This window comes from Somniosus microcephalus, chromosome 8, assembly GCF_052327205.1.
Source record: "Somniosus microcephalus isolate GS21.2 chromosome 8, FLI_Smic_1.0, whole genome shotgun sequence".
NCBI lineage: Eukaryota > Metazoa > Chordata > Chondrichthyes > Squaliformes > Somniosidae > Somniosus > Somniosus microcephalus.
Window position 1 is genome coordinate 241,573,622 of NC_140994.1, and position 72,089 is coordinate 241,645,710.

At 49.0% G+C, this 72,089-nt stretch overlaps 1 pseudogene; it reads left to right on the forward strand.

Annotated features, from left to right (window-relative positions):
* The first annotated feature begins 6,239 nt into the window (after nucleotides 1-6,239).
* Nucleotides 6,240-46,863, forward strand: LOC147114206 (uncharacterized; annotated as a pseudogene).
* The last annotated feature ends 25,226 nt before the right edge of the window (nucleotides 46,864-72,089 follow it).

Below are 72,089 nucleotides of genomic sequence, written 5' to 3' on the forward strand. Positions count from 1 at the left end.
ATTAACTGGCTTGATAATCCTATTTTGAAAGAGGTTTCCCATTTTAATGCCTCTGGCTCCTGTTTCCCGTCTTGTTAGAAACAGTCCTGCTGCAAGGAGACGAGTTGGTGGAGGACATGATCTGTAGTCATTAATTGATGCAGAACTTTAAAATTGCTCCTGTAACATGGCTTCCATTCAAATGCAACAACTTTGTTGTTGGAGGTTTGGGATAAGATTTTGCAAATCTACTGACCTTGTGACTGGTCGAGCTGACACACATCTGATTTGAACTGATTGGAATAGTTTCAGGCCACTTTGAGTGTGTGCTTTCAAGCTTCTTGCCTTAACTGAAATCTATAACAATGGGATGGGAACCAATTATATCCTCTCATCCTGGTCGTCAGAATCGGAGGAAGAGCAGCGCGGCTTAGTGCTGCCGGATGAACAAGTGGCTCAGCACACAGCCTCCTTGGAGGAAGGTGAAGAGGATGAGGAGGAGGATGAGGAGGAGGATGAGGAGGAGGATGAGGAGGAGGATGAGGAGTGATGACTTGCGGGGTCGGATGTGGCCAATCCAGCAGCAGATGACCACATTGCTGGCCCTCAGGCAAGGGTTGCACTCATCCATGTCAGATTTGTGTAATCTTACGCTTCAACCAAAGGGGGTTGGCACATGGAGATGAATATAAGTCTGACAATCTCAAAACCCCAGGCATCATCTGTCCAATAAACGATGGATTGCGCTCAGTGTCACCACCAACATTCTACATGGAAATCACCCTGAGCCCTCACTCTTGAACTTCCATTTCCCAGAACTCAGAGGCCACACTTTAGGTGATCTTAGCAGATCATTAAACCTTTTTCCACACTGAACCCATGTGCGTCTGCACACAGACCTCGAGCTCACCTCCTCAACAATTTGCAGCCAACCTGCCTTGGTTTGCTGAGAAGACCTCCTCCTTCTGTTTCCAGGGAAGAGGAGCTCCTGACATCCTCTAACTCCTTCAAGAAGAGCATGGAGAGAGCTGTCATTGAACTGGGTGCAGCCTTAGTTATTGGGGCTGCCGTTCCTGCAGCAGCCAGCACCTTTAAGAGCAAAAAGCATGAATATCACTAAGCCAATGATTGGAACAAATCTGGCATCTTTTTCATTTCATAGTCAGGTAATAAATTGATATATAAAAAATCATAAAAATCTTTCTGGAATAATATGACCAGCAATTTCATTCATTAAATTTTGTTCAGAACAGACGCTGTCAACTCCCCTTTCTATATGTTACATCACCAAACCATCACATTGACATTTTTCCCAAAGGGGACAGGGCCCCTTTAAATTTTCATCCAAACAACACGTCATCAGACGGGGGAAACTGACAGCCTCCAAGCAATTGCCTGGAGGGACCCGCATGTCGGCCGTAACGAGGCCAATCAACGTAAAACCGTAAGTTCTGGGAGGCAGCAGCCAGGAGCGGGTCGGAAATCCTCCGAGGAGCGGACCCGCACTCAAGCCACCACCATTAGTAAAATCACGGCCTATGTCTCAACTGCACTCATGGTAAACTCACTGAGACAGGGCAAGCATATATTTTGGACAGCAAAATTAAACAGAAGTTGTTTCCATGGGTGTTCTGACCCCAAATCAATCAGAATGCTGAGCCTCAGGATATTTACTCTGAGATAAATACTGTGGCTACGAGAGCAGGTCAGAGGCTGGGTATTCTGTGACGAGTGACTCACCTTCTGACTCCACAAAGCCTTTCCACCATCTACAAGGCACAAGTAAGGAGTGTGATGGAATACGCTCCACTTGCCTGGATGAGTGCAGCTCCAACAGCACTCAAGAAGTTCGACCCCATCCAGGACAAAGCAGTCCGCTTGATCGGCACCCATCCATCAACTTAAACATTCACTCTTTCCATCATTGGCACAATGTGGCTGGAGTGAGTACATTTACAAGATGCACTGCAGCAAGTCGCCAAGACTTCTTCAACAGCAGCTCCCAAACACACAGGGGTTGATTTTCAGTGCGCCGTGAGGCGGGCTTTTAGGCATGCGGGGGCCTAAAATCCCGAATTCGGGGGTCCTGACACTATCCCGCCCAAAACCCGCCTCCATGTAAGTTTCAAAGGAGGCGGGTACCCGCCCCGCACTGGGAGCTGCCGACCCGAGGCGGGAAGGGATTAGTGCCAATTAACTGCCTGTTAACAGGTAGTTAACAGGCAGTTTTTAGCCTAATCCCTATTTTGAAGGTTGTCGTGTGGGATTCCCGACGGCTCCAAACCACGCCAAGTTAGAGGAGTCGGGCCATCGGGTTGAAGGACTTGGAGGGGTTGAGATGTCGGTGTTCAGGTGAGTGATGGGTGCATGAGTGCAAAGGTAAGTGTGTTTGGTGTGTCTAAAGTGTGTAAAGATGTTTAAATTACCTGTACTTACCTTTACAGCCTTCCTTCCTCTAGGTTTCAGGAGTCCATCATTCAGCCGGCACAGAAAGCAGAATGGCTGCGATCTGTCAAAAGTGACAGCCTGCAGCTTTCAGTGCCGGCGAGATTTCTAACTGAGTCTGCGTAGAAGGACTCAGGTTAGAAGTAAGACTGTCAGTGTTTGACAGCTTCAAACAGCTGTGAAACACTGATATTTCATCTGTCCACACGACTTGGCAAATGAAATTTCAGTCTGTGACGTCACCTGTTGCCGGGTGGCCCTTAATTGGCCTGCTGAGCCCGCTGGGCGGGCTCAACAAGGTCAATCAAGTGAAAATCGCGTGGATTGGCCGCATCTCGATGGAGGCGGGACTACAACCTGAAAGTAGTAGTCCCGCCTCCTTCCCAACTTCTGAATGAAAATCCAGCCCACAGACTCTACCATTTAGAAGGACAAAGGCAGCAGGCGCATGGGAACATCACAACCTCCAAGTTTCCATTCAAGTCACACACAGTCCTAACTTGGAAATATATTGGCCGTTCCTTCATTGTCGCTGGGTCAAAATCCTGCCACTCCCTCCCTAACAGCACTGTGGGAGTACCTTCACCACACGGACTGCAGCGGTTCAAGAAGGCGGATCACCACCACTTTCTCAAGGGCAATTAGGGATGGGCAATAAATGGTGGCCTTGTCAGCGACGCCCCCATCCTGTGACTAAATAAATATTAAAAAACTCAGCACAGCCTGGGATCGAGCTTGGAACTTTCCTGGTCTGTGTGTCTGAACTATGCTCTTGGTAAACTCACTGAGACAGGACAAATAGTCTTTTTGGCAGCAAAATGACACAGGGCTTGATTTTAACTCAGCCGTCAGGCGGGCTTTGAGGCATGTGGGGGGTTAAAATTGCATAACCTGGGGGTCGGGACCACCCCCGCCTGGTTCCCGACAGCTAGCCATTTTAACCCAGGCATGTCTGATGGTCCCGAATCAGTCCCACCTGCAACAGTCTTTAGGGTCCTTAAACAGCACTCATTGCCTTTATAATGCCATTTTAACAGGCCCTTGCCTGTTTAACCCTTTCCCACGTAAAACACGCCTGGTGGGAATCACGCCTGTGAAACCTGGCGGGAGCACTATTGGCTTGCTGACTATCAGCTGCAGGTCAACCATTAAAGAGGAGATTTGATCAGCCATCATTTGCAGGTGGCAGGACTTTGTTGTTTCAGGCCTGGGGCAACTTTTACCAGGCTTAACCACAACTGTGGAAGGTTGGAGCCTCACACACTTCTCCAGTGTGACCTCCTGCGAAACCCCTCTCGCCACCCTCACTCAGCGCTTCCTCAACTGAGGCATCTACCAGAAGCATGGGAGGCCTTTTTTTCCTTCCCTTCTTGGCATTAGAGGACCTCCAGCCTCATTCATGAATAAACACATGCTAAAACTGCAGGAGTTGCCATCAGAATTTTTATGCAAAACGAACAACTGATGGCATTTTTACAGAATACACAACATTTCACCCAAGTGGCTACCCTTGTGAATATTTGTGCTTTATTTTCCTCTTACATGTGCTCCTACATAGTGGTTCCCCTGTGGCTTCAGCAGATGTGGAGGCCCCTTGCTCACTTTCCTGCTGCTCCTGTCTCAACACCTTTGGCGGGCGTCCTCTGGGGTGGCGAGCCTGTGAGGGCTCGCTCCTGCAGCTGTGCAGGAGTTGAGACGTCTATCTCAGTTGGGTGTGGACTCCGGCGGGGCACTGACCGAGGGCTCTGCAGTGGCATGGAAGTGTGAGCGCTTGGAGAGAAGCCCCCACTTCCTTGAGGTCTGCCACCAACCTCCCTCTTATGGGTCAGGTCCCTCTCAGTGCCTGCAAGTGGCTTGAGAGCACCTTGCTGCACATCAGAGGGGCCATGGGGACCCGTATCTGCAATGGCAGTCCTACTCAGAAGGACTTCCATGGAGGCCTGGTTTCTCTGTTCAATAGATGCCCATCGCTCCTCAAGAGATGTCATTCCATTCTGAACGCTCACCATGTTTTCCATACCCTGGCGACTAACCTCCTCCATGGCCGTAGCCCTCTTCTCCTCTACCGTAGCCAGCCTTACCACGGAGGCAGCAATCATTTCCACGTAGGTAGCCATCCTTTAGGTGTTCATGCGTTCATGCGCCAATGACTCCACAAAGGCTCTGCTCATGTTCGCTATGGACTCCTCCATTCGCTCCACACTCGCAGCGACCCTAGAGACAAAACCTGCACCTGTGCCTGGAGTTCCATCACCTCTGATCTTACGGATGGACCCAGAGGCAGAGGGTCGACATGCAGTTGAGCCGAGCTGGCAGAGTCCTGCGCCCTCCGACGAGGACTCTCCACTGCTGTCCTTGTCTCCACAATCTGCAGATGCTCACTTGTGGGCTGTGATACACCAGGTGACAACTCTACTCTATGTCCCGAAGGTCCCACCGAGGTGTGAGTGTCTGCGCTGGTGCTGGGTGCGCTTATTTTTGCTGACGCTGCGCCCTCAGAGGTTGCAGATTCCTCTGAGGAGTCTGGCATCTCAGGCTCTTCCTCCTGCACACTGGGGACGGGGGCTCTCGATGGTCCTGTGGGGGAGTCAAGGAAAAAGTTAGAGATGTGATGCCAAGGTTACATGCGCATTGCATTTTGCAGATGATCATAAGTCCATATGATATAGCTTCAGAATCATTATCAGCGACTCATGCAATGCCAATGAGAGAGATGGAAAACTATTCTGTCACCAGCTTGCGGGGATGCACCTGTCTCTCCTTCCCCAACTTTCGCATCTATGTCAGCCCCGACAATCTCCAGGGCGCCTTCCTCCCAGGGGATCAGGTGGGCTAATGAGGGCAGCCCTTCTCCTGTCCTGGCTCGCTCTCTCCTGTTGTGAGCTCTCTTTTCCTGCAATGAGGGAGACAAGTGGAGGTTGAGTGAGAATGAAGGAGTGAGTGCAGAGATTGCATAGCATAGATACTTAGAAGGAGACAAAGATGGAGTGAGGTTGCAAGACCAAGGGCCCTCCATGTGTGTTGTCAGTTGTGTTCAAAGCATCAGAGTGAGAGGGAGTGTGACGGCTGCATGGTGGAATAGTTATGTGATTGTGAGCATAGAGAGAGAGGGAATGGGTAAGGGTGCATGGATGTGAGTGTCTAGTGGGATGTGGAGGAAGAGATTGCTAAAGTTGAGTGCTGGTGAGGAAAGGCAATGGGGATCAGATTGAGGGTGATGGGAACTTCATACAGTACTTACTTTTCCAGTGCAATGAAGATGATGGAATCTTTTCCTGCACTGCATCCAGGTGTGCTGTGTGAGCCCCAAGGAGTTGACTTCACCAGCCACCTGTAGCCACACAGCCTTGGTCTGACTGGGTGGACTCTTCCTCCCTGAAGAAGGGAACAGGACCTCCCTGTGGGCCCTAGCAGCATCCAGCAATGCCTGGAGTGAAGCCTCATCAAATTTGGGGGCAGCTCTTGCCCTCCCGCTGGCCGTTGCTCCTGCAGGCTCCTGTGCCATCTCAATGGTAAAGTTTGGAAGCCTGCAGAAGAAGCAAGGCTTGCTGTGGACCTTAAAAGCAGCAGCAATGATGACGTCATATTCAAAATTTCTGACTGGAAATACTCAATTGCCAAGGCTTCCCACACGTTGGAAATCAATTGGCCAATTGAGTTAAAATTGCATCAATCTCACAGACCCATTTACAATCGTGTGGGAAACACCAAATTCAGGGAACCCGACAATTTCCCGCACCTGAGTTAAAATCGACCCCACAGAATCCGTTTATTTTGGGTGTCTGACCCAGATTCACTCAGAATGCCAAGGTAGAATGCCACGAAAAAATATCACAGCAAAAAGTAATTCTCAGCTGCAAATTGAAAGTCTCCACTCTTCAGGCTCAGAGAAACTCTTCTTCTCTGCCTGTCTCAGCTGATCCTGGAAACATCGGAGCCTCATCACTCTCATTCTAACTGAGGGCTCGTGCATTGTGAGCACAAGAGCAGGAAACTCGAGGCCGCAGAGACACTGGCCCTCATTATAATAGATGTAAATTAGCTCATTTGGGAACTCCACAGGCAGATCGTGGGAAGGGTAAAAATGTTCAAGGGCAGATTAATTTCAGGGTGGAAAAGCAAAGAAAGCAGCTTCTTCCCCATTTTGCTGTCAAAATAAATTACACCTGGAGTGTGGAATGGCTGAATTTGGTCAGTGAGCTCTGGAGATCCCCCTCAGGTACCATTTATGTTCACATGTAAAGCCTTCTGTAAGCTGATATAGAAGAGACATTTTCTGGAATTGGGAAAAGCAGAGACAATGCCATCCTAGAGCCAAGCCTAGCATCCAACTTATGTGAGTCTGTGAACACGCAGTATGCAGATATGTTGTGTTGGCAGTGTGCTAGATTTCACAGTGTTTCTGTGCATTTGGAAAGTGGGTGAACAGTTGCCAGAGAGCTGTGCATTTCCCACCTTGATGTTCCATCAAGCTTGCAGTGAAGTGCTGATAGCCTGCATTGGAAGGAAAGATTATAAAAGGAAGCAAAGTGCGAGCTCGATTATCTTTGCAATCCTTGAGAGTTCATCAAATGACTTCCTCGTCTACTCCCAGGAACACTAAGCAGTGTGTAAGATGGGGGAGAGGAGGGAGCAGAGGAGGCCGAGGCAGCCTTGATTTTGTTAAAGCTTTGGGGGCTGAGAGAATGTCTGAGAAACCACAATCCATTACAATAAGTGTATCTATAGGAAAGTGACTTTCCCTGTATCAGCTATACAGTATAGTCCTCTGGTGTGTATGTGATATGTCACTTTTGAACTGAAACATAAATAATAATTAGTGAAAATAAATTGTCTACGGTATTAATAATTACATAGATTGGATTGAGAAGTTGCTATCTGATTTTAAAATGTTGGTTCTCCTTTCTTGCAGGAAGCCGAGATTATATTTATTTTTTCCATCAGGAAGGCAACTTTGTATTGAAAGGCCCGGACAATCCTGGAAATGGCTCCATTGTCTGGGAATGGAGACCACACTCAGGGCAACAAACTACAAAGCAATTGGGAACTTTTCACAGAGAAGATCAGCGGTGGGCGGTACAATGGAGCAAGGAGTACAATAATATACCAGGCATTTCTCAGAGGATACATGAGGACTGGGGTACCCTTAATCTGAGAATCAGAAACCCCACCTTTGAACTTGCGGGATTGTTCACCTGGACTCAGACACAGCCCAGTAAGAAAATCCTGAAACAGTATGAAATCTTTGGGATCAAAGGTAAATAAGACAAGGATGAGAAAGGTTTCAATAATATGATTTTCTGTGAGTAATTCCACAAATATTCCTATCATGTCATGATCCTCCAGTTCAATACCCAGCCCAGAATGATTCTCCTATTAAAAACAGCCAGGTGGGTAAAAGTCTTCTGTGCATTAGGACTAGTGGATGCACTCAGGGCGAGTAATTTTGATTTGTTTGCAATTTTTTGTCCATGCTTCTAAAATTCCTGAGACGATGGCCATGGAGGAGGATGGAGCGGGTGGCGACGATATTGTGTTCATGGCGAGGGTCAAAGACGATGGCTTCCGTCTTCCAAATATTTAACTGGAGCAAATTGCGGCTCATCCAAAAGTTGCTGTTAGACAAGTGATCTGACAGCACAGAGGCAATGGAAGTGTTGAGAGAGGTGGCGGAGTGGTAGAGCTGGGAGTCGTGAATATACATGTGAAAGCTGGCCCACTGTCTTTGCATGATGTTGCCGAGGAGCAGCATGTAGATGAGGAAGATGAGGGAGCCAAGGGGGACAAGTGGACATTATTTGGGAAATGTTCATAGTCAGCACTAAGCACAGCTGGTCAGCATTTGTCTGACTGTGTCTGTTTGTAGAAAAAGAAAATTCTGAATGCAATAGTTCAGAACGTTTATGGAAAGCTATACTACATGTCATTTATCTGTTTTTACAGTTGAGACAGATTCGCAGAGGCCTGTAATGGGCAGTGACATCACCCTCAGTTGTACCGTCTCCAGACTCTCAGATACAGTCAGTCTTTACTGGAAACCAAGAGACTCATCTCAGCAGAACAGGAGGAACAACACTGATGAGATCCATCTGAATAACACGGTCTATCTGATAGTCAGACACGTTGGAGCAGAAAATCAGAATTTGTACACATGGGAAGTGCAGGAAAATGACTCCATTGTTCTCACTGGAAACACAAATGTTGATGTGGATCAGAGTAAGTCCAGAGCTAGCTTGCAGTAGGTGTTAAATAGTTACTGATATAAAACTGTTACACACAAAGTACAGCGAGCACAGGTACCACTGTGGGCTTTTACTGCAGAATGTGGTCCTTGTTTTTGCCCTGGAATATGGGTGTAATTATAAAATGGTGGCATTAAGAGCTATGGTGAAATCAATGGATTGATTTTGATTCACATGGATTTTATTCTTTTTGATTCATACATCAATCTATAAAAGCAACTGCCATTCCAGTCTACATTGGAAGAGAGAAATATAAACAAATTAAATGAACCCAACACAGGTGTTACAAGATTCGGGTCTCTCCTGAGACATTTTCTTGGGTACACTGGTGCTGCTCACTCACAAATCTGGCCTGAGTGTCTTATATTTAGGGATGTTCTCTTACAGCCCAATATCTGACTATATGACAGCATAAACTAAGGGTGTAAGAATAAGCTCCCCTTGTGATATGAATTGGATATTCGTGTCTATCGCATGTGTACTTCATTATTCATTTTGAAAGTTGACCAAAAAAACCCTTGGTGAGCCAAGGCCAGTAATGAATTGTTAAACTGCTTTATTTCACAGCAAGTGAACATACAGAATAACAGTTATGATCAGATTCACTTCATTCAATCAGTGTAACCTGTCTTTGTGTAGCGGTTCAAAATAATGAGCACGCTACACTGCTCCAAACCAGTGGGTTATATTCTTGACTTAACCAACTTAACTCCTCACTATGCGGTCTCCTCTACATTGGGGAGACCAAATGCAGATAGGGTGACCGCTTTGTGGAACATCTCCGTTCAGTCCGTAAGCATGACCTCGAGCTTCCAGTCGCCTGTCACTTTAATTCACCGCTCCACTCCCACTCTGATCTCTCTGTCCTCGGCCTCTTACACTGTTCCAGCAAAGCTCAACGTAAGCTCGAGGAACAGCACCTCACCTTTCAATTAGGCACTTTACAACCTTCTGGACTTAACATTGAGTTCAACAATTTCAGACTATAAGCTTGGCCCCTATTTTTTTCCCTTTTATTCTCACATGGTAGCTGTTGATGATTCTTCCATCGCCATTTACACCTCATCTAGAGTCATCCTTTGTTTGTTAAATTGTTCCATTACCTCTCCTTTTGCCTTGCACCAGCATCCCTTTTGACTTTTAATCTCTTCCGCCCTCCAGCCTATCACAGTCCTTCCCTTTTGTTCTTTCCTCCCTGTCCCTGTCCCTGCCCCACACTTGCTTAAAAATCTGTTACTTCTCTAAACTTTTCCAGTTCTGACGAAGGGTCCACGACCCAAAACGTTAGCTCTGTTTCTCTGTGTCAATGCTGCCTGACCTGCTGAGTGTTTCCAGCATTTTCTGTTATTTCAGATTTCCAGTATCCGCAGTATTTTGCTATTAACTCCTAACTACCCTCCTCAGGGAAAGAGTTCAGAGTGCAGCCCCCATAGTCTCTTCTAAATTGATGCATGGAAGATCAAATCAAAATGAAGCTGCAAATTGCTGCTCAGTACCCAAAATTCTTCAACACAGCGTTGAATCTCTCCAGAAGTCTCTCGCTCAGAATGCATGGTGCAAAAATGTCGCCGACAAAAAAAGTCAGGAAGCGGTCGCCTTTAAATAGCGCTCCCCCAGTCCCTTCCTGACTGCAAAACACTCCCCTCAACCTGTTGTTGCAAGCGGCAGGCGGTAAGGCAGGGGCGGCACTCAATATCCAGTCTAGGGCGCTACCAGGGTATTGCACACTCGACTGATGTCACTATCTGCCGGCGCAGGAGATCGTGGCAGTAGTGTTTAGCACCGTCCAAAATGTCTGGTCAATTTTGCGAGCAGCGCAAACATCGCTGCGCACGGGCGCTAGTTGTTTTGCACCCCATTAGCGCCCTCTTAAGGTGCTAACGGGAGGCGCAAACCAACTGAACTTTTCCCCCATAGAGTCATAGGCCTAGAAATTTGGTTGGTAGCGCCAGCGATTAGCGCCTAAAGAGCCCGAGAATTGGGGCGTTACCCAATTTTTGGGCGGGCGCAGTGAATATAGCGCCATCTCCCATATTGAGTATCCTTTTAGCGCCGGCGCTAACTCTTTTCGCTCGCCCGCGGGCGCAAGCAGATCATGACGTCATTTCAGTGTGCAACGCCTTTTTGGCGCCCCGGACCGGATATTCGGTGGCGCCCGCAACCTTTTCGCCTGGCGCTATTAGTGACAGTTGGATGGAGCGTTCCCAGGCCCTTCTCGGACTTGGGGGGCGCTATTTAAAGGGGACAGCACTAATATAAAAGCTGCAGCCATTAGGGCTGGCCATTCTGATCGTTGCTGGAGAGAGTTGCTGACCTTCTGTTGGACAGTAATTTTCTCATTGAGCCTTCGGAGGCACTGGCACTGGCAGCTTGAGGGCCTGGCTCCCGAGCTGGTGATGCAGCATCTGAAAGCAGGGAGGTGGAAGAGTGGCTTTAGCAAAAGGACAGCTTGGCAGCAAGGGATGACAGATTGCGGCAAGGCTATGACATGGGTCCACAGTGAGAAAGCATGCTGGTGGGGGGAACAAGTGGAAGGAGACAGTTCATAGAGAGTCATAGTCATAGAGTTTTACAGCACAGAAAGAGGCCCTTCGGCCCATCGTGTCTGCGCCGCCCATCCATCCCTGTCCAGTCTAATCCCATTTTCCAGCATTTGGTCCATAGCCTTGTATGCAATGGCATTTCAAGTGCTCATCCAAATGCTTCTTGAATGTTGTGAGGGTTCCTGCCTCTACCACCCTTTCAGGCATTGAGTTCCACATTCCAACCACCCTCTGGGTGAAGAAGTTCCTCCTCAAATCCCCTCTAAATCTCCTGCCCCTTACCCTGAATCTATGCCCCCTTGTTATTGACCCCCCTACTAAGGGGAAAAGTTCCTCTTTATCTACCCTATCTATGCCCCTCATCATTTTGTACACCTCACTCAGGTCCCCCCTCAGCCTTCTTTGCTCCAAGGAAAACAACCCCAGCCTTTCCAGCCTCTCTTCATAGCTGAGGCGCTCCATCCCAGGTAACATCCTGGTGAATCTTCTCTGCACCCTCTCCAAAGCAATCACATCCTTCCTATAGTGAGGCGACCAGAACTGCACACAGTACTCCAGCTGTGGCCTCACCAGCGTTTTGTACAGCTCCATCATAACCTCCCTGCTCTTATATTCTATGCCTCGGCTAATGAAGGCAAGTATCCCATATGCCTTTTTAACCACCTTATCTACCTGTTCCGCTGCCTTCAGGGATCTATGTACATGTACACCAAGGTCCCTCTGACCCTCTGTACTTCCTAGGGTCCTACCACTCATTGTGTATTCCCTTGCCTTATTTGTCCGTCCAAAATGCATCACCTCGCACTTTTCAGGGTTAAATTCCATTTGCCACTTTTCCGCCCATCTGACCAACCCGTTTATATCGTCCTGTAGCCTGAGGCTTTCCTCCTCGCAATTTACCACCCCACCAATTTTCGTGTCATCTGCGAACTTACTGATCATACCTTTTACATTCTCATCCAAATCATTTATGTAGATCACAAACAACAAGGGACCCAGCACCGATCCCTGAGGTACCCCACTGGACACAGGCTTCCAGTCACAAAAGCAACCTTCGACCATCACCCTCTGCCTCCTGCCACTCAGCCAGTTTAGGATCCAACGCGCCAAGGCACCCTGGATCCCATGGGCTCTTACCTTCTTGACCAGTCTCCTATGCGGGACTTTGTCAAAAGCTTTACTGAAGTCCAGGTAAACCACATCCACAGCATTTCCCTCATCCACCCCCCTAGTCACCCCCTCGAAAAATTCAATCAGATTTGTCAGACATGATTTACCCTTGACAAAGCCATGCTGACTATCCCCGATTAATCCTTGCCTCTCCAAGTGGAGACTAATTTTGTCCCTCAGAATTTTTTCCAATAATTTCCCTACCACAGATGTTAGGCTCACTGGCCTGTAATTCCCTGGTTTATCCCTGCTACCCTTCTTGAATAATGGTACTACGTTAGCTGTTCTCCAGTCCTCTGGTACATCCCCTGTGGCCAGAGAGGTTCTGAAAATTTGTGTCAGAGCCCCTGCAATCTCCTCCTTTGCCTCCCACAGCAGCCTGGGATACATCTCATCCGGGCCTGGGGATTTATCCACTTTTTGGCCCGCTAAAACCGCTAGCACCTCCTCCCTCTCGATGCTAATATGTTCAAGTATGTCACAGTCCCCTTGCCCGATTTCTATGTCTGCATCGTAAAAGGTGAGAACCTTACCATCGCTGTCGACAATGGGGTTGGCAGCTGCAGTGGTTACAGGACCACTCAGACGTCCTCCAAGAATCTGGTGGACTCCCTCCTCAAGATCCGTGAGAGTGACCACTTGTGGAGGTCCTCCACCGGTGCGAAGCTGGTCTTTGCCAATCCTCGCCAGCTTGGACTGCAGGGGAAAGGAGGGGAAGTTATGTTACATGATGCCCTGAGTGATCATCTCATGCCCCCTCATGGTGCAAGAGCCCTTATATGACGCCCTGAGTCAAATGTGCATGTGTGTGCCCAGAAAGGGCCATGGGTGCTTGCTGGCAGATGGCCAATGGGGCACAGCCCACCCTGTAGCCATAAAGTCAGGTGCAAATGAAGGGATGCAGAAGTTTGCAGAAACAACACTCACCCTCACGACCCGAGTGAGGTCGTTGAATTTCTTTCTGCATTGGACAGGGCTCCTGGTCACCATGCTGCTGGAGTTGACCCTCTGGCATACATCCCTCCAAGCTCGTCGGTAGTCCTTATGATTCAGCCTCGTGCCATTGTCTGGGTAGAGAACATCTCGCCGGCGCTCCACTGCGGCCACCAATTGCTCCAGAGCCTCATTGGTGAAGCGCTCTGCTCTCTATCTCACTTTCTCCATCTGGCCCAAATTTTTTGCGCCAGAGAAGGGCCTGCGCCGATTCTGAGGCCTGCAAGGTGAAGAGTGTGCATGCTGAAGCTGACTGACCCACCCCTTTAAGAGCTGGCCGGCGCCTGGAAGTCTCGTGGTCATCAGTAATAGAGAGCACCTGCGCTGCGCCCGTCCGCTCCGATATTGGGTTGCGCCGGAAGATTAGCGCCTTAGGAGTCCCGTGTAATGCCTGAATTCGCGCCTCAATCCCCTTTAGGGGCGATGCAACCCAATATCGCACCAGGCGGCGATAAGTTTCGTCTGGCTATAAACTTTGCGCAGTGCCAGTTCTAACGCCTCAAGCGGGGCTATACCCAATTTCTAGGCCATAGAATTATACAGCACAGAAAGAGGCCCTTCGGCCCATCGTGTCCGCACCAGCCATCAAGCCCTATCTATTCTAATCCCATTTTCCAGCACTTGGTCCGTAGCCATGTTTCTCTCTCTATATTACCTTCTTCTGTTAACAACCCGAGGGAACCAAAGGTGGCCAATACAATGGGTATGTGGCATTAATTGATAATCGATTGCTGAGACAGTTTAACAAATTGATTATCTACAGTCCACAGGGAAACAACATCACTTTGACAGGGGTCATGATTGGGGAAGATGGACTTTGTAGCACAACCCGGTGTTTAAACAATGGGCAGCCTGGGCCGGCAACCAGTGTATCCGGGTCCTAGCCGATTCCCCTGTCCCAATGCTGCACTCCCAGCTGGCTTATGCCAGGAAGGCACTGAATGGCCCTGTGGGAATTCAGAACATCTGTATCTCAGCAGCTTTATAAATCTAACACCTTGTTTCCTGTCTCTCTATTTCAGATTTACACAATAAGAGTTACACACTTTATCGGTCAGGCACAGATCACAGTGAACTCTCTGTTAAGTCTGTGTGTTATAGTGAGAATTACTACACAGACCACAAGAGTAAATTTTAACAGGTCTTTACTAGTCGAAGGTCAGGGCGGAACTGCCCAATAAATCATTACACAGCACTTATATACCGGTGTGGTCACCACCGGTATTACAGTATACAGCAGCCAAGATAAAGTAGTGCAACTCTTAAAATAGTTCTCTTAAAGGTGGGACGGTTACATACACCACAATCCTCCCTTTTTAGCTTAACAGTATATATTCCCCATTAACATAACATAGTGGGCCAGAAATTCGCGGCCAGAAGCGTGAGTACGGTCTGGGTACTCACGCATCTGGCCGTTGGAAATGCCGGCGTTCAGCAGGAACAGCGCATGCGGGGAACGCCGGCATTTCCAGACCCGAGGTCTATTCACAGCGCGTGCGACTGCACAGGCAGCGCTTGCACAGTGAACTTTGTGGATTTCAATGATGGATTCAGTGAGGGTAAGTCCTTAGAAGTTACACTTGAAAAAAGCAAGTGTAAAGCTGTTCATTGGCTGCGGAGGAAGATATATTTTATCGTGGAGCTTCTGAAGTGCAATATTTTTGTTTGGGAAAGGGAGGGAAGTTATTTTAAGAAATTTTAAGTAAGTTTTAAAGTTTAAATTTTTTTTTTTTAAAGGGTTTTCAGAACGGTAGGTAGAAGGAGCAATTGTGGCTGTGTGAATGGAATGTGAGAATGAGTTATGTATGTATGTCCACATATATTCCTTTACGTATATGTATGTATGTTTTATATTCCTTTACTAATGTGTATGAATGTATGTTTTTAATTATGATTTTCCAATAAGTTACTTTCTCTGAAAGTCATAATTAAATAATACATTCATACACATAAGTAAAGGAATATATACATAACACGCAAAGGAATATATACAGACATACATACTTTCAGAAGCTCCACGATAATAAATATCTTCCTCCGCAGCCTCTGGAGCAACTGTACCCATGCTTTTTTCATGTGTAAGTTGTAATGACTTGACCTCACTGAAAGCATTAATGAAAGCGGCGAATTATACTGCGCACGCGCTGCCTGTGCAGTCGCACGCGTTCTGCCTCTGAACCCCTTCGTTCAGAGGACAGGAAATGCTGGTTTTCCCCACATGCACTGTGCATGCTGAAAACCGGCATTTCATCCGGCCAGATGCGTAAGTACCCCGACCGTACTCGCGCATTTGGAAGGGAATTACTGGGCCAACATTTTACATGTCAATAAAATGAAAAATTTAACAATTGCACGACTTGCCCCCTCGCATCTGCGACTGAGGGTCCAAGGAGGTGCATTGCGCAAGAGGTCATCATCATACGTATCCTCACACTGTTCCCTTTGGGGAACTGTATGAAGTGGTGGAAGGATTTATGGCCGTGATTAACGCTCATTCCGTGACCGTAACCATCTTTGAACCAGCCATTAGGGTGGCTAGTCCTATGGCGGGAGGGTTTTACGGGCTCCCACAACCCATCTGAGGGGGGGGGGGGCCACCAACACCCACGGACGCAAGTATCCCGCTGGATGTCCACCCAGAATTTAAAGTTGGAGCTCCGACTCCACTTGCCGGGACTGTCTGGAGTGGGGTTCAAAACCCTACTCCTTCTGGCCCAGCGGCGGGGATGCTTACTGCTACGCAAAAGGCCCACTCCGCACAAAAGGTGACACCCATACGTTTCCTGCGCCTTTTCCCTCCCCGTGACTGGAGCCCTATGCTGCCATTTCACGTTGCTAATCGGATTGGGCCTTTGTCATAGCGGTAGGATCCCCGCCGCTGGGCCAGATCAGGGTAGGGTTTCGAACCCCGCTCCAGACAGTCCCGGCAAGTGGAGTCGGAGCTCCGGCTCTAAATTCTGGGTTGACATCCAGTGGGATATTTGCGTCCGTGGGTGTGGGTGGCCCCCCCTCCTTGTATAGCTTGTGGGAGCCCGTAAAACCCTCCCGCCATAGGACTAACCGCCCTAATGGCTGGTTCAAAGATGGTTACGGTCACGGAATGAGCGTTAATCATGGCCATAAATCCTTCCACCACTTCATACAGTTCCCCAAAGGGAACAGTGTGAAGACACGTATGACGACGACATTGCTAAATAAATAAATGGAATTTAAAAAATTCTTTTAGGGCTTTTAAAAGTCTTTAAATTGCTTTAATTCTCTTTAAAACTACTTCAGATTACTCAAAATAATGTAAACATTTTAAAAAGTTTATAAAAGTTACCAAAATCTTCAAAAAACTTCCAAAAACCTATTTAAACTGCTGCTTTGCATGTAAAAATGCTTAGCAGCTTGACAGAAACATTGGGGGCGTGTCCAGTGAAACTGAGACCTCAAGGGGCGTGTCTCACTTACATTGCACGCTCCTGGCTTTGCGCTGGCTGCACTCCTGGGCGGCGTGATGTCATACGCTGCCCGGGATTCTTCTTTTTCAAACACCAAGTCCAGGCGTCCCTGGAGCTGATCGGCAGTAGCGCGGGGTAAGTGCATATACGGGGCTTGCACGCGCGGCAAGCCCCGTTCACCAATTTCTGGCCCACCAACATATATACACAACTTCATGTAAAAACAGTTCACAGATTCAGTCTCTCTGGAGGCTTCCTGACTTGGTCCGGATAATGCCTCGGTAGTGTAGTAGTTTTCAGTGGTGTAGTAGGTTCTTTTGGCAAGGTCGATTCGGCTTGAATGCCAGTGTCGGGTTCATCTGATTCCAGTATCACTGGATCGGAGGTGGATACTATGGGTATCTCTGCTTCATCATTAGGCGTATAGAGTTGTGGAGTAGGTTGCCCCTTTTCGGATGACTCTATGATCTGGTCAACATGGCGCCTTATTATGCTTTCACCAATGTCCACGGTATACATCAGTGGTCCTAGTCGTGTGCAAATAGTTCCAGGCTGCCATTTCTCGGTACGGTAGTCCCGGGCCAAAACTTGTTGACCTATCTGGAAGGTTCTAGTTGGCCTTTCATTCATGCCTTGAAATTGCCGGTTCTCTACGTCCCTTCTGATGTTTGGCTTGATCAAATCCAGCCGGCATCTTAGTCTTCTATTGAAAAACATCATGGCGGGAGTTTGGTTTGTAACCACATGTGTTGCATTCCTGTACGCCAACAAGAAGTTATCTACCTTATGTTGTAGATTTATGTCTTCATTACCCATGGCCTTTATGGCCTTCTTGAAGGTCTGGACAAACCTTTCTGCTAATCCATTGGTGGCGGGATGGTATGGGGCGGACGTGTAGTGCTTAACCCCATTGTTTTTTAAGAACTTCCTGAATTCTTCGGACACAAATTGCGGTCCATTATCAGAACAGATCTGTTCTGGCAGCCCATTCCTGGCAAATATGGTCCTTAATACTGTGATGGTTTTTTCCGTGGTGGTGGAGGACATCTTTATTACCTCCGGCCACTTAGAGTGTGCATCCACCGCGATTAAGAACATTGAGTCCATAAATGGACCAGCAAAGTCGATATGTACCCTTTGCCATGGAGATGAGGGCCACTCCCATGGATGTAGAGGGGCTTGTGGTGGGGCGTTTTGGACCTTCTGGCATCCTAGACAGCTCTTGGTCATTTCTTCGATGTCTCCATCGATACCTGGCCACCACACAAACGCTCTGGCTAGGTTCTTCATTTTCACTCCACCCAGATGCCCCTCGTGAAGCTCCTTTAGCACTTTATGCTGGAGTTTGGGTGGAATCACCACTCTGGATCCACACATCAAAGTTCCTCGGCACACTGACAGCTGCTCTCTTCTTTGCGAGAATGCTGGCAACAGTGGTTCGCCATGTGCTGGCCATCCCTTCACCGTTAAATCGTAGACTCGTGAGAGAGTTGGGTCATTTCTCGTTTCCTTTTCGATGGTAGAATTTGTTACTGGTAGACATTCCACTACGGTTGAGTGGAACATCTCCACTGGGTCCACTGGAGGCGCCTCTTCTACCGTTGGCAACGGTAGGCGCGATAAACTGTCAGCATTCCCATGCTGTTTTGATCCTTTGTATTCTATGTCATATTGGTGTGCCCCTAGGAAAAGGGACCACCTCTGTAGCCTTTGCGCTGTCATAATGGAAACGCCCTTTTTAGGGTTGAATATGGATACCAACGGCTGGTGGTCTGTCAGCAGTGTAAACTTCTGGCCCTGCAGGTAATGATTAAACTTCTTTACTCCCCACACCAGGCTGAGAGCCTCCCTATCTATCTGAGCATAGTTGCGCTCAGCGGAGGTCAATGATCTGGATGCAAATGCGATTGGCCTTTCCAAGCCATTTGGCAACTTCTGCGAGAGTACTGCTCCAATACCATAAGGAGAAGCATCACAAGCTAAACGAATAGGTAGCGTTGGGTTGAAATGAGCCAACACTTCCTCTGAGGTGATCAATGCCTTGCTTTTGCAAAAGGCCTTCTTACAGTCCTCGCTCCACTTCCATGGTACTTCTTTCTGCAAAAGAGCATTCAGCGGGTGCAGCACCGTGGATAGATTTGGCAGAAACTTATGATAATAGTTAATCAACCCTAGGAACGACCTCAACTGGGATACATTTTCCGGAGCGGGAGCCTTCACAACAGCTTCGATCTTGTCAGGTGACTTGTGCAGCCCCTCCTGGTCAATGACATGACCACAGTACGAGATCCGTTTCTGAAAGAACTCACATTTCTGGCGATTAACTCGAAGTCCATATTCCTTCAATCTGGTGAGCACCAGTTTCAAATTTGCAAGGTGTTCCTCATCGTCATCTCCTGTAATCAGGATATCGTCCAAGTAACACTGAGTGTTTGGAATTCCCTGTAATACCTGCTCCATGGCCCTCTGCCAAATTGCTGGAGCCGAAGCCACTCCAAAAACCAGTCTATTATATCGATACAAGCCTCTGTGCGTGTTGATTGTGAGATACTGGCGCGACTCTTCCTCAACTTCCATCTGTAAGTACGCTTGCGCCAGGTCTATCTTGGTGAAGTGTTTCCCGCCAGACAATGAAGCAAAGATATCCTCAATCTGCGGAAGCGGATATTGCACCGTGTGAAGCACCGGATTAACTGTGATCTTGAAGTCTCCACAGATGCGGACCTTCCCCGGTTCCCCTGGCTTGTTATTCGATGAACGCTTCATGACGGGAACAATGGGCGTGGCCCACTCACTCCAGTCCACCTTAGACAGTACTCCTGAACGTTCTAGCCCTTCCAGCTCAGCTTCCACAGCAGGTCGTATCGCATAAGGTACCTGTCTGGCTTTGAAAAATTTGGGGTTTGCATGTTCTGCAATCTTGATTTTTGCCTTAATTCCTCTTAGTGTTCCCAGTCCCTGTTGGAACACCTCTTTAGCCTCATCCAATATTCTGGACAATCGTTCAGGTTTGACATCTTTTTTTCCGGAATCTACCGTCATTGCTTTTAGGGAGTGCCAGTCCATATTTATTTTCCTGATCCACTCCCGTCCCAGAAGTGGTGGACCTCCCTCAGGTAGTACATATAAGTCCATTCCTTGGTGTTCTTTGCCCTTGTGTATCACCTTGACTTTTATCTTTCCGATGGGGTATACTCTTTGCCCCGTGTATGTCTGCAATACTATCTCCGTATCCCATAGGGGAATATGTGTGAATAACCTTTTGTAATCTTGCTTATTCATGACCGTCAACGCCGATCCGGTGTCCAATTCCATCTTCACTTGGACTCCTGCTATCTGCAGTGTGACCCAGATAGTTTGTAGGTCAGCTTCCTTACTCACATTGTGAATTCTCAGACTACCCAGTTCCTTGCTGTTGGAGTCTGAATCCGAATTCTGTTCATCCGAACTCTTCTCAGCCACCTTATGTACCTTTCTGCACTTTTCCTGCGGTGACTTTTTGTTGCTGGTCTTCTTTCCTGACCGGCATACTTTAGCTATGTGACCAAGCTTGCCACATTTTCTACATTCCTGGTTTTTAAACCAGCATTGGTTCTGATCGTGTGTTGTCTTTCCACAACGATAACATTTCGTTGTACCCAAAGCCATTTGATCTACGCTGAGTACCTCTGCCTTCAGCTGCATTTCCGCAGTGCCTCTCGCTGCGGCTTCGTGCGATGCTGCAATAGTGACAGCCTTATCAAGTGTAAGATCATTCTCTTCAAGCAGCCGCTTTTGTGTTCCTTCTTTCGACAATCCACACACGAATTTGTCTCTCAGTGCCTTTGTCAGACTTTCCCCAAACTGACAGTATTTCGCTAGCTTACGCAGTTCAATTAAATACTCCGCGTTGCTTTCCTCTTTCAGTTGCGTTCTCGCATAAAATTTAAATCGTTCCGCTAACATCAGCGGTGTGGGTTTCAAATGATTTTTCAGGACAGCAACAATTTTAGCGAAAGTCTGATCCGCCGGTTTAGCTGGTGATAGAAGATGCTTCAATAGCCCGTATGTCTTCGCACCCATTGAGTTTAGTAAGGTTAGTGCTTTATCTTCATCTGATATTTTATTTGCCTTACAATATATCTCTATGCGTTCTACATACGTGGCCCAATCTTCAACATCGGGATCGAAATCGTTGATGTTACCACGCTTAGGCATCCTCGCAATCTTCTTGAGAAACAAAAAGAAATTTTTCTTTTCTTTTTTTTTAAATGGCGGTTTCCCGCGCTTGTCTTCTTCCCCCGCCTATGAAAATGGCGGCTTCCCGCATTTGCCTTTCTCCCCCGCTGGCTGTAATGGCGATTGCCGTATTGCTGCGTTCGCCCTCCCCAGCGGTTTTCAAATCGTGCCTCCCAGCCCCTCTTGCAGTCTGGTCCTTTCCCCCGGCTGCGGCTGAGTTCTCCGCGGTTTTAAAAAAAATTCTCCCGCGCCTTACGCTGACCCGGTCGCTGCGCCTCGCGGCCTCGGTAGCTGCCCGGCCTTTTTCACCGGTCGCGGTCGAGCTCTCTCTCAACGCTGTTGCGTCTCCCAGCCCGCTTGCAGCCCGGTCTTTTACACCGGCTGCGTTTGCATTCACCTCGGCTCCCATGCCTTACGCTGCCCAGTCTCAGCGCCTCTGGCCCCGACTTCTGTCCGGCTCTTTTCCCCGGCTGTGGTCGAGTTCTCCGCCCTTATATCCTCCGTTTTTCCCTCCCCTACTTCACAGCCGACGTGGCCGACTTGCTGCTCGTCGCTGATCGGCTTACCCACCACCGTGATAGAAGGGATGATCACTGCCTGTTGCTGATGGAAGACTTCGTGTCAGGATTCTTCCTTTGCTCTTCAGACCTGCGTCTTTTCTCAGCAGGATGATGAGGGCGGATGCCTCCTCTCAACGCCCGTCAACTGCCTTGGATGTATCTCTGCCACAGGGTAAGATCGTACTCGTCGCCACTGTTAAGTCTGTGTGTTATAGTGAGAATTACTACACAGACCACAAGAGTAAATTTTAACAGGTCTTTACTAGTCGAAGGTCAGGGCGGAACTGCCCAATAAATCATTACACAGCACTTGTATACCGGTGTGGTCACCACCGGTATTACAGTATACAGCAGCCAAGATAAAGTAGTGCAACTCTTAAAATAGTTCTCTTAAAGGTAGGACGGTTACATACACCACACTCTCCTTGATTTGTGAAGCTGAATCTGAGATCATTAAAACTAAATGGACTTGGAGGTCACGTCATTTTCAGAATCAAGAGAAAGAAATAGCTTCTACTTTCAGATCCAAGCCTATCGATGTAAACAGGGCCTACTTTGGGGGTCGTCTGGTGCCCACAGTGGGAAATCTTAATGGCAAGAACTTCAGTGTGAGGATTGTCCCCGTACGGTTTGAAGATGCAGGAGTTTACACTTGTGCTCTGGGGTTATTGAATTATGTGACCATTAAACTAATCACATTTAAAGGTAGGAGACAGAATGTTGCCGTTGTTTTCAATGATCAAGTTATTGTTCAAAATCTAAATGATTTTCTTATTTACACAGTCACAGCTGAACCACCTGATGCAGTGACTGAGGGAGACACCGTTACCCTGACCTGCTCCGTCTCTGATGTCACTGAATCAATGAGACTTGTTTGGATCAATGGTGATGGCAAAACTGTTGAAGAGAAAACTTTTAAAGACCAGAAGCAGGAAGAGGATTTGTTATGGCTGATTATTCAGAAAGCCGATAGAGACAGAAGGAACTGGACATGTGTTTTGTTTCATCAAAACACGCCCAGCGTTTTAATTTCATATTATCTGATGGTTAACAGTAAGTGTCTCAGGTTTTCTCTTTGTAACCTCCACAGAAAGTTCATCATCATAGAATTATAGAAATTTACAGCACAGAAGGAGGCCATTCGGCCCATCTTGTCCACGCCAGCCGACAAAGAGCTATCCACCCTAATCCCATTTTCCAGCACTTGGTCCGTAGCCTTGTAGGTTACGGCACTTCAAGTGCATTTCCAAGTACTTTTTAAATGTGATGAAGGTCGCTGCCTCTACCACTCTGGGTGTAGAAAGTGCTCCTCAAATCCCATCTAAACCTCCGACTAATTACATTAAATCTATGCCCTCTGGTTATTGACCCCTCTGCTAAGGGAAATAGGTCATTCCTATCCACTGTATCTAGGCAGCTCAGAATTTGACACACCTCAATTTGCGCTCCCTTCAGCCTCCTCTGTTCGAAAGAAAACAACCCCAGCCTATCCAATCTTTCCTCATAGCTAAAATTCCCCAGCCTAGACAACATCCTCGTAAATCTCCTCTGCACCCCCTCAGGTGCAATCACATCCTTCCTGTAATGTGGTGACCAGTAATGCACACAGTACTCTAGCTGCGGCCTAACTAGTGTTTTATACAGTTCAAGCATAACCTCCCTGCTGTAAGGGGTTTTCGATCGCCGAGGTCTCTCTCTCTCTCACTCTAGAGGCCTCGCTCTCTTGCACAGTAATACCCCGAGTGGTTCGACCCACTCACCCCTTAGGTTCTATACACTGGACTTTGAGGCAGGAACTACAATGCAGAGAATACTCTATAGACCAAGGTTAATGAAACAAAGTGAAATTTTCTTGCATAAAGGAAAATTGAATATAAGCCAATAAGTTACATGGGAGGGAAAAACAAATCATAATACAGTACTAACCAACATATCTACAGGCATATTATGCTTTACAAGGTTCATCATGAAATAGGGAAACACACGGAACATCGAGGGACAACAACTCATTGTTAATTATCCCCAAAATTGCCCACCCCTAAGCCTAACTAGATTAGATTACGAGGGGCCAGAAACATGCTCACCAATCCAGTTGGAAAGTATAGGGTTTGAACGTCTGCGTTTTGGTCCTCCCAGGCGTCCTGTCTCCACGTGGTTGTTGGGCTGTAGGAGCAGCGGGCTGCTCAAGCTGATGGCTCTTTCTCTTCAGCAAGACGCGCTGACCATCATTTCGCCCGCAGTTCATTTTTTTCAGTGCTCCTGCATACCACGATGGTGGTCACAGTCCTGATTTCTCTGTGCACCTGCATTCAACGCTGGCCACCCGTTCTGTAGGGCATTTCGTCTCCTCTTCTTCTCGTCAACTTTCTCCTCATCTCATCAACGGCCCGGGGTTTTTGTCGATGATCTCCCGATAACTACCCCGGGTCTCGTCTTCTTCTTCTGAGTCTGAATGGCCTACTTCGGGGCCCCGAGCAATCTCTCGAATCGACTGGCTCTCCAATGGCTAAAAGCTCCCCAAAATGCTCCCGATGGCTACCCCGGGACTCCAGTTATACTTTTCCATGGAGGCCCTTATCTCCCGCCAAATCAAGGTTAGTCTTTGTTTAACTTTTGGCGGGCTTGTAGCACAGCGGGGTAGTCTTCGTTTTTAAAGTATCTTCGGGATGGCCGGTAACTGCCATCTCTGGTCTGGAATGATCTTGTATTGTCTTTAATGTCCCCCTTCAAACTTGAATCTGTTCCCCTTTGTCTGGGTAAACATTTAGATGGCCTTTATATACAGGCCGATCTGATCGGATCTGCATCCAATCTATATGTATGGGGCTCTGTCTGGTTTTGTTTTCTCCAAAACTGCCTTCCAGAACTTACTGTAGGCTGAATCCACAAAGGCTGTCTGGGGACTGCAGGAACCATTTTAAAATGTCTTGGGCCTGGATTTCCAGTGCTACCACCAAAGCATCACGCTCAATTACGGTGGGTCCCAGCCGCCCCTCACAGTGTGCGGTCTGGCTACCCTGAAGGTAAAGCCGCCTTCGCTATTCGCGAACCTTACCCCTAACTGCCGGCCAATAGCGACCAAGAGCAGGAGGTACAGCTGGGAGGACAGGCGGTTTATCACGACCGAGGTAGACAGGCTCCTGAAAGAGCGCATTATTGAACGCAGCAATAGCCCGTGGCGCGCCCAAGTGGTGGTGGTAAGGGGTAGCGAGAAGAAACGGATGGTGATCGACTATAGCCAAACGATCAACAGGTACACCCAACTAGACGCCTACCCGCTACCCTGCATATCAGAAATGGTGAACCAAATCGCCCAATACCGGGTGTTCTCCACCATCGACCTCAAGTCAGCGTACCACCAGCTCCCTATCAGACCAGAGGACCGCCTGTACACCGCCTTCGAGGCGAACGGACGCCTCTACCAATTCCTCAGAGTCCCCTTTGGGGTGATGAATGGGGTCTCGGTCTTCCAGAGGGAGATGGACCGCATGGTCGATGACCACCACTTGCAGGCAACCTTCCCCTACCTCGACAACGTCACCATCTGCGGTCACAACCAGCAGGATCACGACTCGAACCTCGAGAGGTTCCTGAAAACCGCACAAAAACTCAACCTCACCTACAACGAGGACAAGTGCGTTTACAACACCACGCGCCTCTGCATACTAGGCAGCGTGGTGGAGAATGGGGAAATCGGACCAGACCCCGACCGATTGCGCCCCCTACGGGAGCTGCCCCTGCCCAACACTCCCAAAGCCCTGAAAAGGTGCCTGGGGTTATTTTCTTATTATTCCCAATGGGTCCCCAACTACTCCGACAAAGCCCGCCCCCTCTTGAAAGCATCCTCTTTTCCACTCTCTGCTGAGGCCCATGCTGCCTTCAAAAGCATTAAGCAGGATATTGAGCGGGCCACGCTACAGGCAGTGGACGAGAACACTCCCTTTCAAGTGGAAAGTGATGCGTCTGACTTTGCCTTGGCGGCCACCCTCAACCAGGCGGGGCGGCCCGTAGCTTTCTTCTCGAGGACCCTCCAAGGGCCCGAGATCAGACACTCCTCCGTAGAAAAGGAGGCCCAAGCCATCGTGGAGGCAGTGTGCCACTGGCGCCACTACCTAGCCGGCAAACGCTTCACCCTACTTACCGACCAGCGGTCGGTAGCGTTTATGTTCAATAATAAACAGAGGGGGAAGATTAAAAATGATAAGATTCTTAGGTGGCGGATCGAGCTCTCCACCTTCGATTATGACATCATTTACCGGCCAGGGGCCCTTAACGAATCCCCCGACGCCCTCTCACGAGGGATGTGTGCCAGCGCCACCGGGGATCGGCTACAGACCCTCCACAATGACCTCTGCCACCCAGGGGTCACGCGGCTGTTCCACTTCATAAAGTCCCGCAACTTACCCTACTCGATTGAGGAAGTTCGGTCCCTGACCAGGAACTGTCGCACTTGCGCTGAGTGCAAGCCTCGGTTCTACCGCCCAGATAGAGCCCACTTAATCAAAGCTACACGGCCCTTTGAGCGGCTCAGCTTAGATTTCAAGGGCCCCCTCCCGTCCGTCGACCGCAATGTTTACTTCCTGAACATTGTGGACGAATACTCTCGTTTCCCATTCGCCTTCCCCTGCCCAGACATGACCAGCGCCACGGTCATTAAATGCCTCAACAGCCTGTTCTGCCTGTTCGGTATGCCGAGCTACATCCATACGGATAGGGGGGCGTCCTTCATGTGTGAAGAGCTACGCCAGTACATGCTGTCCAGGGGGATCGCCACGAGCTGTACCACCAGCTACAACCCCCGGGGTAACGGTCAAGTGGTGCGAGAGAACGGGACAGTATGGAAAGCAGTCACTCTAGCTCTAAGGACCAAAGGCCTCCCTATCTCCCGCTGGCAGGAAGTCCTCCCAGATGTGCTCCATTCGATACGGTCGCTATTGTGTACTGCCACTAATGCCACGCCTCACGAGTGAATGTTTGTCTTTCCCCGGAAATCCACCTCAGGCGTATCCATGCCGTCATGGCTCTCCACCCCAGGTCCGGTATTCGTGCGAAGGCATGTGAGGGGCCACAAGACGGACCCTCTCGTGGAGTCAGTGCACCTACTCCACGCCAACCCCCAATACGCGTATGTCCGGCACGCCGACGGAAGGGAGGACACCGTGTCCATAAAAGACGTCGCCCCAGCCGGTAACGACAACAACCACGACAACAGCAGCAACAACGACCACAGCAACTCTTACCCACCCACTACTCTTTCATCACCCCCGGAAGAACATCGACCAACGGTACCCCCACCAACTACCCCTTCAACAACCCTGGCGGCACCCCCGGCAGAGACCCAGGAGGCCACCGGGGACACCCAGCCAACACCCGCAGCACCACAACAGCCACGTTGGTCGCAGAGGACTATCAAACCCCCGAACAGACTAAATCTATAGAAGGGGTGAATGTGATGAAATATTCCATTCATCACTCATCAGTATTTCTCTGCCTGTGACTGTGGTTGGTTTCAGTTTCATTTCCATTGTATTGTACTGTGTGTAGGGCTCCGCCCATACCTGGCTCCTATGTAAGCTGGCCCAGCCTGCAGCACATCCAGTACGGCAGACCTCTGGATGGAAGATACATTCTCCTCTGTGTGTTACCTTCTAAGTCAATAAAAGCCTTGTTTTGTTTCGCTAACATCGAGTCTCGGATTTATTGAGGCACATCACTGGTCAAGGGGTCTGGCAGCCATTTTGTGTGCCCCTTTTCCTGGACTTCTTTTAAAACAGTCTTTAAAAATCAAGGCCTTTTCTGCCAAGATCCTTATAGGACAATGTTCAAATTTTGCGAATCTTACAGTCCCTGCTCTTATATTCTATGCCTCGGCTAATAAAGGCAAGTATCCCAGATGCCTTCTTAACCACCTTACCTACCTGTCCTGCTACCTACAGGGATCTGTGGACATGCACGCCAAGGTCCTTCTGCTCTTCTGCACTTCTCAGTGTCCTACCATTTATAATGTATTCCCTTGCCTTGTTAGCTCTCCCCAAATGCATTACCTCACACTTCTCCAGTTTGAATTCCATTTGCCACTGTTCTGCCCACCTGACCAATTCATTGATATCTTCCTGCAGTGCTGCAGTTTTCTTCTTCATTATCAACCACACGGCCAATTTCTGTATCTTCTGCAAACTTCTTAATCATACTTCCTACATTCAAGTCCAAATCATTGATATATACCACAAAAGGCAAAGGATCCAGTATTGAGCACTGCGGAACCCCACTGGAAACAGCTTTCTAGTCACGAAAACACCCTTCGACCATTACCCTTTGTTTCCTGCCTCTGAGCCAATTTTGCTCCAACATGCCACTTTGCCTTGGTTTTTAGTTTCATGACCAGTCTGCCATGCGGGACCTTATCAAAAGCCTTGCTAAAATTCATATAAACTATATCAAAGCACTACCCTCAAGTTATTGCTGCTCTTTTGTTATGATAACCTTTCACTTTCCATATTCTATTGCACTCCACATTACTCAGAGTTTAATCATAGGTGTTCACATATAAACAGGTTAACATCAAAATTCAAACTATACAGCTCAAAGCAATGGAAGAAGAAATACAGTACGGTGTTGGGTCAGATGCATTGTCAGACAGATATAGATGGAATACATCATTCGAGGTACAATTATGGGGAAGGAGAGAGATGCCCTGACCTGCTCTGTCTCTGATGTCACTGAATCAATGAAATTTGTTTCGATCAGAAACTAAAGCAACATTGTTGAAGAGAAATCATTCAATGGATGGAATTGGGAAGGGAAATCATTGAGACTGATTAATCAGAAAGCTGACAGAGACAGAGGGAACTGGATATGTGTTTTGTTTTATCAAAACAGCCCCAGGTTTTACCCCTGTACTATCTGGAGCCCAGTGCTAAGTGACTCAGGGTTTGCGCTCAATAGAAAATTGTCACAAATTGTTCTTTTTGCCAGAGATGATCCCTCATCCTTTGTGTCCTATTTCCCTCCACTATTGTTAACAACCTCCACATTCATAATTATTCACACCACAGTTTGAAACCACAAGAAAAGCCACACAGTGAAATTTACCCCCTGGCTCAGACACATTGGGGGTAATTTTGACTTTGGGCGATAGAGTCAAACGAGCGATAGCGGATCAGCTGCCTGATATACTTTGCTCCTGATTTTCATTTCCACTGATTTCAAAGTCAAAATTGTATCGGACGGTTTGTGCAGTTTGAGATATGGAGGCTGAAGGCATGTGGCCTGGTCAGGGAGTAAGGAGAGGGAAGAGTATGTTTCCTGTCTCGCCGGCCATGATTTTCTGATCAGCACTGGCTGTGTGTGAGGCTCTATCACTGGGGAGAGCCTCAGAAAATCTACCCTCAGATAACTCAGCACAGCCTGGGATCGAGTGTGGAACCTTCCCGGTCCGTATGTCTCAGATACGCATTGAGACACAGCAACCATTTATTTTTGACAGCAAAATGGTACAGAAGCCGTTTCCATTGGTTTTCTGACCCAAAATCAATCTGAATCTTTAGGCAGATTGTTAAAAAAGAAATCACAGCAAAAAACAATTCCCAGCTGTAAAAATTGCAATTGAAAGTCTCCACTCTTCAGGCTCGGAGAAACACTTCGGGACGGATTTTCATTGGGCCGTAGAGACGGGATTGGAGGCATGTGGTGGGTTAAAATCCCGAAGTCGGGGGACACGAACCCATCCCGCCCCCAACCCACCTCCATGCCAGTTTCAAAGAAGGCGGATACCCGCCCCGCACTGGGACCCGCCTCCCCGAGGCGGGAAGGGGATTAGTGCCATTTAACTCCCTGTTAACAGGTAGTTAACAGTCAGTTTTTAGCCTAAGCCCTATTTTCATCCCTGAAGTGTGGGATTCCTGATGGCTCCAAACCACGGCAAGTTAACGAGGTGGGCCATCGGGATGAAGGGCTTGGAGGGGTCGAGATGTCCGGTGTTCAGGTGAGTGATGGGTGCATGAGTGCAGAGGTAAGTGTGTTTGGTGTGTTTAAAGTGTTACAAGAAGTTGTAATTACATGTACTTACCTTTGCAGCCTTCCTTCCTTCAGGTCTCGGGAGTCCCTCATCTCACCGGCACAGAAAGCAGAATGGCCGCAATCTATCAAAATTTCCAGCATTCTGTTTTCTATTCTGTTGAGATCTCTAAATCATCCTGAGAGGAAGGAATTAACTTGGAGTACAGATTGTCAGTGTTTGACAGCTTCAAACAGCTTTTGAAAGCTGATATTTCATCTGTCAGAAGCTCTTGACAGATGAAATGTCAATCTGTGACATCACCTGTTGCTGGATGGCCCTTAATTGGCCTGCTGAGCCCGCTGGGCAGGCTCAACAAGGTCAATCAAGTCAAAATCGCGTGGATTGGCTAGAACTCGATGGAGGTGGGACTACAACCCTGAATGTTGTAGTCCCGCCTCCTACCCAACTCCTCAATGAAAATCCAGCCCTTCTTCTCTGCCTGTCTCAGCTGTTCCTGGAAACATTGGTGCCTCATCACTCTCATTCTAACTGAGGGCTTGTGCATTGTGAGCGCAAGAGCAGGAAACTCGAGGCTCTGGGTGGCCTCCTGAAACAGGCTTTAGGTGTCTTGCACATGGAATTCTGGGTCCTAACGCCAACTGGAGGACCCCGATTGAAATTGGTGTACAGATGGGCGGAGCTTATACCGTGCCAGCTCCAGCTCACTGTACCAGGGTTTGAGTGGATGAACCAATGGTGTTTAACAGGGCCGTTGGAGGCCGAACAAGAAATGGCCAGAAAACCATTTAACAGCTACATTTCTGTGGAGCCAGGAGGAGATGGAGTGCTTCTCCTGGCTCCACAATAATACTGCGGCCTGGTTTCGACCCCCACATAAGCCCATGGGTTTGGCTCCCCAAAGGACCTACTTGTGGGCTGGTTCAGCATCAAAGCTGGCTGGAATTCATCAGGGCCCCACTGGGACACAATGATTGGCGTCTGTGGATCGTCTGTTTCATTCTAATGAGGGCTGATGCTGAATTTCATCTGGCCCCTGTAAAGTCTGTGGGTTATATGGTGAATTAATACACAGACTACAAGAGTAACTTTAACAGGACTTTACTATTCGAAGGTCAGGGCGAATCTGCCCAATAAATCCTTACACAGCACTTATATACCGGTGTGGTCACCACCGGTATTACAGTATACAGTAGCCAAGATAAAGTAGTGCAACCCTTAAAATAGTTCTCTTAAAGGTGAAACGTTACATACACTACAATCCTCCCTTTTTAGGTTAACAATATATACATATTCCCATTAATATAACATCTTAACATATATACAACTTTATGTGAAACAGTTCACAGATTCAGTCTCTCTGGAGGCTTCCGGACTCTGTCCGGATAACGCCTCGGTGGTGTAGTCGTTTTCGGTGGTGTAGTAGGTTCTTCTGGCAAGGTCGATTCGGCTTGAAGGACCGTTTCAGGTTCATCGGATTCCAGTATTACCGGATCGGAGGTAGATGCTCTGGGTATCTCTGCTTCAACATTAGACGTATAGAGTTGTGGAGTAGGTTGGGCCTTTGTGGATAATTCTATGATCTGGTCAACATGGTGCCTTATTATGCTTTCACCAATGTCCACGGTATACATCAACGGTCCTAGCCTTTTTCCAATAGTTCCAGGCTGCCATTTCTCGGTACGGTAGTCCCGGGCCAAAACTTGTTGACCTATCTGAAAGGATCTAGTTGGCCTTTCATTCATGCCTTGAAATTGCCGGTTCTCTACGTCCCTTCTGACGTTTGGCTTAATCAAATCCAGCCGGTATCTTATTCTTCTATTGAAAAACACCATGGCGGGAGTTTGGTTTGTGACCGCATGTGTTGCATTCCTGTACGCCAACAAGAAGTTATCTACCTTATGTTGTAGATTTATGTCTTCATTACCCATGGCCTTTATGGCCTTCTTGAAGGTCTGGACAAACCTTTCAGCCAATCCATTGGTGGCGGGATGGTATGGGGCAGACGTGTAGTGCTTAACCCCATTGTTTTTTAAGAACTTCCTGAATTCTTCGGACACAAATTGCGGTCCATTATCAGAACAGATCTGTTCCAGCAGCCCATTCCTGGCAAATATGGTCCTTAATACTGTGATGGTTTTTTCCGTGGTGGTGGAGGACATTTTTATTACCTCCGGCCACTTGGAGTGTGCATCCACCGCGATTAAAAACATTGAGTCCATAAATGGACCAGCAAAGTCGATATGTACCCGTTGCCATGGAGCTGAGGGCCACTCCCATGGATGCAGAGGAGCTTGTGGTGGCGCGTTTTGGACCTTCTGGCATCCTAGACAGCTCTTGGTTATTTCTTCGATGTCTCCATCAATACCTGGCCACCACACAAACGCTCTGGCTAGGTTCTTCATTTTCACTCCACCCAGATGCCCCTCGTGAAGCTCCTTTAGTACTTTCTGCTGGAGTTTGGGTGGAATCACCACTCTAGATCCACATATCAAGGTTCCTCGGCACACTGACAGCTGTTCTCTTCTGTGCGAAAATGCTGGCAGCATTGGTTCACCATGTACTGGCCATCCCTCCACCGTTAAATCGTAGACTCGTGAGAGAGTCAGGTCATTTCTTGTTTCCTTTTCGATCATGGAATTTGTTACTGGTAGACATTCCATTATGGTTGAGTGGAACATCTCCACTGGGTCCACTGTAGTCGCCTCTTCTTCCACTGGCAACGGTAGGCGCGATAACCCATCAGCATTTCCATGCTGTTTGGACCTTTTGTATTCGATGTCATATTGGTGTGCCCCTAGTAGAACGGACCACCTCTGTAGCCTTTGTGCTGTCATAGTGGAAACGGCCTTGTTAGGGTTGAATATGGACACCAACGGCTGGTGGTCTGTCAGCAATGTAAACTTCTTGCCCTGCAGGTAATGATTGAATTTCTTTACTCCCCACACAAGGCTGAGAGCCTCCCTATCTATCTGAGCATAATTTCGCTCAGCGGAGGTCAATGATCGGGACGCAAATGCGACTGGCCTTTCCGAGCCATTTGGTAACTTGTGTGAGAGTACAGCTCCAATACCATAAGGGGAAGCATCACAAGCTAGACGAAGAGGTAGCATTGGGTTGAAGTGAGCCAACACTTCCTCAGAGGTAATCAACGCCTTGCTTCTGCGAAAGGCCTTCTTACAGTCCTCGCTCCACTTCCATGGTACTTCTTTCCGCAACAGAGCATTCAGCGGATGCAGCACCGTGGATAGATTTGGCAGAAACTTATGGTAATAATTAATCAACCCCAGAAATGACCTCAACTGTGATACATTTTCCGGAGCGGGGGCCTTCATGACCGCTTCGATCTTGTCAGGTGACTTGTGCAGCCCCTCTTGGTCAATGACATGACCGCAGTACGAGATCCGTTTCTGGAAGAACTCACATTTCTGGCAATTAACTCGAAGGCCATATTCCTTCAACCTGGTGAGCACCAGTTTCAAATTTGTGAGGTGTTCCTCCTCGTCTTCTCCCGTAATCAGGATATCGTCCAAGTAACACTGAGTGCTTGGAATACCCTGTAAGACCTGCTCCATGGCCCTCTGCCAAATTGCTGGAGCCGAAGCTACTCCAAAAACCAGTCTATTATATCGATACAAGCCTCTGTGCGTGTTGATTGTGAGATACTGGCGTGACTCTTCCTCGACCTCCATCTGTAAATATGCTTGTGCCAGGTCTATCTTGGTGAAGTGTTTCCCACCAGACAATGAAGCAAAGATATCCTCAATCCGCGGAAGCGGGTATTGTACCGTGTGAAGCACCGGATTAACCGTGATCTTGAAGTCTCCGCAGATGCGGACCTTCCCCGGTCCCCCTGGCTTGTTACTTGATGAAGACTTCATGACGGGAACAATGGGCGTGGCCCACTCACTCCAGTCCACCTTCAACAGTAACCCTGCACGTTCAAGCTCTTCCAGTTCTGCCTCCACAGCAGGTCGTATCGCGCAAGGTACCGATCTGGCTTTGAAAAATTTTGGGCTTGCATGTTCTGCAATCTTGATTTTTGCCTTAATTCCTCTCAGTGTTCCCAGTCCCTGCTGGAATACCTCTTTAGCCTCGTCCAATATTCTGGACAACCGTTCAGGTTTGACATCTTTCTTTCCGAAATCTACCGTCATTGTGTTTAGTGAGTGCCAGTCTATCTTTATTTTCCTGATCCACTCCCATCCCAGAAGTGGCGGACCTCCCTCGGGTAGTACATATAAGTCCATTCCTTGGTGATCTTTGCCCTTGTGTCTCACCTTGACTTTTATCTTTCCGATGGGGTATACTTTATGCCCCGTGTATGTCTGCAATACTATCTCCGTATCCCGTAGGGGAATATGTTTGAATAACCTTTTGTAATCTTGTTTATTCATGACCGTCAATGCCGATCCGGTGTCCACTTCCATCTTCACTTGGACTTTTGCAATCTGCAGTGTGACCCAGATAGTTTGTCGGTCAGCTTCTTTACTCACATTGTGAATCCTCAGACTACCCAGTTCCTTGCTGTTGGGGTCTGAATCCGAATTCAGTTCATCTGGACTCTTCACAGTCACCTTATGTACCTTTCTGTACTTCTTCTGCGGTGACTTATTGTTGCTGGTCTTTTTTCCTGACCGGCATACTTTAGCTATGTGACCAAGTTTGCCACATTTTCTACATTCCTGGTTTTTAAACCAGCATTGGTTCTGGTCGTGTGTTGTCTTCCCACAACGGTAACATTTCCTTGTACCCGAAGTCATTTGATCCACACTGAGTACCGCTGCCTTCAGCTGCATTTCCGCCGTGCCTCTCGCTGCGGCTTCGTGCGATGCTGCAATAAGGACAGCCTTATCAAGTGTAAGATCGTTCTCTTCGAGCAGTCGCTTTTGTGTTCCTTCCGTCGACATCTCGCACACGAACTTGTCTCTCAGTGCCTCTGTCAGATTTACCCCAAACTGACAGTATTTTGCTAGCCTACGCAGTTCAACCAGGTACTCCGCGTTGCTTTCCTCCTTTAGTTGCGTTCTCCCGTAAAATTTAGCTCGTTCCGCTAACATCAGCGGTGTGGGGTTCACATGATCCTTCAGGACAGCAACAATATTAGCGAAAGACTGATCCGTCAGTTTAGCTGGTGATAGAAGATGCTTCAATAACCCGTATGTCTTCGCACCCATTGAGTTTAGTAAGGTTAGAGCTTTATCATAATTTGCTATCTTATTGACCTTACAATATATCTCGATGCGTTCTACATACGTGGTCCAATCTTCCACATCAGAATCGAATTCGTTGATGTTGCCACACTTAGGCATCTTCACAATCTTCCTGAGAAACAACAACGAAATTTTTCTTTAACTTTTTTTTTCCAAAAATGGCGGTTTCCCGCGCTTGTCTTCTTCCCCGCCCACTTTCAAAATGGCGGTTTCCCGCTCCTGTCTTCTTCTCCGCCTACTGGCGGGAGGGGTAAGCTTTTCCCTCGGGCGACGACCACTGGCTTTCGGGGTTCGCAGCCTGCGCGCCGGCTTCAGTGCGTTCTTTGTTCCCTTTTCTCGGCAGGGCAACCGGCGCTGGGGACAACCCGTTGACGGCGAACAGTTCCAGCCGCTGGCTGAATCTCCTCAGTCTCCCTCGTTCGGCTCTGTCTCTCCCGCTCGCTCGGGCTCTGTCTCTCCCTCAGCGGCTTCCAATCGCGCCTCCCAGCCCTCTCGCAGTCCGGTCCTTTCCTCCCCCGGCTGCAGCTGAGTTCTCCGCGGTTTCTTATTTTTATTTCTTCCCGCGCCTTACGATCCCGGTCGCAGCGCCTCGCGGCCTCGGTAGCTGCCCGGCCTTTCGCCGGTCGTGGTCGAGCTGTCTCACGATGCTGTTGCGTCTCCCAGCCCGCTTGTAGCCCGGTCTCTCACACCGGCTGCGTTCCCGCTTGCACCGCGGCTTCCGTGCCCCACGCTGCCCCAGTCTCAGCGCCTCTGGGCCCGACTTCTGTCCGGCTCCTTTCCCCCCCGACCGTGGTCGAGTTCACCGCCCTTCCTCCGTTCTTTTTTTTTATTTTCCCCCTACTCACAGTCAACGTGGCCGACTTGCTTCTCGTGGCTGATCGGCTCACTCACCACCGTGGCAGAAGGGACGATCACTGCCTGTTGCTGATGGAAGGCTTCGTGTCTGAATTCTTCCTTCTTCCTTGCTCTGCAGACTCGAGTCTTCTCTCAGCAGAATGACGAGGGCGGGTGCCTCCTCTCGACGCTCGTTAACTGCTTCGGATGTATCGCTGCCGCAGGGTAAGATCGAACTCGTCGCCACTGTAAAGTCTGTGGGTTATATGGTGAATTAATACACAGACTACAAGAGTAACTTTAACAGGACTTTACTATTCGAAGGTCAGGGCGAATCTGCCCAATAAATCCTTACACAGCACTTATATACCGGTGTGGTCACCACCGGTATTACAGTATACAGTAGCCAAGATAAAGTAGTGCAACCCTTAAAATAGTTCTCTTAAAGGTGGAACGTTACATACACTACAGCCCCAGGCCGGCAGGGACCGGCGCTCAAAGCAATCACTTCACCAACTTGATGCCCATTTTGGGCCTAAGTTCAATTTCTCAGACTTGGAACCTGCAGATTTAAAAGCAGAGGAATGAAAGGGGACCTTAAAGAGCTTTATAAGATAATGAATGGAACAGAAAATATTGGTCTGGAGGAAAGTCTCTGGACTGGTATAAGAGGCAGTTGGAGACTGTGATGAAGAGACTGTAAGATTACATCGAAGGATGAGCTGGAGGAACCGACTATCTTCCCTCATCCCTTGTCTTTATTTATCCTTATAATAATAAGGTTGAGTCCACCAGGGTGCTGCCAGAAAATGAAAAGCGAAGGTGTAGTGTTAGGAGATTTAAATCAGTCAGGAAATATTAAAAGGTGGAAAAAGCATCAATGGTACATGGCTGAAATAAAGAACAGAGGGAAAAGAAACAAATAGAAGCATCAGCTATACTAGGTTAAAAAAACTCACAGGATTGAAGGAAGCAAAAGCCAGTTAGACCGTTAAACTTACTGTGAATGCAGCTTGATCACCAACAATGGCCCAGAAATTCGGGTCGGGGGCTTCCCGCGGGTGTAAGCCCCCGACCTGCACTTACCTTGTGCGCCAGCCGGCGAGCTGTGGAATTACATAGAATTACGATCCTGGGCCTGCTCCAACTGCCGGCACGCAGTGCTTGCGTTTCCCAGGGGCGCAGTTAGTTCGAAGCGTCCCCTGGGATCATGTGGGCCATGGAAAGCCAATGGTAGCAGGGAATGCCCATTCATAAGTTTGACAGGAAGGTCTGTCAAAACTTATAAATACTATGGGCCCCAAAACATCACTAAATCTTCAAATAATTTTTTTTTTAAATCACATTTTTTAAATAAGCTATAAATTACATGAAACAACTATTTTAAACAATAATTTAAATTTTTGGAAAAAATAATTTTATTTTTTAACGGGGCTAAAAATAAACTTACCTTTCTGTAAAGTATTTAAAAATAATAAACCTGTGGAAAAAATGTTTTAATTTTAATTAATTCACCAATTACCTTGTAAAAAGCAGGTCTTACGCCTGCTTTTTATATGTGTAACTTCTGGAGACTTACCCTCCTGGGAAAACCTGCACGCGTTCGAACTCTGAACCCCTTCGTTCGGGGGAATGGAAGTGCCGGTTTCCCGCGCATGCACAGTGCATGCAGGAAACCGGCACTTCCATTGGGCCTACGGTTGAGTACCCCGTGCGTACTCACCCATGGAGACCCGAAGTTCTGGGCCAATATAGTTTGTGCCGGATTCTCACGCAGGTCTTGTGATTCACTGAGCAGTGGGAATTCCTACAGAGTATCCGTGATAGGCACCAGACAGCAATTCACCACCTCAACAGCACCTGTACACGCACTGAGTGTTAATAATAGGCTCAGCAAAATTACAAGGCAAGGTTTCACAACAAGCAGCACAGTGCGTGGATCCTGCGTTAGCTCCCACACTAGAAACCCCGCCAGAGGAACTTGGGGTCGATATGAACTATCGGGTGTCTGACCGGCGGAGCGGGTGGGTGATGGACGGCCGCCCGATGGTGCTGACGGCAGGCCCGGTCCATGTTGATCGATGGCCCTCATTAGCATCACGCCGGCAGGCCTTGGCAGAAATCGATGGGCCTACCGCCTGACTCCGCCCGCCCAGCACTTGGCCCGGGAGAAGATTGTCGCGGCCACAGTGACTGGGGGAAGGGGGGCTGAGCCATTCCCTGCCATTTTCCAGGACATTACCATCCCGATTCCACAAGCCGGGAGGCCTCAAAATTCAACCGCTCACTTCCTGAACAGTGGGATTATGGGTCATTGAATACAATAGTACATTGAGGCTTGCAAGCCAGATATTAGAGAAGACAATTACATTGATATGGAGAGACAACTGATTAGGGGATAACATGGTAGATCTCATTCAATGCTCTGTTTAATAGTTTAAAATAGGTTTGATAATCTTGACCATGATCAATGCCATGGAAGATCACCCAGCCGATTATAATTAAAATGGAATTCTGTCTACTGGTGAAATTGTCCATTTACATCAAGTACTTACCTCATCGAGTGTTACAATATTATATTAATTAAGATTTTGAAATAAAATATTAAATTAAATGTACCATAGATAAATATTACAACAACACACAAAACTTTCAAAAACATGCATGGTAGTACTGTTCCCGATGGTGGGGAGTCCAGAACCAGGGGTCACAGTCTAAGAATAAGGGGTAAGCCAGTTAGGACTGAGATGAGGAGGAATTTCTTCACACAGAAAGTGGTGAACCTGTGGAATTCTCTACAACAGAAGACAGTTGAGGCCAATTTATTAAATATATTCAAGAAGGAGTTAGATATATTTCTTAAGGCTAAGGGGATCAAGGGATATGGGGAAAAAGCAGGGACAGGGTACTGAATTTGGATGATCTTTGAATGGGTCTTTTTCCGAGTGGCAGGCAGTGACTAGTGGGGTACCGCAGGGATCGGTCCTTGGACCCCAGCTATTCACAATATATATTAATGATCTAGACAAGGGAACTAGATGTAATATCTCCAAATTTGCAGTCGACACAAAGCTGGGTGGGCGTGTGTGCTGTGAGGAGGATGTCGAGAAACTACAGGATGATTTGGACAGGTTGGGTGATTGGGCAGAAACATGGCAGATGCAATATAACGTGGATAAATGTGAGGTTATCCACTTTGGTGGCAAAAACAGGAAGGCAGATTATTATCTAAATGGCAATAGATTGGGAGAAGGGGAAGGGCAACGAGACCTGGGTGTCCTTGTGCACCAGTCGCTGAAGGTAAGCATGCAGGTGCAGCAGGCGGTGAAGAAGGCAAATGGTATGTTGGCCTTCGTAGCGAGAGGGTTTGAGTATAGGAACAACGATGTCTTGCTGCAGTTGTACAGGGCCTTGGTGAGACCACATCTTGAGTATTGTGTGCAGTTTTGGTCGCCTTATCTGAGGAAGGATGTTCTTGCCATGGAAGGAGTTCAGCGGAGATTCACCAGGCTGATACCTGGGATGGCAGGAATGACGTATGAGGAGAGATTGTATCGATTGGGCTTGTACTTGCTGGAGTTTAGAAGAATGAGAGGTGATCTCATTGAAACTTATAAAATTCTGACAGGACTGGACAGACTAGATGCAGGAAGGATGTTCCCGATGGCCGGGGAGTCCAGAACCAGGGGACACAGTCTAAGGATAAGGGGTAAGCCATTTAGGACAGAAATGAGGAAGAATTTCTTCACCCAGAGAGTGGTGAACCTGTGGAACTCTCTACCACAGAAGGCGGTGGAGGCCAGTTCATTAAATATCTTCAAGAAGGAGTTGGATATATTTCTTAAGGCTAAAGGGATCAAGGGGTATGGGGAGAAAGCAGGGACCGGGTACTGAATTTGGATGATCAGCCATGATCGCATTGAATGGCGGAGCAGGCTCGAGGGGCCGAATGGCCTGCTCCTGCTCCTATCTTCTATGTTTCTATGTTTCTATGTATCAGTCATGATCGCATTGAATGGCGAAGCAGGCTCGAGGGGCCGAATGACCTACTCCTGCTCCTATCTTCTATGCCTATGTTAAACATTAAGGGGGAGAAATTCGGTATCGCCCCATTTGGGGCATAAGTATCGGCGAAATTTTGCGCCCGGTGCAACTTATCGCCACCTACTGGTAAATTGGCCTCCTTCACCCCAGGAGGTGCTTGGAGCACTAAAACAGGCGCTGCACGACTGTCTTAAGGCGCTAAGCCGGAGGAGCGAGGCGCTACCTCCGAGGACGGGCGCAGCGCAGGTGCGGCCAGTTAGTGATTGCACACAGACACGCTGGCGCCAGTCAGCTATTAAAGGGGAGGGCCGATCTTCAATTGCAGCCACACCCTGCGCATCGGAGCCCTGAATCTCGGCCTGGACAGACTTGTTGCCACATACTTAAGCCAAGGACCATGGAGAGGGCCAGGGAGCGAGCACAGCGGTTCAGCGAAGGGGCCTTGGAGGTTCTGGTTGGCGCGGTGGAGCGCAGGCGATCTCTCCTGTACCCGGACAGTGGCAGGAGGCCGCTGCCCAGCGACTATCGAAAAGCTTGGAGGGAGGTAGCTCACAGAGTGACCTCCAGCAGCATGGTGCCTAGGACCCCTGTGCAATGCAGGAAGAAGTTGAATGACCTCACTCGGGTCGTCAGGGTGAGTGCCCTTTCAGAATCCTCTTCATCCCTGCATGTCGACCTCACTTTATGGCCAAAGGGTCCTGAAAGCCCCAATGCCCAGCCCTCATCCAACACCTATGGGCCTTTCAGGAAACTCACACGCACACTCAGCACTTTACACACTGTAAGGGCTATTCGACCATGGGAGGCATTGCAGCCAAGATCAGGGCTGCGCACTGTAAGGGCTATTCGACCATGGGAGGCATGCTAGCCAAGATCAGGGCTGCACACTGTAAGGGCTATTCGACCATGGGAGGCAATGCAGCCAAGATCAGGGCTGCACACTGTAAGGGCTATTCGACCATGGGAGGCATTGCAGCCAAGATCAGGGCTGCGCGCTGTAAGGGCTATTCGACCGTGGGAGGCATGCTAGCCAAGATCAGGGCTGCACACTGTAAGGGCTATTCGACCATGGGAGGCAATGCAGCCAAGATCAGGGCTGCACACTGTCAGGGCTATTCGACCATGGGAGGCATTGCAGCCAAGATCATGGCTGCACGCTGTACTCAGAGGCCGTCCTTTCTCTTGCAGGGCAAGCTGGCGCATAACAGGAGGCAGCAGCAACGGACCGGGGGAGGCCGGCCTCACCTTCAAGCCCTGACCAATCTGGAGCAGCGAGTTCAACGGATTATCGCAGGCCGGATGATTGGCCCCGTCGCCACTGGAGATGCCGACCCTGTTATGGACAGCAATGGTAAGGTCATCACCTTTTTGACCTCTCTCCTTCCACTTGTTCCTCACACCAGCATCCTTTGCCACAATCAAACCAATACAGTACATTGCAGCACTCATGCCCCCTTGCTGCCACCCTGTCCTCACGCTAAAGCCGCTCTTATACCTCCCTGCTTTCAGATGCTGATTCGCCAAGTGAGGAGGCGGGCCCTCAAGCTGCCACTGTGAGTGATTCTGAAGGCAACGAGGAGGAGGAAGCCGGACCATCAATGCCACCCTCAGCCGAGGCAGCCCATGGCCATAATGGGGACACGTCTTCCCTGGAGGGGAGCAGGGGGGAATGGTCTGAGGAGGGTGAAGCTCCGGGGCCCAGCGGGCTGCAGCAATGCGAGGGGGGTAGGGAAGCTCGGCGGCCTTCTCCCCGGAGGGAGAGTCTGACCTCGAGTCCTGCTACAGTGAGCGCAGAAGAGGTGCGGCTCCTCACTGAAATGAGCGCCCAGGTGGAGCACAGGCACACTGAGCTCATGGCTGCAGTGGCAAGGATGCCAGATTCCATTGAGTCACTGGCAAGGAGTGTCCAGGACTTCGAAGCAGGACAGGCAAGGAGTCTCCAGGACTTCGGCGCAGCACAGGCAAGGGTTGTCCAGGACGTTGGCGCAGCACAGGCGGCTGCCACGCAATTGCTTAGTGCTGCAATGCAGTCAGTGGCTGGTCTCATGCAGACGCAGATTGAGGCCACACGAGCACTGACTGCTGCCACCCTCGCTGGATTGGGCAGGATTCACCGGGGCCCTCACCGCGCCGCAGCAGGCCAGCAATCTGTGCTTCAGCAGATTGCTCCGCATGCTGCAGTGCTGCCCCGTGGGAGTGCCAGTGTATCGGCCGAATAGGGAGTTGCTGTCCTCTCTCAGGATGACAGCATTCCTGCTGCCAGCACTGTCACTTCTCCACTGCAGCTGCCACCACCTGTAGGACAGACTGGTGCCGCCCATGCAGAGTTGGAGCAGTCAGCAGCCGGGCCCTCCAGGCCCAGAGCTGGTGCAGGCCATCCCTCAAGGGCATCTGCAGTCTCAGTTTCTGACACTCAGCAGCCTTCCCCCAGCCTTGCTCCAGCCACTGGGGTCCCATTGCGGAGAAGCTGCAGGGTGGGAAGGGGCCAATTTCACAAGTGAAGCAGATCACCCTCGAAGGGCAAAAAGTAGAAGGTGTGGCAAAATGTTGTTAATTGTTTTATTGAAAGCCGAGGATCGTGGTCATATTTTTGTTACTGTTTTGGTCATTGTCTCCAGGTTGTGAGAGCCAGTTATGTGACTGACTGTTTTTTTTGGGGGTTTCTCTCTATTACTTTGTCATGCGGGAAGGGCACACAGTTTGTTAAATAAAGAATTGTCTTTATTCAGAATGTGCATGTTTGCTCTTTGAACTAATTGTTGCCTTGACCAGCTTAGGGGTTGCGGCACGGTTCCATTCATGTTCTTTGAATGGCAGAAGCCATTCCCTCAGAGGGGGCCTAGAAGCGACTTGCTATAAGCCGCTGACGGACGGCCCTTGCACTTTGTGCCTCCCTCCCATCTTGGTGCTGCTGCTCCTCCTCCTCCTCCTCCTCTGCTGGTGCTCCAATGTCTGGTGGCATTGGCTGAGCCCTGAGGTTATGCCAGGTTATGCAGCATGCAGCACAAAACAATGAAGTGGGAGACTCACTCAGGTGAGTACTGAAGGGCTCCTCCGGAATGGTCCAGACAGTGGAACCATTGCTTGAGCACGCCGATTGTGTGTTCAACGATGTTCCTGGTAGCTTGATGGCTCTCATTGTATCGTTCTTCTGCAGGGGTACTGGGCGAACGGAGCGGGGTCATCAGCCAGGTGCACGGAGGATAGCCCTTGTTGCCGTGAAGCCAGCCTCCTGGGTGGAGCGGGGCCTCGAAAAGGTCTGCCACAGAAGCCTGGCGCAGGATGAAGGCGTCGTGGCTGCTGCCTGGAAAGCGGGCATTGACAGCGAGTATCAGCTGTCTGTGGTCACAGACCAACTGGACGTTCAACGAATGGAACCCCTTTCGGTTGCGGAAATCCTCGGCATTCTCTTGCGGCGCCCACAAAGCCACATGCGTGCAGTCAATGGTGCCCTGGACCATGGGGAAGCCCGCTATTCTTGCAAAGCCCATTGCGCGTTCTTGCTGCTTGTCCGGGGTCATGGGGAAGGAGATGTACTGTCATCTCCTTTTAAAGAGGGCATTCGTGACTTTGCAGCAATGCACCGCGAACTGGGAGATATTGGCAATGACCCAGTAGCGGATTGAAAGGAGCCGGTGGCATAGAAGTTGAGAGCCACTGTTACCTTCACTGCCACCGACAGAGACATCCTGCTCCTCAGTTGAGGCTGCAGATCTGGCTGAAGCAGGTGGCAGAGCTCAGTGACCACCTCCTTGCTGAATTGCAGCCTCCGAAAACACTGCTCCTCAGACATATTGATGTATGAGAACTGTTGGCGGAAAACCCTGGGAGCGTAAGGTCTCATGTGCCAACGCCTGTTGGCCCTCCTCTGTCTGGCCATGATTGGCACTCTCTCTCTGCGTCTCTGTGCCCTCTCAATGTCATGGAGAAGCCTGATGTTCCCATCCATTGCGGCCCCCATAGTATGTGGCCACTCAAAGTTATGCCGGTGAAAAAGCAAAGCAACTACAAAGTTCTGGTCAGAAGCCAAAAGTACCTCAGCGAGCGCTGACTCAATGCAGAAATCTCTCTCCATTTGTCTCTCTGCAAATCTCTCTCTCTCTCTCAGAAGGAGTGGTCCAAAAATGGCTACCACAAAGAAGTCACGAAGAGCCCCCTTTAAATAGCGCCCCCCCCAACCCCACAGCGACTGGGAACCGTTCCAGTCAACCTGTCGTTGGGAGCGCCAGGCGGAAAGGAGGGGGACACCACTGAATTTACGGTCCGGGGCGCCCCAAGGGCGTTGCACTCTGAAATGACGTCAGGATCTGCGTGCGCAACTGAGCGGGCGTTGCGGTTTAGCGCCGCCGCTAAATGTCCGCTCAATTTCGCGAGAGGCGCAGGTATCACTGCGCCCGGGCGCTAGCTGGCTCGTGCCCCACTTATCGCCCTCTTAAGGTGCTAACAGGTGGCGCAACCAACTGAATTTCTCCCCCTAATAGTTTCAACAAAATTGTACTTTCTCAAAATAGGTGATTTTAAGTGAATGCCAGTTACAGATCTGTGGCTGTCTCACACCTTGATGGTTAATGTCTCCCCAGACAGAGCAGCCGAGATTGGGAACTCACCACCTGGGGAATCTCAGGTGTGAATCTGTATTCTGCCACTCTGGTCAGGACAACACTTTCACATCCAGTTTGTCAGTTTAGATAATGAATGACCCAATTTTGAGTTTATTCACTTCCTTTTCATTCACTCAGAGCTGCCCACTTTAATTCAAAACCATTGCACCTACAAGAATCTGATGAAAATAGTCAAATCCAGACACATAAAATGTGACAAAAAGAACACAACGTGGACTTGGTCTTGATGGAAATATTTGGTTCTCTGGCTCCCAGTGTTTAAAGCAGAATGTTTTCACTTTCCACATATTTTATAGAATGACTGGCAGGAGTATTTAAATATTAAACGAGATGGAGAGTGAAACTAAAATCTCAACTTTGTCCTTCACAGTGAGAGCGAGACCACTTCCGGAGATTTGGATCGTCACAGTTTCGGGCTACTTGTTGGTTAAACTGGGTGTTGCTGTTGGACTGATTTGCTGCTTGAAGAGGAGGACCAGAGTAAGAATTTCTTTAAGCTTTCCAGTAAATCAGGAATTAGTGCCGAGCTCTCACTGGCACTGAGAAAACTGATGTTCATTGAACAGATATTACGTGGTCACAAACTGTATTTTAAAATTTCATTTAATATTGTACATTGTACTGAATTTAAAGGAATCTTCAGTTAAAGAAAACAATTGTTCCAAATTGGGTGAATTCTTATAGCTTTGAATATTTTTCATGATTCAAACTTCCCTGCTCCCAATTTCCATCGGGCTCTGAGGAAGGAATCAGGGCGATCTCGGAGGGCCATACCTGATTATCAATGAATGGACAATGCTCAAACTAGGAGCCCAATCTTTTAATATTTTTCATTGATTATCACAAATATTCTTTTTGAAAATTAGTAAATAGAGAGTTGTCAGAAACCAATGCAGTTAAGGCACAACCAGTAAAAATTACGATAAAAGGAAATTACTAATGTATTGTGTGACAATTAATGAGTTTGATCATTTTAATGTGTGCTGTTATTCTTGTTGCTGTGGCCTGGTGGCACTAGAGAGCTGCAGTAGTGTTGGGGCCTAGAAGTGAATTTGTCGCTTTGTAAGCCACTTCCTCTGTGGCAGGTTTGGTTCACCTGATTTACTCATAGTCAAATCTCAGTCGATTCAAAAGCAAAGTTTCTGTTTCGGAGAGCCCTGTCATGTTTGTGTTCGAGGAAGGAGTGTTTCAAGGCTGTGTGCTTCTGGGTGAAGCGAGACGTTGTGGAATGGGAACTATTGGGGTGAGAGGCACAGAAATGTGGTAACTAGTGGAAAGTTTGAACTGACATGAAGGATGTGATGTAATCTGTATTGTTCAGGATGTTTACTTAGAATTACATAGAATTTACAGCACAGAAACAGGCCATTGGGCCCAGCAGGTCTGTGTCGGTGTTTATGCTCCACACGAGCCTCCTCCCACCCTACTTCATCTCACCCTATCGACATATCCTTCTATTCCTTTCTCCCTCATGTACTTATCCAGCTTCCTCTTAAATGAATCTGTTCTATTCGCCTAAAACACTGCATATGGTTGTGAGTTCCAGCGAGGAAGGAATACAGAAATCTCTGAGGGCCATACCTGATTATAAATGAATGAAATAAAGACAGAAAATCAATGAACATTGCTCACACTAGGAGCCCAATATTCTAGTTTAAAATTTGTCATTTAATTTACTATCGCAAATATTCCTCTTGGAAATTAGTAACTTGCATGTCGTCAGAAACAAATATTATTTGAACAGATGTCTGAAAATGCACAACCAGTAAAATTAACAATAAACTGAACAGTCCGACTGTATTTAGTGAAAATTAATGATTATGATAAACTTTACATCAGCTCACAGCTCAGGGAGGTAACAAAAGAGACAGAACCAGTAGCTTTAGTAGGAGAGCATTGTTCTGTCAGAAGCAGAGTTGTCAAGGAGGTAACTTTACTGGTGAGGTCAGTCGACCACAGGGAGAACCTCTTAGAAATGTGGTCACACTATGGCCATGACCTTAGACCTCAATGGTGTGACCTTATCTTACATTCATACATTCATTGTAGGAAAAATCTTCCACAGTATCTTCTACCAGTAACTGGAGTTAGTTTATCATTTTAATCAGGTCTGTTCCTTCCAATTACTGAAGCCATTAATTGTTCAAATTATCAGTGATGTGTGGGTCATGATCTTTTCTGTTCCCCATTTTGTAAAATTACTGCTCTATTCGACTTCCTCTTTATTCATCACCTCCAGTCCAGTGTTTATTATTGAAGTATAAGCTCTTTATTTAAAGCACATTTCTTGCCTCTTGTCAGATATTGAACAGTGGGAATCCACACGAGGCGACAGGAAATGAAACAGATGATTCACAAGAAGCCGTCGCATTATAGACCCTGAACTCTGATACTGATCTGAGATCATAGAATAACTGATGCAGCACAGAAGGAGGCCATTCAGCCCATCGTGCCTGGGCCCAACGAGATCTGCAGTCTCTGGAAACTAGATCGATCCAACTTGGGAAACTTTAGAAATAAATTTGTGGTTTTATTCTGGAGTTATTTTGTGGCAATTTTTTTATGTAGCTGGTTTAGTTTATATCCCGAAGTGTCCATTTCAATAGTTCCCACTCTCAGTATCTGTTATTTCACTTTACAAGTCCTAACTTGCCAGGTTGCTGAATGAAATTCTAATGTGTGGAAAATCATGCGGAGGTTGGGCTGAATTCCTGATCTCCACTCGGGGCTGGTGAGGCTCCAGGCTGGGATACAGTTTTATAACTGTAGGGACTGACGGTGACCCAGTGGTGCAGCCGTGTGTGGAGCTTGAAGTGTTGGGACGTGGATTTGTGACTGTGGGTCCCCAATGAGTGATCTCAGCTGGACTCTCTCTGCAGAGGAGCTGAATGGAGCTGAGCTGCTACAAATGAGAAGGAATGAAACTCGGCTCAGTAAATATGGGCATCTCCCCAGCACCTCCCAGCACCTGTTCACACAACGAGATCGCGGAATCTCCAGAGAAGGTTGTCTCCATGCTCTCACCCAGGGAATTGTTTGCAGCAGAGCGCGACTAAAAGATTAACAGGAAAGAAACAGGATGAATAAAAGTTGTGGAAAAGTAAATCTGAAAATTAAAGTGGGAATGATTCCAGCTTTGGGAATGTTTTATTAATTTATCCTTAACAATCAATTAAAAGCCCTGATAATCAATTGTTTGCTGATTTTACTGATAGATTGTGATGAAGAGATTGGTTCGGAATGGAATGGGAAAGTATTTCCTTTTGTCATTGAGTCTCTCCTGCCCTCCACCCTATCACAGACCTTCCCCTTTGTTCTTTCCTCCCCCTCTTTTCCCTGGCTCTCTACTTGCTCAAAAACTGTTCAATCTCTAACATCTGCCAGTTCTGTTGAAAGGTCATCGAGCTGAAACATTAACTCTCTTTCTCTCTCCGCAGATGCTGCCTGTCCTGCTGAGTGCATTCCATGTTAGAAATCAGGCGTGTTCAGAATGTATAAAGTTTGATCCGCAAAACCAGTCACGGTCGTATGATTTTGCTGTGTAACTAGCATGTTATATTCCAGCTTAAACTCTGATTAAACACAATGGCCTAGAAATTCAGTGCCCTTAGCGCCGATTTTGTGGCGCTAGAGGGCCTAGCGCTGCAATTGGCGCCGGCGCCTAAATTGCCTGGGGCCCTTCTGCCGCGGTAGACCGGTCGCGCTGCGCCGGCACCGATGACGTCATCGGTGTGCGCAGCGTCCCGGTTGCCGTGGTAACCCGCCCGAACTGGGAAATTGACTTGCGGCCGCCTCGCCCGTGGCAGCCGCAAGCAACGTTCTGGCAGAGGTACCTTGCACAAGTTTGCGCCGGCGCATTAAAGGCCCCGCGGCGGCCGGCCGCTTTCCCGCCGGCCGCCTGGCCGCAGCTCCCTCCCTGGACTTCCCCCCCCCCCCCCCCCCGAACAGAAGCAAGCCCGGCACTTGTCCGAGGTGCCGGGCTCATTTTTAATACGATTATCGCGGGCCGCGGCCGGGTGCAGGCAGGTCCTCCTTAAGGGAAGGAGGAGGCCTGCACTTCCCGAACCTGCCGCACCGCAGCGGGCGCCGCAGCGCCGGAATAGCGCCGAAATTCAGCGCATAGCGCCAGTTTTCAGGCGCTAACAGCTTTCAGCAGCGCCGGCAGCAGTTTGGCCGCAGAAGTACTGAATTTTTGGCCCGAACAGCGCGACTTAGCTCCAGCACTAACTTCCGGCGCTAAAGCCGTTGCTGCGCCAAAACCCAATTTCTAGGCCAATGGCCTAGAAATTCAGTTTGGGGCGCCCAGCTCGCCTGGGCGCCGGAATTACCGCTGCGCGCGGATCCACTTGCGCAAGCGGGATATTCAGTTTCAGCGCCCCAAGTGGAAGCCGGCCGCTAAACAGGGGTTTCGGCGCCCCGCTTGGGACGCTGAAACTGAATATCGTCGGGAAAGGTGCCGCAGCGCCACCCGCTGCGGCATGGCAGCCTGCGGTACTGCAGGCCTTCCTCTCACCCTTAAGGGGGAGGTGCCTGCAACAGCGCGATCCCCGCTCGCGAGTGCCGGCAAATGAGCCCGGCACCAAGGAGAAGTGCCGGGCTCTCTGGAAACAGCCGGCAATGCCGCGGGGGGGGGGGGGGGGGTTGTAGGAGGCCGGGGACGGAGGTGCTGGCAGGCGGCCGCCGAAAAAGCGGCCGGCCGCACCTCCACTTTAATTACCGCCACTACCGCCACAGGTAGGCCCTGTGTACCGGTCGCTGTTTGCGGCCGGCGCGGAGGAGGCGGCCGCTACTAAATATGGCCAGCGGGGCGATAGCGGGGCGCTGCGCACACCGATGACGTCATCGATGGTGGCGCAGCGCTACAGCCTAACGCCGCCATTAACGCACCGCTGAATTTCGCCTGAAGTTTGCAGACTGGCGCAAAAGCCCTCTTTGGGCGCAAACTGGTGGCGCAGGCCACTGAATTTCTAGGCCAGAATACCCGTCATATTGGTTTGCAGTCGATCCTGATTATTTGAAAGACGAGAGATAAGCTACTAATTGGCCTAATCTCTACATCCAGCATTTTCTGTTTTTATTCCTCTTTAGCCACGTTGCAATAATGGGGAGAGTACATTTCCCTTTCATTTTGACTCCATTCTTTTAACCATTTATGGGAATGCAGCCAACGTAATGGATCTGTGTACCTGATAAACCCCTTCGAATCCAGCACAGCTCCAGTTCTGTACCTAATAAACCCCTTCGAATCCAGCACAGCTCCAGTCCTGTACATGATAAACCGCTTCAAATCCAGCACAGCTCCAGTCCTGTACCTAATAAACCCCTTCGAATCCAGCACAGCTCCAGTCCTGTACCTGATAAACCCCTTCGAATCCAGCACAGCTCCAGTTCTGTACCTGATAAACCCCTTCGAATCCAGCACAGCTCCAGTTCTGTACCTGATAAACCCCTTCGAATCCAGCACAGCTCCAGTCCTGGACATGATAAACCCCTTCGAATCCAGCACAGCTCCAGTCCTGTACCTGATAAACCCCTTCGAATCCAGCACAGCTCCAGTTCTGTACATGATAAACCCCTTCGAATCCAGCACAGCTCCAGTCCTGGACATGATAAACCCCTTCGAATCCAGCACAGCTCCAGTCCTGGACATGATAAACCCCTTCGAATCCAGCACAGCTCCAGTTCTGTACATGATAAACCCCTTCGAATCCAGCACAGCTCCAGTCCTGGACATGATAAACCCCTTCGAATCCAGCACAGCTCCAGTCCCGGACATGATAAACCCCTTCGAATCCAGCACAGCTCCAGTTCTGTCCCTGATAAACCCCTTCGAATCCAGCACAGCTCCAGTCCTGGACATGATAAACCCCTTCGAATCCAGCACAGCTCCAGTTCTGTACATGATAAACCCCTTCGAATCCAGCACAGCTCCAGTCCTGGACATGATAAACCCCTTCGAATCCAGCACAGCTCCAGTCCTGTACATGATAAACCCCTTCGAATCCAGCACAGCTCCAGTTCTGTACATGATAAACCCCTTCGAATCCAGCACAGCTCCAGTTCTGTACATGATAAACCCCTTCGAATCCAGCACAGCTCCAGTCCTGGACATGATAAACCCCTTCGAATCCAGCACAGCTCCAGTTCTGTACATGATAAACCCCTTCGAATCCAGCACAGCTCCAGTCCTGGACATGATAAACCCCTTCGAATCCAGCACAGCTCCAGTTCTGTACATGATAAACCCCTTCGAATCCAGCACAGCTCCAGTTCTGTACCTGATAAACCCCTTCGAATCCAGCACAGCTCCAGTTCTGTACCTGATAAACCCCTTCGAATCCAGCACAGCTCCAGTCCTGGACATGATAAACCCCTTCGAATCCAGCACAGCTCCAGTCCTGTACCTGATAAACCCCTTCGAATCCAGCACAGCTCCAGTTCTGTACATGATAAACCCCTTCGAATCCAGCACAGCTCCAGTCCTGGACATGATAAACCCCTTCGAATCCAGCACAGCTCCAGTCCTGGACATGATAAACCCCTTCGAATCCAGCACAGCTCCAGTTCTGTACATGATAAACCCCTTCGAATCCAGCACAGCTCCAGTCCTGGACATGATAAACCCCTTCGAATCCAGCACAGCTCCAGTCCCGGACATGATAAACCCCTTCGAATCCAGCACAGCTCCAGTTCTGTCCCTGATAAACCCCTTCGAATCCAGCACAGCTCCAGTCCTGGACATGATAAACCCCTTCGAATCCAGCACAGCTCCAGTTCTGTACATGATAAACCCCTTCGAATCCAGCACAGCTCCAGTCCTGGACATGATAAACCCCTTCGAATCCAGCACAGCTCCAGTTCTGTACATGATAAACCCCTTCGAATCCAGCACAGCTCCAGTTCTGTACATGATAAACCCCTTCGAATCCAGCACAGCTCCAGTCCTGGACATGATAAACCCCTTCGAATCCAGCACAGCTCCAGTTCTGTACATGATAAACCCCTTCGAATCCAGCACAGCTCCAGTTCTGTACATGATAAACCCCTTCGAATCCAGCACAGCTCCAGTCCTGGACATGATAAACCCCTTCGAATCCAGCACAGCTCCAGTTCTGGACATGACAAGACGGCTCAGCAAAAGCCTGAGATTGTTCTGTGTGAAACTTTCAGGCCTGTGATCTGCTCCTCGATTTCATAATAAACCTGGACTCACTTCCCCAGATTCTGGGTCACAAATAGTTTATCAAAATGTACAGTGAACGAAAATGAGGCCAAGAGAGATTCCCTCAACTGAAGTGAGGTGTGATCTGGTTGCTGAGTCGTCCCCTCCTAATCCAAGTTCTGAGAGTCATAAGAACATAAGAACATAAGTAATAGGAGCAGGAGCAGGCCATTCGGCCCTTCGAGCTTGCTCTGCCATTCAATGAGATCATGGCTGATCTTCTGTCTCAACTCCATTCACCGGCCCTATCGCCATATCCTTTGATGCCTTTACTAGTCAGAAATCTATCGACTCCTGTTTTGAATATACCCAATGACTGAGCCTCCACAGCCCTCTGGGGTAGAGAATTCCAAAGATTCACCACCCTCTGTGAGAAGAAATTTCTTCTCATCGCAGTCCTGAATGGACTACCCGTTATCATGAGGCTGTGGCCCCCCGTTATAGACTCCCCAGCCAAGGGAAACATTCTCCCAGCATCCACCCTATCAAGCCCTGTAATAATTTTGAATGCTTCAATGAGATCCCCTCTCATTCTTCTGAATTCAAAGAATACAGGCCTAGTTTACTCAATCTCTGCTCATACGACAGTCCCGCCATCCCAGGAATCAATTTCATGAACCTTCGTTGCACTCCCTCTATGGCAAGTATATCCTTCCTTAGGTAAGGAGACCAATATTGTACACAGTACTCCAGGTGTGGTCTCACCAAGGCCCTCTATAATTGGAGTAAGACTTCTTTACTCCTGTACTCAAATTCACTTGTAATGAAGGCCAGCATAGCATTTGCCTTCCTAATGGCTTGCTGCACCTGCACATTCACTTTCAGTGACTCATGTACAAGGACACCCAGGTCCCTTTGAGCATCTGCATTCCCTAATCTTTCACCATTTAGGAAATACTCTGCCTTTCTGTTTTTTCTACCAAAGTGGATAACTTCACATTTATCCACATTATATTCCATCTGCCATGCTCTTGCCCACTCACTGAGTCTGTCGAGATCCCCTTGAAGCCTCTTCACATCCGACACTGCCACCTAGCTTTGAATCATCAGCAAATTTGGAAATGTTACATTTAGTCCTGTCATCCAAATCATTGATATAGATTGTGAATAGCTGGGGCCCAAGCACCAATCCTTGTGGTACCCCACTAGTCACAGCCTGCCATCCTGAAAAAGACCCGTTTATCCCATCTCTTTGTTTTCTGTCTGTTAACCAATTCTCAATCCATGCTAGTATATTACAACCAATTCTTTGTGCCCTAATTATGTTCACTGACCTCTTGTGTGGGACCTTATCAAAGGCCTTCTGAAAATCCAAATACACTACATCTACCGGTTCCCCTTTGTTTACTCCACTAGTTACATCCTCAAAGAACTCCAATAGGTTTGTTAAACAGGATTTCCTTTCATAAATCCATGTTGACCGTGCCCAATCTTACTATTAGTTTCTAAGTGCCCAGTTATTACATCATTTATAATAGATTCCAGAATTTGCCTCTTCCCCCTTGATTGGATTCCTTCTGTCACCTGACTCAACATGACACCTCCCCTTTAGTAACTTTCCATTGCCTCTAGACTGAACCGAGGCCCAGGCTATCCTGTACGTAGTGTAACATGTTTAACATGTCATCCGAACGACAGTATATTGGACAGTGTAACACTCCCTCAGTACTGCATCAAGTGTTTGCCTTGATTATGTGCTCACCTGCCTGGAGCGGGAATTGAACCCACAACCTCCTGACTCAGAGGCGAGATTGCTGCCACTGAGACACAGCTGACTCTCGGTGGAGGACTCCAGACCGCACAGATCAGTCAGTGAGTGCCCTGGAGGGGGAGTCAGCTTTACGGTGGACACACCTTGTTGCCAATGCCCTTCACCTGAGGTCCCGGATTAAACATTTGGGATGAGTAAGCCTGGTGCAGTTGAATATCTAGAATATTGAGGTGACGTATCACGAGTTGTCCTGTGTAGATTATTACACCACGTGAAAGCAGATTCCCACCATTTAATTCTCAAATTTAAAATTCTCATCATGTTCAATCCCTCCATGTCCTTGCCCCTCTCTATCTCTGTAATCTCCTCCAGCCCCACAACCAATGTTCCCCTTAATCTGCGCTGCCATGCAGTGGTCTGGAGGTCCCGTCCAGGACACTTGCCGCTTTTAATGGGAAATTTGAATGGGCCGCACACTCCCCAAAAAAATTAGATCAAACATTGCCTACAATCCTCTGCATTCCTCCAATTCTGGCCTCTTGTGCATCCCAGATTTTCTTTGCTCCATCATTTATGGCCAAGGCTGGAATTTTGCTGCCGCTCAGAGGGCGGGTTTGGAGGCGGGTCTGCTGTCAAAATATAAAAGATTGACAGCGGGTCGGGAGCCCGCTGTCAACCCGTCTCCATGTCAGTTTCCCCAGTGTCGGGTCTGTCTGCGCTTTACAGACCCAACACCAAGCAGCAGGGGAGCCAATTAATAGAGTTAAAAGTTTGTTAAAAGGTATTTAATCAACATTTTACCATGTACTTATAATTTTCCAACTTTTTCATGAGGTTCCCCATGCTCGGGGATCACGTCAGGTGAGTAGGTCGGGTTTTCAATACCTCTCCATTCCTCTGAATAGTTGACAGCTGCAAAAGTGATATAAAGGCGACCATTTCACAACTGTTCACTTTCCAATCTCAGAAGCTGGAGCCTTCAGGATTTGTAATACACTTTTCAGCTTTATGCAGGTTGGAAGTGTTTGAAGTAAACTCTGTATCCACTAGCATCTCCTTGGAGCAAGCACTCTCACCATTGACAGATCGCTTCTATCATCTCCACTTCAGCTGCCATCTATTATCTATTCCAGCAGCATCGGTGCCCTTCAATAAATCTCACCTTGGTCCTCAGAATCCCACCACGATCAGCCCCAACACCAACATCACCAGGCACACCAGCATCACCAACAACAATACCAACCTGCTCCGCAATCACCTGATGCTGCACAGGACACAGGGCATCAGTACCCGACCACATTGCCACCCGGGAGGCCAGCTATGGCATCACCATGGCCAGATTTACTTCACTTGACACTGTACCCTGGCTGCCACATGATGCACCAGGTTGGTACCACCAGCACATTGAAGCATCCCTACAATGCCCAAGCCATTCCTTTCACACACATCACCATTGTGGAGGGGTGGGTTGAGGTGGGGGGTAACGTTAGGTCTTACCATTTACTGCAACTCACTAAGAAACTTCCTTTTTCCTCAACCGAGGATTCCCCTCTACCGTGGTTTACATGGCCCTCAACTGTGTCCATTCCATTTCCCGCACTTCTGCTCTCACCCCTTCCCCTCCCTCCCAGAACCACGATAGGGTTCCCCTTGTCCTCACCTTTCACCCCACGAGCCTCCACATTCAACGGATCGTCCTCTGCCATTCCCACCAGCTCCAGCAGGATCCCATCACCAAACACAACTTCCCCTGCCCTTTCAGCATTCCGAAGGGACCGCTCTCTCCGCGACACCCTGCTCCACTCCACAATCACCCCAACACCCCCTCCCCTTCCCACGGCATCTTCCCATGCAAGCGCAGGAGATGCAACACCTGACCTTTTACCTCCACCCTTCCCACTGTCCAGGGCCCCAAACATTCCTTCCAGGTGAAACAGCGATTTACTTCTACTTCTTGCAATTTAGTATACTGTATTCGCTGCTCATGATGTGGTTCTCTCTACACTGGGGAGACCAAGCGCAGATTGGGAGACCGCTTTGCCGAACACCTCCATTCAGTCCGTAAGCGAGACCCGAGCTGCCGGTCGCCTGTCACTTTAATTCTCCACTCCACTCTCACTCTGATTTTGCCGTCCTCGGCTTCTTACACTGTGCCAACGAAGCTCAACGTAAGCTTGAGGAACAGCACCTCATCTTTCGATTAGGCGCTTTACAGCCTTCTGGACTGAACATCGAAAAACATGAGTATAAGGAGTTAGATATCTTTCTTAAGGCTAAAGGGATCAAGGGATATGGGGAGAAAGCAGTATAATCTCAGCCCCTATATATTTTTTTTCCTTGTGTTTCATTTTTCCCTTTATGTTCTCTCACACGGCAGCTGTTGATGATTCTGCCATTGCCATTTACACCTAATCTTGAGTCATCTTTTGTTTCTTAACTTGTCCCATTACCATCTCCTTTTGCCTTGCACCATCATCCCTTTTATAGTGAAAACATTCTGCTTTAAACACTGGGAGCCAGAGAACCAAATATTTCCATCAAGACCAAGTCACATTGTGCTCTTTCTGTCACATTTTATGTGTCTGGATTTGACTATTTTCATCAGATTCTTGTGGGTGCAATGGTTTTGAATTAAAGTGAGCAGCTCCGAGTGAATGAAAAGGGAGTGAATAAACTCAAAATTGGGACATTCATTATCTAAACTGTCAAACTGGATGTGAAAGTGTTGTCCTGACCAGAGTGGCAGAATACAGATTCACACCTGAGATTCCCCAGGTGGCGAGTTCCCAATCTCGGCTGTGATGTCTGGGGAGACATTAACCATCAAGGTGTGAGACAGCCACAGATCTGTAACTGGCACTCGCTTAAAAAACACCTATTTTGACAAAGTGCAATTTTGTTGAAACTATTAGGCCTAGAAATTCAGTATAGCCACTTTTGGGGCGGTAAAGTCGGGCGGCCGCTAAAGATATTCAGTAGCATCGCCCCAAGAGGTTGCTGCTGCGCTAAAACAGGCGATGCACGACTATCATTAGGCGCTAAGCCGGCAGTCCGGGGCGAAACCCCGGAAGTCGGGCGCAGGGCAGGTGCGGCGAGCTGCTGATTGACGACAGACACTGTGGCGCCGGTGAGATCTTAAAGGGGGAGGGTGCATTTGTGTTTTTGAAAGGCCGACATTAGTTTGTTATGTGGTACGACTCCTCCTCCTCCTCCTCCTCCTCCTCTTCCTCCTCCTCCTCCTCCTCCTCCTCCTCCCCCTCCTCCTCCTCCTCCCGAGTGTTGAGCCAAACCAGAAGATCCGTCTATCACAAAGAAGGAGTGTTGCAACACGGCTGCCGTTTCTACTGCAGGAGGAGTGCCCTTTAATTTGCGCTCCCCGCGGCCCGCATCGGCTGAGCACCGTTCCACTCAACAGTCGCTAGGGGCGCCAGGCGCACAATGGGGCGGCGCGACTCAAGTTCCAGATTGGGGCGCACAAAGGGCGTTGCACGAGGAAATGACGTCATGATCTGCGCGCGCAGCTGAGCGCGCGCAAAGACTTTGCGCCGGCGCTAAATCTCTACTGAAGTTGGGGCGAGGCGCAGATCGCGCAGCGCCCGGGCACTAGCCGCCTAGCGCTCGACATCTACTCCTCCTAAGGCGCTAACGGCTGGCGCAACCAACTGAATTTCTAGCCCTTAATGTTTAACAGTGCTACCATGCACTGTGCTGTGTATGATTTGCAAAATTTCTGCATTTCCTCGAAGGCTGTTATTAATAAACAGGACCCTGCGTGGACTTTTTTAAATCAAAAAGGGTACCCAAGATGGCATCCGTGCCTCGTGGCAGAAAGCCTGTGAGATTTTAAAATGGACTCTGCGACGCAGACAGCTTGTGGATCAAAACCAAAGCTGCAGTGTCTGTGAAGAGAAACTTTGTATTTTGAAACCAGACAGGACTTTGAATTATGCATTAGACGGAATTGGAGACAAATCTAAATTCAGTTTAGGCCTATAGTTAAGGCCATCAAACAGTCTACATATATTACCGGAAACAGATTAACAGAGCCATCGAGGATGGACAGGCCCATCAAGGAACTTGCATGACAATACAAGTCAATTATCGGGCCGGTAGATGCGATTACCGGCCATCTAAAAACAGTTAGTATGGATTGCTACCATTATTTAAAATAGCCCGCCAAGATTAAAACAAAGAACGAACCTGATTTGGTGCACAGATAAGGGTTTTCGACAAAGGTATAATTGAAGGCCCCCGGGTAGCAATCGGTGTGTTCTTTGTTGGTCGGTGCGCTGTGCTGTCCTGGTGCGGCTGCTCTTCGGCCCCTCGCCCTCATGGCTGCCGCTCTTTCCCCGTCCCGCGCTTACCCCCTGGCCTTTGCCCTTGCCCTTTTCCCCACTCTATCTGGAATCGCCCCGGCACCGGGTGGGGTGAACGCGGACAATTCAGGCCAGGCGAGGCGATAGATGCAGCAGCTAAGTGGACAGAGGGAAAGGAACACAAGAAGTCCTTAGAGAAGGCAGTTTGGCTGGTGTGCTTTAAAAAGCAGATCCAGCTCTTGGATGGGCTCGTTGCAGCACAGGCAGTCGAGTTAAGGGAGTCAGCCCTGGAGATCTGGGATAAAGCTCTCGCAGGGGAGAAGTTATTAGTAGCTTTGCAGGCTTTGAACCAAGAGAGAGTACATTTAGTAGGAGAACACGAGGCCCAGTTGGAATACCTACGGTGCCAAGTCACCGAGGCCAAGGGAAATGAGTTAAGGTTGCGGGAGAAAAACGCCCGCTTGGCAAGGCAGATTAGGGAACAGGAAGAGAGAGTGCAGGAGGTAAAAGCCGCTTACAAGCTAGCAAATGAACAGGGGTTTGAGGAGGCAGACCACGGCCCCTGTAAAGAGAGGTTAGAAAATCTGAGCCGGGCCCTCTGGAAGGCAAAAGGCATGGTATGCCTCATAAGCCCAAAGGCAGGCCAGGCAGATTTTATGGGGAACGAGGGGAGGACAGTTCCAACGTCACCGGTGGTGCCTAGGGATGACCCGGTTGAGAGAGAGGAGACCTCACGGCCACCACCCGTAGCGCCAAGTTTCAGCGAGGTTTGGCAGCAAGGGGGGGTGGAACCGGGGGTGGAACCCGAAGCAGAGCCAGAGGTGGAGGCGGAGGTAGAGCAACCACCCGCCTGAGAGGCCGGAGCCGGGACCGATGTGCCCAGCACAGCATTGGAGGTTCGGCCCACCCGCCGATGGCGACAATGAGGGACCCCTCCAAAACCAGTTCGTATTACCATTTAACACCCAACAGCTCAGGGTTATGGTCAACCATATCCCGAAGCTTTCCGCCAAGGGAGACCCCTCGATCCACTTCAGGGAAATAGAGCAGCCCGCCAGCGTCAACGACTGCGATGACGCCAAGAAGGCCAAAATGCTGCTATTCTCCCTGGGGAGTAATCTCCTCCAATCCCTCTCTGACGAGTGTAAAAGGGGGCAGAGCGGGTATGAGGAGCTTAGAGATGCGGTTCTAGAGGCCATGGGGATGGATGAGGGAGGTCCCTTCTGCGTGGAGAAAACGATCCAGCTTTCTGGGGAAACCCCGCAGGCTTTTGCGGACCGGCTGTGGTCGGTGTACCGGAAAGTTTGCCCGGGGACGCCAGGCCGGACGTTCCTGAACGGGGATTCCCTGACGCATTGGCTCCGTTGCCTTGTGGCGAACAGCTTGCCACACGTCCGGGCCAAGGCAGAAGCCTGGTTCGACCCCAAAGATCCCCAGACCACAGAGCTCACGGTAATTAGGCAGCTAACCCTAGCCTATAAAAATGGCAGGGGTACCGATGCACACCCACCCAAGGGGAAGGTGCATGAGATAAAACCAGGAGTGCAGAGTAGAAAGGAGTGGCACCAGGAAGGGAGTAACCCCCCCAACACAAGGACCAATTGTTACAGTGTGGGAAGGATGGTCACTGGCAGAAGGAGTGCAAAAACCCTTGGAAGGATAACAAGGGAAAGCATCCCACAGCCCCAGCCCAAAAGGCGGGGTTATGGATCCCTTCCGCAGAGGTCGAGTCACTTTTGGATGCCATGAGGTCCTTAGTGACTGGTCAGGGGAGAGTAGCAGCCGCCACCGGTGCTCTCACCCCGTCAGCCCCATCCAACCCACAACCGTGACTAGAGCCAGCGCAGCCTGTTTATCTGTGTTCGCTCCGATATGATGAGTGGAGGAGACCCCTTTTGGAGATGGAGGTGGAAAAGGTGACAGGGACCTATCTGTTGGACACGGGGGCATCGTGCACCTTGATCTACTCAGCTAACCCCATCACCTCACCTCTCTCCAGCGGGGTCCCATACAGTCTATCGGGGTTCACAGGTAGGAAACAGGCCGGCTCGGTTTCCATCCTGCTCACCATTCGGATAGGACCGCTCCGCTCCAAGTGGACGTGTGTCCTGATGAAATGGGACGTGGAGGATGGAAGAGGGGTCCGGGGGGCCGACTTTATCGTAGGTCACGGGATCCTAGTGGATTTGAGGAATCACTGCCTTTGGGGGGCAGGAAAAGTAAAGAACGGTGAGATCCTAGTTATCCTGGGAAAGGAAGGGAAGGGGACCTTCTGCTCCATGAAGCCCAAAGAGGATTATAACCTCGGGCTCATGGTCAGCGACACCCCACCAGAGTTCCAGGCATTTGTGCAGGCCCACCTGGCCACATTTGCCACTCACAAACACGACTGCGGGAGGGTCACAGGGTTTGAGGTCAGCGTAGACGGGGAACCCATGGCCCGACCACAGAAACAGTATAACTTCCCCAGGGAAGCAGAGCCGGACATGGAAGCAGCCATGTCCTCGTTAGTGCAGCAGGGAGTTCTGAGGCCAATAGCGACCCACGTGAATTCTCCATTATGGCCGGTCAGAAAGCCAGACAATTCCTGGAGGGTCACGGTGGACTATCGGGTGCTCAATAGCAACATCCCAGCCTGTGCACCCACAGTAGCAGCAGTTGCCGACTTCATCGGGAGTATTCCAGCATCCACAACCACTTTCACGGTGTTGGATATTTCAAATGGGTTTTGGTCCATCCCTGTAAGGAGGGAGGATCAGTACAAGTTTGCCTTTACGTTTAAGGGGCAACAGTACACGTGGAACTGTTTGCCACAGGGCTTCCACAACAGCCCCAGCATTTTCCATCAGTGCATGGCCGACAATTTGAAGGATTTTAGCCAGCCCAGACAGTTGGTTCAATACGTGGATGACCTGCTCCTGTTCACAGATTCGAAAGAGGAGCATGGCCCACTATTGGGCGAACTGCTGGAGCTGTTAGGACAGAAGGGTTTCAAGGTAAATCCCAAGAAGGCGCAGATCGGCCAGCAGGAGGTGAAATTCCTCGGTCTGACCGTGTGCGCTGGGGAAAGGGCCATAGATAAGGCTGGGGAAGGAGGGTCCCGGGACCCCTATCGGGCAGGTCCGGAAGCCGCAGTCTGGGACAAGGGAGGCACATGGGGGGTAATTTTGGCCTCGGACCTAAAGCGGGTCCGGGCCCAAGATCCCGTCTGTAAGACCGTCCCGGTGAGAAAAGAGAAAGGGGAGACCCTAGAAGGTCCGCTCGGGGCAGCGGGCGAGCTTTCAGCACAGGGTATAAAATAGGCCGCTGGTTACATTAACCAGTGTAAGCTATTTCAGCCTGAAAGGGGAAAGCAGCCAGTTTGGAAAAGGTCTGAGGATAAAGATCCTCAGCCCGCAGCAGGAGCGAGTTCACAGACTGCACAGGCAGGCGCTGTGGCTTGCTTGAAGGGAGGGGCCATCCTGCCCATCGATTGGGGCACGCCCCCACTCTTCTGGGATCCAGACGAGGGGGAGGGACCTGAGGGTGAAAACCCAGCCCCCAACCCAGGTGTAGAGAGGGAGGGACCTGAGGTCAAAAACCCCGCCCCCGGACCCAGCCATGGGACCTGGGGGCGGAGACTCTCAGCTCATGGCAGCAGGCTGCGAAAAGTTACCTGCCCCCAGCCCAGGTTCGGGAGGGGTCAAGCCTGGGGGAGCAGCGGTTCGGGTAAAAGGCCCAGAAGCCAAGACAGCCCCACCCGTCAAAGCACCCAGAAGGTCCCCACGGACGCCCCAGCCGAGAAAGCCATGGTCACCAGCCCTCCAGTTACCAAGGGCCGCCCCTCGAGCCAGGGAGAGGTCCAAGGATAGAGGTCCTCAGCCAGCAGCCACTGGCTGCGAGGGACCAACAGTGAAGGACGGTACGGTCACGCCGGGGGTAGCGGTGAGCCGCAGTCCAACCAGAAATTAGCCTGGCCGCCCGGAGACGGGTGGCAGATGTATATACTTTTAGTTTAAGTTTAAGGTTTAAGTAAAGTGTAATTATTTGGCTTAAGTTTGGGTGTTTATAATGTAAGTTGAATAAGGTGATGGGTAGTTTTAAGTTAAGTACTCTGTTAAGAGTGTTTCTTTGGGTCGAGGTCGCGGGACCTGACCATGCTTCACCAAGCCAGAGAATCTCTTAGGGACCTGGCTGCATGTTTTTACATCTTTTTGCAGAAAGATTTTCAGGATGGAATGGATCGTGATCCTATTCACACTGATCAGGATGAGTGTGGAGAGGAGGGGCGACGTCCAGGACTCACACATCTACGGGTGTTCGGGAGAAAAGGCGCCCCTGGCGATCGATGGGAACGGTGAACGGGATGCGGAGGAGACCGCCATCTACTTCCACGAGGGAAGGTGGCCAGGATGGTTGGGGTCCAATTCGTCTCAGTACTCCAGCCAAACCAGATTCACGTACGGGGAAGCCTCCCTCCTGTGCCCCCGGGTGCGAGTTGTTACCACGCGGGTCAGCGTCACTGTTGGAAAGCGAATATGTTTGACGTGTAAAGGACACATTCCACTGGATAGGTGGTGGTGGCTCAGGAAGTTGAGCAAGGACATGAGGAACCCCGAAGTCGAGTGGCAGCGGTTGGGAAACAACACCCATCGGACGATTACCGGGCCTCATGGAGGACTAGGTGTGTGTTGGGACAACTGGTGGGAACCGGATCAAGGGATTTACATCTGTATGTGGGGGTCAGAGAAGGTCTTCCCCGCAGGCATATCCATTATTTTCCACCGGCAGTGGCAAGACGCCGGGGATGGGATGAGTTGGGATACCAACCTGAAGGCATTCGCAGTCCCATTCTCCCCGATCCCGGTCAATGCCACTGAGCTGGTAACCCGCCCCCGTAAGTCCCTGCCCATGGCGCAGGCGGCGAGGTTATCCAGGGAAGACTGCCCCACCACCACCAATGGACCAGGGAATGGGTTGGTACTAGTCCCCACCGATCAGGTGCTGTACCAGGGGGTACACTACGCGGTAGCCTCCGTGATTTTAAATCTCACCGAGGTACATTTACCGGAGTGGTGCCCCAAAGAAACAGAGCAGTTATACCAGGCCCTATTAAAGGACATGTTCAAGAAGTTTTACGAGTTCAATTTTGCCCACGTGGACAAGACCGAACTCTTCACCACACACCGAGAATTTTTGGGTAATGCAGGGAGACAAAGAAGGGGTGTATGGAATGATGTTTTTACTGCGTTTAATACTGGGTCCTCTGTCATCAACAGCTTGGATGACATAGAGCTGCAGACCCAGATAAACAGTTTAAAAACACAGTTAAAATGGATACTACTGGATGAGATCCACGTAGTGGGCTCGGAGTTGCATGAGGACCAGGCCATGACGGTCCATTTAAAGGAGATCATAGCCGAGTTGGAAAAGCATACAAAGATGGTGAATGCTCTCATAAGGGAGGACAGAAATGCTTCTGACCAGGCTGCGCAGAATGAGGTGTGCGTGTTATACGGGGCGTGGTTACTGGGCGAGGGCCACAGTAATCTGGAGGATTTAAAACAAGGTTTGGTCCCCTCCTGGATTAGCAACAAGCACCTCGCAGCCCTCCACCCTTTTGAGAATGCATTGAGCCCATGCCAACTCCGGCTACCCTCCGAAGCCTACCCAGTCCCCGTGGATTGTGGGCGGTCCAACCACACAATCATGGGAGTAGTAGTTAGGATACCGGCCATGGGTAGGACAGCCCAACGCACACCGGTATACAGGGTTGAGAACATTGGAGTCATTCAAGGGGGTGCACACACTCGTTTCACAGCGGTCCCGCCTTACATCATTAAGTGGGAGCACGCTATGACAGGTACTGACCTCTCAGGGTGCCGGAGCTGGGGAGCACACATAATCCTGTGTCCCCAGCACTTGATTGCCTTTTCAAAACCGCAGTGTGGGTTCAGAGCTGCTGACGCGAAGCCTATAAATTGCACCATGGAGGCAATGGCACAAGGCCATGTTCCCCTGCAGGTAGCATATATAGGAGGTGGGACTTATTGTGTCAGCATCGGCACGTCCCACTGTCAGCATAGACAGCATAGCTGGTGTCCGGTTAGTGACAGCAGTTTCTGCTTCAATCCCAAGACAGAAGTTCAAGTGGCCCAGGAGCGAATTGTTCCCATTCCTGAACCCTCCACTGTTCAGCTCACTGTGAAGGAGAATTTTACGAACTTGCAAAAGTACGTAGCGCACTTTGGCTACAAAATTCCCCCTCTCCCTGAACACCTGACCAAAATACTCAGAGCCGTTATAGTTTCGCAGAAACATTTTTATACACTCGAACAGTAAACAGTAGAGATAGGGACGAAGATATTGGATATTGTGACTCCACCCTGGTGGAACATTTTCAATAATATAGAGATCCCTTCGTGGATCAGACTGGCTTCCCACATTCTTGTGATTTGCCAGTTAGGGATAGTGTTGTATTTCGTTTGTATTCAGTGTAAGGGAAAAGGTCAGTGGTCAGGATTCTGAAACCAGAGGATTTGGAAAGAACATTATATAAAGGTGGAGGGAAATACGCCGGTTTAAGTTTTTTCCCCTGTATTTTGATTAAAGGATTGTTGTTTCTTTGTGTTTGTTATTTTTAATTAAAGGTTTTTCTTTTGTTGTTTATTTCGCAATGCGGTTTAATAAAGATATGTGTACCAAGTGGTGCAGGGGTGTAGGACCCCCTCCATGCTTGGATGTGTGTGTAAAGTCTGTAATTTTACTCTCTGTATGCTGATGTACACCACATTTTCGCGGAATGGGAAGTGCATGTGTCGTGGGTATATTAGATAGATAATGACAGGGGAAGGTTGACTATGGGAGGTCAGAAAAATTTTGCTCACTTTAAATGTATGATACTTCAAGCAAGTTTTAGTATCACAGGGGGGACTGTAAGTTTCGCAAAATTTCTTCATTTCCCCGAAGGCTGTTATTAATAAACGGGACCCTGCATGGACATTTTAAATCAAAAAGGGTACCCAAGATGGCGTCCGTGCCTCGTGGCAGAAAGCCTGTGAGATTTTAAAATGGATTCTGCAACGCAGACAGCGTGGAGAAATCGAAACCAAAGCTGCAGTGTCTGTGAAGAGAGACTTTGTATTTTGAAACCAGATAGGACTCTGAATTATGCATTAGACCGAATTGGAGACAAAATCTAAATTCAGTTTAGGCCTATAGTTAAGGCAATCAAACAGTCTACATATATTACCGGAGCCCCGAGCCCCAAGAGCGGAGAGGCGTCGGACCTGCGAGGGAGCACCAGAGGTGGCGGAGGATAAAAGGAGCAGCCCGAGGCAGCGAGGCCCAGAGCCCCGAGAGCGGAGTGGCGTCGGACCTGCGAGGGAGCACCTGAGGCGACTTACCAATCCAGGTTCCGGGAGAGGGAAGCAAAAAGTAATCGAAGTGTGACGTCACCAAGAAGCAGTTAAGTGATTGGTTGGTGAGTATTTTCATTCTAAATTTTTCTAAACTTAAATTTCGTGGTTTCTAAGGTCTCTGTTGTGTAGTGGGGACTACTATTAAGCAAGGGCCTTTGAGTATATCATTTAATTGAAGTGAAATTGGTGGGATTCTTTTAATTTTAATTAATTAATTGAAGGGTAAGTCATAGCAGGACAGCCCAGCCCCGTAGTATGCTCCTCCTGCTCTATGTGGGAAATCAGGGACGCTTCCTGCGTCCCTGACGACCATGTGTGTGGGAAGTGTGTCCAGCTGCAGCTAATGACAGACCGCATTGCGGCACTGGAGCTGCAGATGGATTCATTTTGGAGCATTCGCGATGCTGAGGACGTCGTGAATATCACATTTAGCGAGTTGGTCACACCGCAGGTAAAGGGTGTACAAGCAGGAAGGGAATGGATGACCAGCAGGCAGAGTAAGAGGCGCAGGCAGGTAGTGCAGGAATCCCCTGTGGCCATCCCCCTCTCAAACAGATATACCACTTTGAATACTGTTGGGCGGGATGACTCATCAGGGGAAGGCAGCAGCAGCCAACTTCCTGGCACCATGGGTGGCTCTGCTGCACAGGCTGGGAGGAAAAAGAGTGGAAGAGTTATAGTGATAGGGGACTCAATTGTAAGGGGAATAGATAGGCATTTTTGCGGCCGCAATCGAGACTCCAGAATGGTGTGTTGCCTCTGTGGTGCAAGGGTCAAGGACGTCTCGGAGCGGCTGCAGAACATTTTGGAGGGGGAGGGCGAACAGCTGGTTGTCATGGTGCACATAGGCACCAACGATATAGGTAAAAAATGGGATGAAGTCCTAAAAGCAGAATATAGGGAGTTAGGAGGTAAATTAAAAAATAGGACCTCAAAGGTAGTAATCTCAGGATTGCTACCAGTGCCACGTGCTAGTCAGAGTAGAAATAGGAGGATATTTCAAACGAATACGTGGCTAGAGGAATGGTGCGAGGGGGAGGGATTCAAATCCCTGGGACATTGGAACCGGTTCTGGGGGAGGTGGGACCAGTTCAAACCGGATGGTTTGCACCTAGGCAGGGCCAGGACCGATGTCCTAGAGGGAGTGTTTGCTAGTGCTGTTGGGGAGGGTTTAAACTAAAATGGCAGGGGGTTGGGAACCTGAGCAGGGAGACAGAGAAATGGAAACAAGGAAAAAAGCAAAAGACAGGAAGGAGGAAAACAAAAGTGGCAGTCAGAGAAATCAACGGTTTAAATCAAACGTGGCCACAGTAAATAATAATTCATATAGGTCTGAGAGCGTTAAAAAAACAAGCCTAAAGGCTTTGTGTCTTAATGCAAGGAGCATTCGGAACAAGGTAGATGAATTAGCTGCGCAAATAGAGGTAAACGAATATGATTTGATTGGGATTACAGAAACATGGCTCCAGGATGGCCAAGGCTGGGAACTCAACATCCAGGGGTATTCAATATTTAGGAAGGATAGGCAAAAAAGAAAGGGAGGTGGGGTAGCATTGCTGGTTAAAGAGGGGATTAACACAATTGAAAGGAAGGGTATTAACTCTGATGATGCGGAATCTGTATGGGTAGAACTGAGAAATATCAAGGGGCAGAAAACGTTAGTGGGAGTGGTATATAGACCTCCAAACAGTAATACGGAGGTTGGGGATGGCATTAAAAGGGAAATTAGAGAAGCATGCAGTAAGGGCACAGTAGTCATCATGGGTGACTTTAATTTACATATAGATTGGGCTAACCAAATTAGTAAAAATACTGTGGAGGAGGAATTCCTAGAATGTTTACGGGATGGTTTTCTGGAACAATATGTCGAGGAACCAACCAGAGATCAGGCCATCTTAGACTGGGTATTATGTAATGAGAGAGGATTAATTAGCAATCTTGTTGTACGAAGCCCCTTGGGTCAGAGCAATCATAATATGATAGAATTCTTCATTAGGATGGAGAGTGAAGTAGTTGACTCGGAGACTAGGGTCCTGAATTTAAATAAAGGAAACTACGATGGTATGAGGCGCGAATTGGGTAGGATTGATTGGGGAATGTCACTCAAAGGGTTGATGGTGGATAGGCAATGGCAAACATTCAAAGACCGCATGGATGAAATACAGAATTTGTTCATCCCAGTTGGGGATAAGAATAAAACAAAAAGGGTGACTCAACCGTGGCTAACAAGGGAAATTAGGGATAGCATAAGATCCAAGGAGAGGGCATATAAATTGGCCAGAAAAAGCGGTAACCCTGAGGATTGGGAGCAGTTTAGGATTCAACAAAGGAGGACAAAGGGATTAATTAAGAAGGGGAAAATAGAATATGAAAGTAAGCTCGCAGGGAACATAAAAACTGACTGTAAGAGCTTTTATAGATATGTGAAGAGAAAAAGATTAGTGAAATCAAGTGTAGGTCCCTTGCAGTCAGAAGCAAGGGAAGTTATAATGGGGAACAAAGAAATGGCAGACCAATTAAATGCATATTTTGGTTCTGTCTTCACAAAGGAGGACACAAATAACCTCCCAGAGATGTTGGCGAACATAGGGTCTGATGAGAGGGAGGAACTGAAAGAAATCAGTATTTGTAGGGAAATGGTGTTAGGGAAATTGACGGGATTGAGGGCCGATAAATCCCTAGGGCCTGATAATCTACATCCTAGGGTATTTAAGGAGGTGGCCCTAGAAATAGTAGATGCATTGCTGATCATCTTCCAAAATTCGCTGGAATCTGGAACTGTACCCATGGATTGGAGGGTAGCTAATGTTACCCCACTATTCAAAAAGGGTGGTAGAGAGAAAGCGGGGAATTACAGACCGGTAAGCCTGACATCAGTAGTGGGAAAAATGCTAGAGTCCATTATAAAGGATGTCATAGCTGAGCACTTGGAAAACAGTGACAGGATTGGACAAAGTCAACATGGATTTACAAAAGGTAAATCGTGCTTGTCTAATCTACTGGAATTTTTTGAGGATGTAACTGGGAAACTAGGTAAGGGAGAGCCAGTAGATGTGGTGTATTTGGACTTTCAAAAGGCTTTCGATAAGGTCCCACATAAGAGATTAGTGTGTAAAGTTAACGCACATGGGATTGGGGCCAAGGTATTGACTTGGATAGAGAACTGGTTGGCGGACAGAAAGCAGAGAGTAGGAATTAACGGGTCTTTTTCCGAGTGGCAAGCAGTGACTAGTGGGGTACCGCAGGGATCGGTCCTTGGACCCCAGCTATTCACAATATACATTAATGATCTAGATAAGGGAACTAGATGTAATATCTCCAAGTTTGCAGATGACACAAAGCTGGGTGGGCGTGTGTGCTGCGAGGAGGATACCGAGAAACTCCAGGATGATTTGGACAGGTTGGGTGATTGGGCAGAAGCGTGGCAGATGCAATATAACGTGGATAAATGTGAGGTTATCTACTTTGGTGTCAAAAACAGAAAGGCAGACTATTATCTGAATGGCAATAGATTGGGAGAAGGGGATGTGCAACGAGACCTGGGTGTCCTTGTGCACCAGACGCTGAAGGTAAGCATGCAGGTGCAGCAGGCGGTGAAGAAGGCAAATGGTATGTTGGCCTTCATAACAGAAGGGTTTGAGTACAGAAGCAAGGATGTCCTGCTGCAGATGTACAGGGCCGTGGTGAGACCATACCTTGAGTACTGTGTGCAGTTTTGGTCGCCTTATCTGAGGAAGGATTTTCTTGCCATGGAAGGAGTTCAGCGAAGATTCACAAGGCTGATCCCTGGGATGGCAGGTATGACGTATGAGGAGAGATTGGGTCGATTGGGCTTATACTCGCTGGAGTTTAGAAGAATGAGAGGGGATCTCATCGAAACTTATAAAATTCTGACAGGTCTGGACAAACTAGATGCAGGTAGAATGTTCCCGATGGTCAGAGAGTCCAGAACCAGGGGTCATAGTCTAAGGATAAGGGGTAAGCCATTTTTGCCTGTAGAAGTGTACACTAGTAATTTTTCCATAAGATTTTATCCAGTTTTTCCTCTTCAATAAAATCTTGGTTTTTGTTTACATCCAACCACCTATCTACTCCAGTCTTCTCTGTACCGCCGCCTTGTACCTAAGTCCGGTGTCTAGAACCCAGGGGCGTGGGAGCGATTCGAACCGCTCACAAAACAGTCAGAGGCATAACTGACTGGGCGTATGCGCCAAACACCACCACACGCCACTCCCTACACCTGCACGGAAGCCAGGTTCTGCGGGTTACTGACAAAGAGTTGACCTCCTCTGCCACCTGGATCCACACAGCCTTGGTTTGCTGGGGAGGCTTCTTTCTCCCTGAAGAAGGGAAGAGCACCTCTTTATGTGCTCTTGCTCCCTCCAGTAAAGCCTGCAGGGAAACATCTTCGAAGCGGGGTGCAGACCTAGGTCTCTGGCTGGTAATTCTTCCTGCAGGTGCCTCTCACTGCAAAGGCCAAAAGGTTGGCAGTCTGCAGAAGAAGCAAGGCTTGTTGCAAACCTTAAATGCAGCAGCAATGATGACATCATCGGAGGTGACTTTCACACTGGAAAAGCTGATTGGCCATGGGTTCCAACACGCTGGAACTCAATTGGCCAATTAAGTTAAAATGGCATCATTTCCCACATCGATGTAGAATCGGGTGGCTAACACGAAATGCGGATTACACGACCCCAGCCCGCCCCAGTATCAAAATCCAGCCCATTAGCTTTACCAAACACATAGGAGGAAATTCTGACCCCATTGCAGATCTCTTGCCCTCTAAACTTTCCATGATCCTGTTCACACAACCTATCGTCCTGCCGACGGTCGCCGATTCTGTAGGTGGTTTGCTTTGGTGGTTCGAATCACCCCTCCTACTTAGTTCTATACGACAGGAATTACGGTGAACAGGATTGGTAACATGGACAAACTTTTCAGACTCAACCGTGCGGTGTTTAATAAGGTTAACACACACACCCGCCTTCAGTACGTAAAATGCTTGGTGGCATAAAACAAACAGTACAACAATACAACTTGGCCCATTGAACAGGCCCCTGTCTCGTGTTAAGACGCCTAAAATCACACTGTGTTGCAATACAGAGTATAACACGGGCTGGTCCCACAAACCCCGGAACATACACTGCATAATACACACAGAACCTCCCCACTAAACCCCTCTGGATTGGTTGGGACACACAACACCCCCTCGCACAGTACTGGTGGGCTTAACGATCACAGAATCACAGAATCACAGAAACCCCACAGTGCAGATAGAGGCCATTTCGGCCCATCGAGCCTGCACCGACACATATCCCACCCGATCCCAGTAACCCCTATACCAACACATATCCCACCCTATCCCCGTAACCCCATGTATTTAATCCCCCTAACACTAAGGGTCAATTTATCATGGCCAATCAACCTAACCCGCACATCTTTGGACTGTGGGAGGAAACCGGAGCACCCGGAGGAAACCCACGCAAACACGGGGAGAATGTGCAAACTCCACACAGACAGTCACCCGAGGCCGGATTCGAACCCGGGTCCCTGGCGCTGTGAGGCAACAGTGCTAACCACTATGCCACCGATGTGTGGGCTTGGACAATGCTCACCCCGATTGTCCATTTTCTTGCTCACTGCTTCCCTGTGTAGAGCGTGTCTCCTGGTTCTGTATTGCCGATGCAGTATCCAAGTCCCAGTTCCGAGGTTCAATCCTACAGTCGAAGAGCAAGGCGAGGCTCTTGTCGCTCGTGGTGGTTGTAAGTTGCAGGGTTCTCAAAATACCCGCACTCCCCGAGTTATGGGTCAAGGGACCCTGTTTTGGACAAGTTATTAAAAACAGGGTACCCAAAATGGCTTCTACTGACAGGATTTTAAAAGCAAGGCTCTGCCAACAAGCAGGCCTGGAGACGAAACAATAAAATGCAGGAATCTGTGTACAGGAACTCTCGAAACATAGAAACATAGAAACATAGAAGATAGGAGCAGGAGTAGGCCATTCGGCCCCTCGAGCCTGCTCCGCCATTCAGTGTGATCATGGCTGATCATCCAAATTCAGTACCCGGTCCCTGCTTTCTCCCCATACCCCTTGATCTCTTTAGCCTTAAGAAATATATCCAACTCCTTCTTGAATATATTTAATGAACTGGCCTCCACCGCCTTCTGTGGTAGAGAGTTCCACAGGTTCACCACTCACTGGGTGAAGAAATTCCTCCTCATTTCTGTCCTAAATGGCCTACCCTTTACCCTTAGACTGTGTCCCCTGGTTCTGGACTCCCCGACCATCGGGAACATCCTTCCTGCATCTAGTCTGTCCAGTCCTGTCAGAATTTTATAAGTTTCAATGAGTTTCGAGAACCAGCCAGGCAAAGTAAACACAGAATATGCATTTGTTCAACTTGAATCAAATCAAATTAGAATGGGCCCGTGATTGTGGCCATTAGTTTCCTGCGTGTTTAATCGATAACAGCTCACAGTAGCCATCAAGGTAGGATGGGGACAATCAAGTCTCATCCATGACAAAGCAACCAGGACATCGGGGACATTAGACCCGGAGATAACCACTCCTAAAGTCATTAAAACAAATGGTTGTAATCATTTAAAACAGCCCGCCAAAAGTTAAACAATGGACTGACCTGATTTGGCGCGCAGATAAGGAGTTGAAGAAACGGGTATAATTGAAGGCCCATCAGTGGCAATCACTCTCTTGCTCCTGCCCTCATCGTTTTGGCTTTTGGCCTGCTGCCGCTCGTACGCATGCCCTGGCCTCGTGGCGGGTTCTCTTTTCACTTCCCGCACCGCTCAGCAAACAAGGACGCCCATTACACTGGGGCCAAACGTGGGAGGGGAACGAGACCCGAGTTCAAATTCACACAGGATACACAGGCCACAAAGGGGGCGAAAGAGACGAGACGAGACGAGATGAGACAAGACGAGATGAAGAAGAAGGTAAAACCAGCAAGAGCAGAGAAGGGCAGCAAAAAGATGCATTGGTAAAAGCCAAACGCCTAGTTATAAGCTGGCGTTTGGGGAAGAAAGTATATGTATGGACAGTGAGAATTAGTTGGTGTTAGAACACTGCGAATAAGCTGGCGTTAGACGTGGGTGTCCACGC